Source organism: Jatropha curcas, chromosome 4, assembly GCF_041381405.1.
Source record: "Jatropha curcas cultivar XTBG-Jc1 chromosome 4, XTBG_Jcur_1.0, whole genome shotgun sequence".
Taxonomy (NCBI): Eukaryota; Viridiplantae; Streptophyta; class Magnoliopsida; order Malpighiales; family Euphorbiaceae; genus Jatropha; species Jatropha curcas.
This window is the reverse complement of record NC_143154.1, coordinates 5162680-5234768: the sequence shown is the minus strand read 5'-3', so window position 1 is coordinate 5234768 and position 72089 is coordinate 5162680. Positions and strand designations below refer to the sequence as shown.

Here is a 72089-nt window from a genome sequence, read left to right as displayed (position 1 = left end):
GACTTGAGTCAGGTAGCTCTCTGACTCTCAATTGCACAACTCGCGCTCGCGAGGATCACATGCGCGGTCGCGACTTTGGCCAGAAGCTCTCTGACTCTCAGTGTGCGCATCTCGCGCTCGCGAATTACACAAGCGCGCTCGCGACTTCATCTCGCGCTCGCGACTTGTGCTGCACGGTCGCGACTTCAGCCAGAAACAAACTGACTCTCAGGATGCACAAGTCGCGCTCGCGACTTTCACATACGCGGTCGCGACTTGAGCCAGTAACCTCTCTGACTCTCATTTGACATTCTCGCGCTCCCGACTTGGCATGTCGCGCTCGCGACTGATGCTTTGACATTCTTTTTGTCTTCATTTCCTATGCAATTAACTTCCTTTGCTCATCATGCATGCATCCAATCATTTTACAACAAAAATACAACATAAGAACATGGATTAAAACAACATACAAGCATTCATATGATGTGAAATCAAATCAATATGATGAACTATGAAGTTGTAAAACCATTTATGTGCTATTGTGTTACATTGTTGATATGCTAATATGAAGCTCCATTGAGGTTGGGTAGAAACCATGTAGATAAGGCTATGTCGCGACATAGAATAGCAGATCTGCGCCCCATACAGTTTGGAACTCCGGCTACAGGCCGTTGAGTGGATATGATTATACAGGCCATAGCAGCCAAGCATACAGTATTCATACAGTTTCATACAGTTTATCTTATCACTTCGGTTTCACTATAACCTTATGGAGCCATACAGATATTTTAACTTGCTACTGCATGAATCATACAGTAAAATAAACAGTAAGAAAGATCATTAAGGTAAAATGAAAGCCGCATGTTATGTGTGATTATATGTGCTTACATAATGCTTTTTGCTTATATGTGTGCTTATTGTTGTTTTATGTTGAGATATCCACTTAGCTTTATTTGCTCAGCGAGTTACCTGTTTAACTCGTAGGTTTTGAGATTGGTCCGTAGAGGGTCCGTTTACAACTGCTGCCGTTCATCTATAGAAGACTCGGTCTTCAGGGTAGAAACTCATTTTGTTATTCTTTTTATGGCATGTACAGGGCACACAGTTGGGCCCAATCCATTTTGTAATTGGTATCATGTCTTGTAAATATTCAGTACATTATTACTATAAGCAATCTCAGCATGATATTAGATTCATTATACATTATGATTTCAGCATGTCAGTTCATTCAGTCAACCAGTTTGTAGCGTCTCGGCTCGGTTTATTCGGGTTTACGGGTGGACCGAGAAGGGGTGTTACACATGAAAAGTAGAACATTCAATCACACTTTGTTTTTCTGTAGATCCCTTTTTAGTAAGTTTTCTTATAAACTCATCCTTTATGTACTCATCAACCCTAGAGGCTTCCTTAATTTTAGTTACCCTAGACCCTTTATGTGGAATTTTGTAAATGTTGCTCAGATATGTGTAGGATCACACTCTAGTTTCTCCATCAATTCTCACAGAAAATTCTTCTGGAGTAGTGACTCTAAGAGAGGCATAGAATTCCTTAACCACATTCTCATAATAAGGTTTATTCACATATAAGAACTCCATCCACCCTTGAGCCTATAAAAACTCTCTAAAAATAAACTCTGGTTTCCCAAAGAAGTTCCAATCAATCACATAAGAGCGCATAAGAGAGTTTGGGGATAGGACAGACTTACCTTTGCCATGAGAAACATAAACCTTTTCTTCTGCCTTTTCTTTTCCTTTAGATTTCTCTAATTTTCTTCTTATTTCTCTTTTCCTAAATTCGATTTCATTACTGATTTCTTCAGTTCCAACTCATGCTTTTTGTACTTCTTAATTAACTTATTGAGAAGTTTTAATTCTTCATTAGTCATAGAATTGGAGGAGGAGGAGGAACTCGATTTGTTCATATCTCAGGTTTCGGAACAGAGAAGGACTAGGGTTTCATTGAGAGAGAGAGATAGAGAAGAGCAAATGGTGTTTTGGTAGAAGAAAGAGAAAGTAATTAAGAGAAGTTATGGTTTTATGAGAGAGAGAAACAACTTAAAAGAGATGTCATGGTTTTAGGAGAGAGAGAAACAACTTAAAAGAGAAGTTATATCGTGGGAGAAAGAGAAAAAAAATATAACAGTTTAAAATAAACTGAATCAAGTTATAAAAAAACCCTAACAAAATTCAAATAAATGAAATTACACACATAATTGAAAAATTTGTCGTGAAAAATAAAATAAAGAAACAAAATAAAATAAAAATAAAAAACTGATTGTTTTGTTTTGTCTAAAAAATAGAATCTGATGTAGATGGTAACATTAGAATTCCACATCAGAACCTTATATAGGTCCTTTAGACACAAAAATGTTTTTCAAAAAAAAAAAAATCACAGAATAATATTTTAAAACATAACACAGAAAAAGTCTTTCAATCTCAAATATAAAATAATTTAGAATATACACACAGAGTTCTAAAGTTAAGAGTTTAGAACTAACAAACCAGTGGTCTTTCAATCTCAAATATAGAAAGCATTTAGAACATATATACAGAGTTCTAAAGTTAAGAGTTTAGAACTAACATGCCCAGTTTTCTTCTAATTAAGCAGAATTTGCTTTCATGTAAAGATTTAGTGAAAATATCTGCCAATTATTTTTCTATAGGGATGAACTCAACCTTTATATCACATTTTTGAACATGACCATGTATGAAGTGATGTCTGAGTTTTATATGCTTGGTTCTAGAGTGCTGGATTGGATTTTTATACAAGTCTGCTTCTTGCTAAACCATAGTCTATCAATTATTGTTTGATCTATAAAACTTGTGCAACACAACTTCCAATAGTAATTTCCACTTCTGCAGTAGAGACAGCAACAAAAGTCTGCTTCTTGCTAAACTATGATACAAGGGCGCTACCTAGAAACTGGCAAGTTCCAGACGTGTTCTTTCTATCTATTCTGCTTCCAACAAAATCAGAATCACTATACCCCAACAAGATCAAATGTATCATCTTTAGAATACCATAGACCCAAATTAGAAGTTCCACAAAGATATCTTAAAATTCTTTTTACAATAATTAAATGAGATTCTTTGGAACATGATTGAAATCTAGCTCATAAACAAACACTAAAGTGAAATCAGGTCTGCTTGTAGTTAGATATACCAAAGCACCAATCATACTTCGAAACAATTTAATATCCACATCCTTTCCATTTTCACATTTTTCTAATTTTGAAGATAGGCTCATTAGTGTGCTACATACCTTGGCATTCTCCATTTTGAACCTTTTTAACAATTCTCGAGTGTGCTTGCCTTTGTTTATGAAGATTCTATTATCACATTGTTTGATTTGACGTCCAAGGAAGAAGTTTAATTCTCCCATCATTCTCATTTCAAACTCACCCTACATAATCTTAGAAAATTCCTTTAAAAGAAGGTCATTAGTAGAATGAAAGATTATGTCATCAACATAGATTTGCACATCTAGAATATTAGGTGCTTTTTTTTTCAATAATAGTGTAGTATCAACATTTTCTCTAGAAAAACCATTTTCTAATAGAAACTTACTTAGTCTTTCATACCAAGCTCGAGGTGCTTATTTTAAATCATAAGATGCTGTAGTAAGTTTGTAAACATGGTTTGGTTTATCATACACTTTAAATCTGGGTGGTTGTTCTACATACACTTCTTCATTTAGAAAACCATTTAGAAAAGCACTTTTCACATCCATTTGATATAACATGAAGTTTTTAAAACATGCAAATGCACAAAGCATTCTAATGGCCTCAAGTCTAGCAACCGAAGCAAAGATCTCATCAAAATCGATGCCATCTTCTTGGTTATAACCTTGAGCCACTAACCTTGCTTTGTTTCTCATAACATTACCATGTTTATCAAGCTTATCTCTAAACACTCATTTTGTTCCAATAACAGAATGGTTTTTAGTTCTAGAAACAAGTTTCCAAACTTGGATTATCTCAAACTGATACAGTTCTTCTTGTATAGCAAGAATCCAACTTTCATCATTTTGAGCATCTTCTAAATTCTTAGGTTCTAATTGAGAAATGAAAGGAAAATTACTAAATATCTCTTAAGTTGAGCTCTAGTCATCACCCCTTCTGAAGGGTTGTCAATAATATCCTATTGAGGATGATAATTGTGGAATCGTTACTCTTTTGGTAATTTAGAATTCTCATTTTCTGTTTCTGGCATTTGACTTTCAGTTGCGTTCTCATCTTCATGTTCATCTTCTGGTTCAGCCTGATTATCAGCATTCTGCTCATTTTCTAGTTGTTCTAGTTTTTCTGACTATTCATTCCGCTTTTCTTGATTGAAATCTATAACATCATCATTTTCTAAAATGTAGAAGTAGAATCAGATTCATAAAAAATAATATGAATAGATTCTTCTACAAATAGAGTTTTCTTATTAAGCACCCTATATGCTTTACTATTACTAGAATATCCTATAGAAATTTCTTCATAAGATTTAGCATCAAATTTAGCAAGGTGATTTTTCTTGTTATCTAGAATAAAACATTTACACCCAAAAATATGAAAATAAACAACATTTGGCTTTCTAGCTTTGTATAGCTCATATGGGGTCTTTTTGAGTTTAGATCTTACTAAAACCCTGTTTAGAATATAACAGGTTGTCTTTATAGCTTCTGCCCAGAAGTACTTTGGTAAATTAGAATCACTCAGCATGGTTTTAGCCATTCCTGAAGTGTTCTATTCTTGCGTTCCACTACTCCATTATGCTCAGGTTTTCTAGGTGTCGAGAAGTTATGGAAGATTTCTGATTCTTTGCAAAAAGCATCAAATTTCTGATTTTCAAATTATCTTCCATGGTCACTTCTAATCGCAGAGATGTTATATCCTTTCTCATTTTGTATTCTCTTGCAAAGATGAGCAAACATGTCATATGACTCATCCTTATTTCTATGGAAGAGTGTCCACGTGAATCTAGAGTAATCATCAATAATAACAAGTGCATAAGATTTACCTCCAAGACTAGAAGGAGTAATAGTCCAAATAAATCAAGGTGCAGTAATTCTAAAGGTCTAGAAATAGAAACCATGCCCTTAGATTTGAAAGACGCTCTGGTTTGGTTGCCCAATTGACAAGTATCACAAATGTGATCTTTTTCAAACTTTGGCTTTGGCAAACCATGAACCAAGTCTTTCTTAGACAGTTTAGAAATAAGGGGCATGCTTGCATGTCCAAGTCTTCTATACCATAACCAACTAGAATTGTCAACAGAAACTAAACATATGTCTAGGTTATGCATATTAGAAAGGTCTACTAGGTATACATTTCCAAACCTTTTTCCTACAAATAGAGTTTTGTTATATGCATGTTCTGTACTTCACAATAAGAGGGTTCAAAGATCACTCTTCTATTTTTATTACAAATCTGACTTACACGTAACAAGTTATATGTAATCCTTCTACTAAGCATACATCTTCTATTAAAGGATTAAAACCTATCACACCAATACCAACAATTTTACCTTTTGGTTTGTCTCTAAAGCTCATTATACCTCCCTTCTTCTTTTCTAATCTAGTGAATTTCTTTCTATCACCAGTCATATGTGTGGGTCCCGTTTATATATGGCACAACCCAAGAGGGGGGTGAATTGGGTTTTCTAAAAATTTAACTTTCAAAAACAAAAATCAGAATTCTATTGCAGCGGAATTAGAAAGCATTTGTGAGAGTTAGTTATCAAGTTTAGAACTTCCTCACAAAGCTTATTGCACGATTAGAAAGACTCTGTGAAGAACAATTATTGCATTTAGAACTGCTTCACAAAGCTTAAGCAATTTTAGAATAACTCTGTGAAGGACAGCTATTGCGATTATAACAGCTTCACAAAGCTTAAGCAATTTTAGAAAGACTCTGTGAAGAACAACTATTGCGATTAGAACAGCTTCACAAAGTTTATTGCTATTTTAGAAAGACTCTGTGAAGAACAGCTATTGCGATTAGAACAGCTTCACAGACCTTAAGCAATTTTAGAAAGACTCTGTAAACAACAGTTATTGCATTTTAGAACTGGTTCACAAAGCTTTAAGCAAGATTAGAAAATTGATTATAATTCATATTGTGAATTACACTGAATATAGAAGGACAGATTAGAACTTGGTAAAATCACAATACAGAAATCCAGAGTTTTAATGTTCCACAGAGATAAAGCTTATACACGATTAGAATCAGAAACTCATTAACAACATCGCATTTCTAAACAGATTAACAGTTGCGTAAATAGAATATAATCAAGCAGAACTTTAGAAAGTAAAAGAAGATAAACACAGAGATTTATAGTGGTTCGGCACTAACTCGCCTACATCCACTCCCCAAGACGCATCTTGAGATCCTCCACTATGTTATCTCTTTTCAAGGGTAAGAGACAAACCAACAATACAAGGAAATAGATCAACACCTAGATCTAACCTTTATCCCACTAGATTTTCCAAAGGTTCTAGTTAACCTCAACCCCTTTCTATTTTTGTAGAGATCAGAAACTCAAATCAAGACATTAGAATCTCACACAAGGAGAAGGTCGCTTGATAGCCTATAACACCATAGCTTTTCACCTAAGCTATTACACAAAAGTTTTTCAAATAAAGAGCCTGTCTACAACAGATTACAGAATCTATATAGACAGAGAGAAATGCAAATATAAGCACAAGAAGAACAGAAAACGAATTTAGAAAACAGATTTAAAGATTAGAACTGTTCTTCAGAAAATGTTGTTAATAAATTTTCTTTTCTCTTAAAAATTTTTCTTGAAGCAAAGTGACGAAAAGAAATAGGGGGATTAAAGAGAGAGCTTTGAAAGATTTAAGCTTTAAACAATAGACTCATACTCTTTTGCAAAATCCCATCTTTTTAAAAGAGGAAATGGTTTTTATATGAAAAGATGATATTCTCTTTTGAAGTTAACGTTGGGATTATTTTTGCTTTAATGAGCAATAAATTTTCTGATGCTTTTAAACTAACGAGGCAATGCATGGGTTGCAATTAAAAGGGCTGTTTGACCACATTTAATATTCACACATGCAAGGTTTGAAGATGAAAGGTTCAGTTTAGAAAACAGTGTAACATTTATATCAGAAACAGCCAGCTGTATTAGAAACAGACAGCTGTATTAAATCAGAAACTGCTTTTTAGATCAGAAAATGCTTTTTGCAGAATTTCATTTAATAGCAACCAAGAATATTTACTCCAAAGATATTTTAGATAGGAAAACGTGAAGAGTAAAGATTTTGGCTATATCCTCTTAATAAATTTATTCAAAAACATTTCAAAACAATTTTGAGAGATATAAAATAAATTTGTGCTTATAATATCATTTACTCTCTATCCTACAATAATTTCCTAAGACTTATTATAATACTAACCAATATAAAATATCTTCATTAATCTTCATGGTCTTCAAATAAAAATCTTGGGATGTAGGAACTTCATTTCTTCAATAATAATTTCTGTATAAAATAATATTAGCACATACAAGAATATTAAATTTATTTGTTTTGTATAATCATCAAAATCTCAAGATAAAATTAACCCTTGAGCCAACAATATGCGTAGAGTAAGCGCTGTCCATGTACCACTTTTCTGCTTTCTGTTCACTCCTTAGGCACAACTGAAAAGATCACGCAGATTTAGGTACCCAACATGTATTGGGTCCTGGAGGGTTAGTGGTAACAAGTGTAGATCCTTTTATACTCATCTCACTATGATTTTTCTTTTTGTTGAGACTATTAGATTTTTCAAAGTGCTTTTGATGTTCTAAAGTCACAACATTAGAACTATCATTTTTCTTAATGGAAACATGATTTTTTCTTGAAGTGCTATAATAGCTAGAACTTGTCTTTTCTTTAGAAAATGATTCTAAAATTGACTTTAGAATTCTAATCTCAGTTTTCAAAGATTCATTCTCAGAATTTAGACTTTTGCATTTTTCTTCAAAGTGTTTCAGATTTTCAGAAATTTTTTCATTACATTCTTTCAGATCTTTGATCTCTATAATAAGATCTTTGCATGTAACTTCTTGATAAAAAGCATCTTTCAAATGATTACATTCAATTTTCAACTTTTTGAAATTTTTCTTTAGAACTTTATATGCTTTTTAGCAAGCTTTTCAAATTCTGTGCAAAGGTTATTATAAGTATCTAGAAGATCATTTTCATATTCTAGTTCAGAGATACTTACATCGCTTTCTTCATGCTTTTAGCCTGTTGCATCTTTCGCCACTTTCAACTTTTTGTAATGAAGTTAGAGTGCTGATTTCTTTGGAGTCAGAATCGATAGTGGCCATCAGACAAATATTTACAATTTCCTCTAGTCACTTTGACTTTCAGAATGAGAATCGTCTGAGTCACTCCATGTAGCTATAAATTTCTGCTTCAGCTTTTCTTTCTTTCACTTCTTTTTCAGCTTAGGACATTTGACCTGATATGGCCGGGCTTGTTGCACTCATAACAAACCAATTCAGAAGATTCTTTGCTAGCCAAGTTACTATTTTTAGGTGAAAAGTTCTTTTTGATAAACTTTTTCTATGGTCTTCCACCCTTCTTTTAGAACTTCTTGAATTTCTTAGCAACAAGTGGTAAATCATCACTATCGAGATCAAAAGAACTTTTTTCACTAGAAACTACTTTCAAAGCCAGTCCTTTCTTTTCCTTATCTTCTATAGTCAAAGAAGATTTTATCTCTTTTGAAATAATAGCTTCCAGTAAATAGTCATACGTTACTAGAGTCTCCTTGTACTTCATGACAGTTCCAAAAGAATTCCACTTTTTAGGTAGAATTTTAAGGATTTTCTTAACAAGCTTATCTTCTAAAATTTCCTTTCCGAGAGTTCTTAAGGGATTAACTATATTTATGAATCTGGAATTTAGTTCAGCTATAGTTTCTCCTTCTCTCATACTAAACATTTCATATTGATATTAATTCTGGATTCCTTTACTTGGTCAATACCTTTATAGGTAACTCTGAGTTTTTTTCCAGACTTCCATTGTAGACTTACATCCAGAGACTTTGTTTTATTCTATTGGATCTAATGCAGTATACTTTTCTTTTGTCTTTCAAACTCTCACATTTTCTACAATTTTCATAGAAATACGAGGACTAATAATGATGTTCCTCCAACAGTTTATGTCAACTAATTTTATAAAGTTTTCCATTTTGGTTTCCAGTAAGAGTAATTAGAACCATTGAATAAAGGAGGTCTAAAAATAGACCTTCTAAAGATGTAAGAGGAAGTGGCGCAGTCATGGGATCTTTTCTCTTCAGCTATTAAGCTTTGTTAAGTCAAGAGATAAGCTCTGATACCAGATTGGGGGTCCGGTTTAGTTATGGCTCAACCCAAGAGGGGGGTGAATTGGGTTTTCTAAAAATTTGACTTTCAAAACACAACATCAGAATTCTATTACAGTGGAAATAGAAAGCATTTGTGAGAGTCAGTTATCAAGTTTAGAACTTTCTCACAAAGCTGTTGCAAGATTAGAAAGCCTCTGTGAAGAATAGTTATTGCATTTAGAACTACTTCACAAAACTTATGCAACATGAGAAAACTGATTAAAACTCAGATTGTGGTTTATACTGAATATAAAAGGACATATTAGAACTTAGTATAATCACAATACAAAAATCTAGAGTTCTAATGTTCCACATAGATAAAGCTTATTCATGTTTAGAATTAGAAACTTAAACAACATTGCATTTTTGAAAAGATTAACAATTGTGTAAACAGAATATAATCAAGCAATACTTCAAAAAATAAAAGAAGATAAACAATGAGATTTATAGTTGTTCGGCACTAACTCACTTGCATCCACTCCCCAAGACTCATCTTGAGATCCTCCACTATGTTATCTCTTTTCAAGAGTAAGAAACAAACCTCTACCCTTTAGAAACCAATTTGACAAGGAAAAAGATAACCACTTAGATATAACATTTATTCCATTAGATTTCTAAAGGTTCTTGTCAACCTCTACCCTTTCTATTTTGCAGAGAATAGAAAACTCATATCAAGACATTAGAATCTCACACAAGGAGAAGGTTGCTTGATAACATTTTACTACACAGCTTTTCACCTAAGCTGTTACACAAAAATTTTTCGTTTAAAAGCCTTTAGCCTACAACACATTAAAAGAATCTATATAGATAAAGAGAAACGCAATTATAAGCATAGGAAGAACAGAAAACAAATTTTGAAAACAGAAAGAATGTTCAGAACTGTTCTACAAAAATAACTGTTACCAGTTTTCTTTTCTCTTAAAAAAAGTATCTCTTAAAGCAAATAGATGAAAGAAGTAAAGGGGGGGGTGAAGAGAGAGCTTTGAGAAATTTAAAACTTTTAATCAATGGACTCTTACTCTTACAAAAACCTCACTTCTTCGAAAAAGGAAAAAATGTTTTTATAAGAGGAATAAAAATCCCGTTATAAAAGACATTGATCCTTTGCTTTAAAGAATATCTTTGACTTTCTAGAAATAAAAAGATAGTATATGTAAATATTTATTTGTTGCCAAAAATAATTTTTGCCAAAATCTTTTTGATTTAGGTAAGTGGAATTAAAAGAGCAAAGCTTTGACTTTTCTTTTTAAGGGAATTTTCGAGAATATCTTTAAAATGATTTTGAGAGAGAGAAAAGAGATTTTGTGCTTATAAGGAAATTTTCTTTCTATCCTACAATATTTCCTAAGATATTAACCCCTAAAAGATCTTTAAAAATGTTCAAGGTATTCAAAGAATCTTGGATTGTAGGAGCTTGATTTCATTAGCAACCTCCATATTAAAAATTTGCATAAAATAACTTTAACACATACAAAAATATTAAATTTATTTATTTTGCATAATCATCAAAATCTCAAGATAAAATTGACCCTTAGCCAACACAAATTAACAACAAATTTACATGGATCTTATTCTTTAGGAGATAATTGTTGTTGCAATCTCCGATATTGAAATTCTTTCATTAGAACTAATATTTTCTTTCTAGAAATCAAATCAATAAGAAAAATTAATATAATTCAGTGAGTTTCTCATTTCATCAAGAAAATCAATATTAATTTTAGGGATAATTATACCATTACTGTCTAAATGTTTACATTTTTCTATTTTTGTGTCTCAACAGAAAACGGGAATCATTGAGTGTCTAAACTTATAAAAAATTGCAATTAAGTGTCTTCGGTTAACGTGGATGACAAAAAAAAATGATTATACATGAGTGAACCCAATTTTAATTGCGTGGCAACTTACTTGGCATGAAATTGCTGAAGTATTAATGGGTTTATTAATTTTATTAAATAACAGGTGCGAATGTTGATTATTTTGTCATATAATTTGGTGTTTTTGATGAGTTTATTTACCTATGTGATTAATTAGATATCAGGTATTGTTTTGACAAATTTATAGGAGTATTGGCTAAAGTTGACTAAGTTAAGGTTGAAAGGGCTGCTGCATTCTTTTTGGAAGACATATTCAAAGGTCTTAGTTGATTTGAAGAGTAGAATATCATGGGATTTTATTTTGTTAGTTTGATTTGATTGTAAATATATTTTTTCTTGATTTTCTTTGAAATAATCCTCTCTTTTCTAGAAGAATAGAAAAGAGAGGAGCTATTAGTATAGGGGCAGCTAAGTTTTCTACAATATTCTTTTTTTTTAGTGTTGTAAATTCAAAAATGGCCATATGTGGCTAAGTTCATTTTATTCCAGCTTAAGGTTTAATCAAGTGCTTAGTTCTATCAAAGTGTTGTGAGAATTGTTCTTCTTTTTACTCATTTAATTCTTCAATATTTGTTTATCTCTTGCAATTAATGGTTATGATGGATATTGTTGTTCTATTTAACTGGGTAAATTGGCCAGTTATTTAGTTAATTTAGAGTGATAGGTGCTAGTTAATAAAATCAAATCCTTAATTGTTTGATTGAATTAACAATTGTAACAATTAATATGACTTCATTAAAACCAGTTTTCAAGTTATATTAAGGGGATAAATAATCTCTTTGAATAGGCTATGCATGTGGTTTATTAGATAGAATTGGGTCTTTCTCATTTTCTTTCAGCTGCCAATTAATTTTAATTCTAAGCGCGTGTCGGATTTAATTATTAGTAAGGGATTATTCATAGCTCGTTGTCTTATTTAATCCCTTATTACGGAAATATTAAGTTGTTAGAAGCATTTTTGGCAACTATAACTAATTTATTAATTGTGTTAATGAGTTAATTTTTATTTCAATGATCAACACTGTAGAACTACTACAAGGATGACCTTCGGCTGGAAATATTCCTCCAATTGATTTTTCAACTTTAATTTACTACATTTGCTAAATTCAATATTTTCAAATCTAAACCCCAATTTATTTTTATTAAATTTTTTGATTTTTAAAAATAATATTTTTAATCTCTGGTCTCTGTGGATTTCGACCTTACTCGCCATTTTCTTCAATTCTTTAACTTGATAGTAAGATAATTGATTTTGGTGGATTCGACACCTACCAAATTTTGGCGCCGTTGCTTGGGATTAGTGCTAACTAATTATATTGTTTTTTTTTATGACCAGATCAAATAGTACAAGTGATCTCCAGTACGACTCTGAGATTTAGAAAACTGCTAGACGATTGAGAAAAGAAGCAAAACAGAAAAAGCAGTCTTGTTTAGCAGAAGAAGCGATTAATCCTGAACTTCCTATAATTAATTCACCTCTTGAAGAAATTGCTGTTCTTAAAATTTCCAAAAGTTCAGGTGAATTTGAACCGGAAGAGGAGATGGCTGGTCAAAGAACATTATGGGAGTTAGCAACACCTCCTATTAATCAACCACCTCTTTGCATCACACACCCAGCCTTAGAGACGGCATTTGAGCTCAAATAAGGTTTGATTCAATTACTGCCCACTTTTAGAGGTTTGCAGGATGAAGATCCTCACACACACTTAAAAGAATTTCATGTTGTATGTTCTACCATGAAACCCCATGGAATTTCTAAGGATCAAATAAAATTAAGAGCTTTTCCATTCTCTTTAGCCGATTCAGCCAAAGAATGGATATTTTATTTGCCATCCGGATCTATTACATCATGGACAGAAATGGTAAAGACCTTCTTAGATAAATTTTTTCCTGCTTCAAGGGCTGCTAGCATTAGGAGAGACATCTGTGGGAGTAAATAAAAGAACCATGAAGCTTTACATGAGTATTGGCAGAGATTCAAGAAAATGTGCAAGCTGTCCGCAACATGGATTTTCTGATCAAGCTTTAATTCAGTATTTTTATGAAGGTTTGTTACCTATGGGAGGCAAATGATAGATGCAGCAAGTGGTGGAACAATTGAGAATAAAACTCCTCAAGCCGCAAGGGAATTAATTTCCACAATGGCTGCTAATTCTCAACAATTTGGGTCTCGTCATGAACCTTCGAGAAATATTAATGAGGCAAGTGTTTCTTCTCTTGAAATAAAATTAATGATGTAACATCTTTGGTTCAAAATTTGGTTATAGGATATGGACATCAAGTTAAGGCTTGTGGAATTTGTGCCTACATTGGACATCCTACATACATGTGTCCAACTTTGCAAGATGATAGTCAAGAACAAGCCAATGCCATGGGAAATTTTTCAGGTCCTCAACGAAAATATGATCCATATTTAAGTACCTACAATCCAAGATGGCAAGACCATCCAAATTTGAGCTATGGAACTAAAGCGCCAAATTTCCAAAATTTCAAACTCAGCAACCACCACCAGATTAAGGTTCTTCAAACTTAGGTATGTCTCTTGAGGACATTGTTAAATCACTTGCTACTAACACTAAGCAATTTTAGCAAGAGAAGCGAACTAGCATCCAAAATTTAGGGATCCATGTTAGCCAAGTAGCCACTTCATTGGGTAAGTTAGAGTCTCAAGGTAAATAACCATCTCAAACCATTTTGAATCTAAAACAAAATGTAAGTGCAATTACTTTGAGAAGTGGCAGAGAGCTGGAAATTCCAGCAGCAAATAAATGTGGGCGTGACTTGGCACCGAAGGACAAAGTAGAGAAGGTGAAGCTGTCTGATGGTGCAGTATTGGAGAAGCCGAAAATTCTAGAAATTTAGCCTCCTTTTCCTCAGAGATTTGCCAAGGCTAAGAAGGAAAAAGAAGAGAAAGAGTTTCTTGACATATTCTGGAAAGTGGAAATCAATATTCCACTACTTGATGCAATCAAAAAGATGCCCAGGTACACAAAGTTTCTTAAAGAGTTGTGCACTTATGAAAAAAAATTATCTGGGTGTGAGAAAATTGATGTGGGAGAAAATGTTTCTACTGTGCTTCAAAGAAAATTACCCCAAAAATGCAAAGACAAAGGTACGTTTGTCGTATCCCGTAAAATTGGTAATTTCGGGATAGATAGGGCTATGTGTGATGTAGGAGCATCAATAAATGCAATGCCTTATTCTATTTATTTGCAATTAAATGCTGGCCCTTTAAAAGAAACTTATTATTCTTGCCGATAGATCTATAGTTTACCCTAAGAGAGTGTTGGAGGATGTGTTAGTTCAGGTGAATAATTTAATAGTCCAGCAGATTTTTATGTCATTGATATGGAGGATGATAAATCTTCCAATTCTTGTAATTTATTACTTGGAAGACCTTTTCTTAGTACTGCTAGAACTAAAATAGATGTGTATGAGGGGACATTAACCATGGAATTTGATGGTGAGGTGATTAAATTTAGTGTTTATGAGGCCATGGAATTTCCTAATGATGTTTCTTCTATTTGTGGCATAGATGTTATTGAACCATTGACTGAAAAAGTGTTTCATTTGAGTGAAGAAGATAAGCTTAAGGTTGTACTTTTCAATGACTTAAATTCAGATAGCCTTGGAAAGATTAAAGAAAAGTTCATGATTAAAGAGGAGTTGCAAGAAGTAGTGCTTGCATTAAAAGCACAAGATCCCAAGGTAAGTAATGGACTTGTAATTAATTTACCTAAATGTCACTATACTCTTCTGCCTTCTATTTTGCAGGCACCAAAATTGGAGCTAAAGTTGCTGCCCTAACATTTAAAGTATGTGTTTTAGGGTGAAGAAGAAACCCTTCGGGTGATAATTTCCAATAAACTCAAAAAGAAGGAGGAGGAGAAGAAGTTAATTCAGGTTCTTAAGAAGTATAAGAGTGCAATTGGATGAACCATTGCTGATATTAAAGGCATAAGTCCGTCCACATGCATGCACAAGATTTTGCTTCAAGAGGATAGCACGCCAAGAAGAGAAGCACAAAGGCGTCTTAATCCGCCAATTATGAAGGTGGTCAAGAAAGAAATTGTAAAGCTTTTAGATTCTGGTGTGATTTATCCGATTTTGGATAGCAAGTGGGTCAGCCCAGTTTAGGTTGTGCCTAAGAAAATGGGCATTACTGTGGTAGAGAATCCCTACAGTGAGTTGGTTCCTAATCAAGTTTAAAATGGATGGCATGTTTGTATTAATTACAGGAAACTAAATGCAGCAACGAGAAAGGACCACTTCCCGCTTCCATTTATTGACTAGATGCTTGAAAGGTTAGCTAGTAGGACTCATTACAGTTGTTTAGATGGACATTCAAGTTTCTATCAAATTCCAGTTGCACCTGAAGATCAAGAAAAGACAACATTCACATGTCCATTTGGAACTTTTACTTATTGACGAATGTCGTTTGGGCTTTGCAATGCCCCATCAACATTTCAACGGTTTATGGTAAGTAACTTTTCTAATTATGTACAAAGCATTATAGAAGTTTTTATGGACTATTCTACTGTTTATGGAAATTGTTTTGATGAATGTTTAACAAATTTTGAAAAAGTTTTAGAAAGATGCTTCTAATCTAACCTTGTTCTTAATTATGAAAAATGTCATTTTGTGGTTGATCAAGGGCTTATATTAGAACATGTTATGTCTTCTAAGGGTATAGAGGTAGATAAGACAAAGATAGATGTTATTAAGTCTTTACCTTACCCCGTAAGTGTATAGGAAGTTCCTTCTTTTCTTGGGCATGCAGGTTTTATTGGCGATTTATCAAGGAATTCTCGAAAATTGCTCAACCCTTATGTAGACTCTTGCAAAAAGATGTTGATTTTGAGTTTGATGATGCGTGCAAGCAAGCATTTGACATATTGAAGGAGAAGTTGATATCAGTCCCAATTGTTCAAGCTCCAAACTGGGATTTCCCATTTGAGATAATGTGTGACGCTAGCAACCATGCTGTAGGGGCTATTCTTGGGCAAAAATTGGACGGGAAGTTCGTTCTTTTCCTGGGCATGCAGGTTTTTGTAGGCGATTTATCAAGGACTTCTCGAAAATTGCTCAACCCTTATGTAGACTCTTGCAAAAAGATGTTGATTTTGAGTTTGATGATGCGTGCAAGCAAGCATGTGACATATTGAAGGAGAAGTTGATATCATTCGCAATTGTTCAGGCTCCAAACTGGGATTTCCCATTTGAGATAACGTGTGACGCTAGCAACCATGCCGTAGGGGCTGTTCTTGGGCAAAAAATTTGACGAGAAGTTCGTTCTTTTCTTGGGCATGCAGGTTTTTATCGGCGATTTATCAAGGACTTCTCGAAAACTGCTCAACCATTATGTAGACTCTTGTAAAAATATGTTGATTTTGAGTTTGATGATGCATGCAAGCAAGCATTTGACATATTGAAGGAGAAGTTTATATCAGCCCCAATTGTTCAGGCTCTAAACTGGGATTTCTCATTTGAGATAATGTGTGACGCTAGCAACCATGCTGTAGGGGCCGTTCTTAGGCAAAAAATTGGCAAGGAACCTCATGTTATTTATTATGCCTCAAGGACACTTGATAGTGCTTAAAGCAACTACTCTACAGTGGAAAAAGAACTTTTAACTATTGTATTTACTTTAGAAAAATTTCACTCTTATTTGCTTTGTAGTAAGGTTATTGTGTTTTCTGATCATGTAGCCTTGCGGTATTTATTGAAGAAGAAAGAACTAAACCTAGGCTAATAAGATGGATTTTGTTACTATAAGAATTTGATGTAGAAATTAGAGACAAGAAAGGGTCTGAAAATTTGGTGGCAGACCATCTTAGCCGGGTACCTTTGACAGAGGAAACACTACCTTTGAATGATGCATTTCCCGATGAGTATCTCTTTTCATTAAGTGATAATATCCCTTGGTTTGCTGATATAGTCAATTACTTAATAACTAGATCATTACCTTATGATTTAACTAAGTATGAAAAAGATAAAATTAAAAATGATGCAAAATACTATGCTTGGGATGATCCTTATTTGTGGAAATATTGTTTAGATCAAATAATTAGAAGGTGTGTCTCTAATGATGAAGTTGAGTCTAGGCATGGCCGGTTCAGTGAACCGCCGGTTCCGGTTCACTGAACCGCCGGTTCGAGATGTTTAAAATTTTGAACCGGAACCGACCCTTGAACCTCCGGTTCCAGTCCGGTTCCGGTTCTGGCACGGTTCAGCACGGTTCCGGCGAACCGACGGTTCAAATTACGGTTCCGATTCGGTTCCGGCATTATGCAAATTTTTAAAAAAATAATAAAATTTTTGATTCAGAATTCATGAATAAATAATAATTTTAAAATGTTTAAATTTTATTAACTAAATGAATTATTATAAATTTTAAAAGAAAAACATCTATTAACTAACTTAGAACTATTATTACATTAAATTTTCAAATTTTGCTAATTTACTAATATAAAAAACTATAAATGGAATATAAAATTAATGAAATGAGTTGAAAATTATTATTTTCAAATACTAAGAAAATTATTTAAAAAATCAAATGAAGTAAATTTATGAATGGAAAAATTTGAGATTAGAGAAAGAATTTGGAATTGGATGTAAGAAAATAAAAAATAAACAATAGATAATTCCAACATTAAGGAAAATAAAGCAATAGAAAAAATAATGAACTATGGAAATTTGAGAGAATTTTGATTGAGAATAAGAGAAGAGTTAGGATATAATTGATTGTGAAATAAAAAAATATCAACTCATCATATTTATACATGTGTCTCATTTATTAGTTTTCCAAATTGTCACTTATATAATTTAGTAAATTACAGTAAATAAATAAATAAATGATTAAAATGAATAAAATTTATTTACCAAAAAATAAATAGAAAACACCTATCATATCAAAAACTATCTGTTACACTCTTTTTTTGTACACTTGAAAGTTTTTTTTTTTATATAAATCAACTATTCATGTACCATTTTTTATATAAATTAAGTCAAAAAATGTGTATTTTTTTCACAATTTTTTATAACTCATATACCATTTTACTTCTCTTCACCATAAATCAAATCAACTACAATCAAATCATTTGATATAAATTTTTTTATAAAAATTTTAAGCTACAATTTTTTGTGTATCCGGTTCGAACCGGACCGGAACCGCCGGTTCACCGCCGGTTCAGGTTCATATTTTAACATCCACATGAACCTTAACCGACCCTTGAACCGCCGGTTCCGGTTCAAAGTTATGAACCGCCGGTTTCGATCCGGTTCCGGTTCGTCTACAGTACTGTTCGGTTCTGGTTAGAACCGAACCGGTGGCCATGCCTAGTTGAGTCTATTCTTAAATTTTTTTCATTCTTATGCTTGTGGTGGTCATTTTGGACCTAAGCGAACAGCTCGTAAGGTTCTTGAATGTGGATTTTATTGGCCATCATTATTTCGTGATTCATACATTTTTTGTAAAGCTTATGCTAATTGTCAAAGAATTTGAAATTTAGGACATAGATTAAATGCCCTTTAGTCCTATTTTGATTTGTGAAATCTTTGATGTGTGAGGTATAGACTTCTTGGGTCCTTTTCTTTCTTCTTTTGGCTATACTTACATATTGCTTACTGTTGATTATGTTTCTAAGTGGGTGGAAGCTAAGGCTAGTCAAAATGATAATGCTAAAAATGTTATAGATTTTGTGAAGTCTAACATTTTTGCCAGCTTCGAAACTCCTAGAGTTATCATCAGTGATTGAGCAACACATTTTTGTAATAAGACGATGGCAGCTCTCTTTAAGAAATATGGAGTTACTCATCGAACTTCTACAGCCTACCATCCTCAGACAAGTGGGCAAGCGGAAGTGTCGAATAGGGAGATTAAGTCAATTCTGGAAAAAACAATGAGTCCTAATCAGAAGGATTAGGCTTTACATTTAGATGATGCTCGGTGGGCCTATTGCACAACCTATAAGACACCTACATGAATGTCTCCATATCGAATGGGTTTTTAGAAAACCATGTCGTTTACCTATGAAATTAGAGCATTGAGCTTATTGGGCTGTAAAGAAGTGCAATATGTGGATGGATGCTGTTCGTGAGCGTAGGAAGTTGCAATTGCAGGAGCTATAAGAGATTAGAAATGATGCTTATGAGAGTTCTCGTATTTACAAAGAGAAAACTAAGGCCTTCCATGACAATTCAATTTCAAGGAAGCAATTTTTAATTGGCCAGAAAATTTTACTTTATCATTTAAGACTGAAATTGTTTCCTGGAAAATTAAGGTTAACATAGATCGCACCTTTTGTGGTTATCAATATTTTTGCTTATGGTGCAGTAGAAATTTAGAGTTTAGAGACTAATAAAATTTTTAAGGTTAATGGGCACCGATTGAAACAGTTTTATGAGGGGGACTCGAGCTGTTAGAATCGAGGAAGTTTCATTGGAAATTCCTACAGTTCAGGTTTGAGAGTGGGAAGTCTGTAAAAAAAATTATTTTTGTTTATTTGCTTTTGTTTTTTTTATTTTTAACTCACCTTGTTACAACAACTTTACAGGGTAGGTTAAAAGGATAAAAAGAATTTTGAGATAAAAAAAAGAAGGAAAAGCGAGATTCATTTGTGTCGTTGTCGTCATTCATCTTCAAACCTCTCGTCTTCCAAACCAAGTTGTTTCAATGTGACCTCTAGATTGTTCATGAGGTTCGAAGAGAGTACCAAACGCACCTGTTTCAAGCTGTCTAGTCCTCCATGGTCAAGTAATGGTGTTCAACAAGTTCGTACCAAATAGCACCCGTAACCTGTTCTGATTCAGAACGTAAATCCAGCAGTTTAGGTAAGTTTTCTTGAACATATTTTTCAATTTCTATTTTTGTTTGCTTGGGTTTGTGTTGGGTTTACATTTAGACAATGTAAATTGAGTGTGGGGGAAGAGAATTGGTGCTGATTTTGCTGCAATTTGGGTTGGATTTCTGAATTCTTGGTTAAATTTTGTTGGGTATTTTCAGAATTAACAGCAATATGTGTTGGGTATTATTATAAACTGAGTAGTTTGTTCTAATTTTTGCTGAAATTTGATTTGATCTGATTTTGGGTGGCTGAGATTTTGATGGGTAAACTTTAGGAATTTTTGTCTTAACTAGGAACAATCCTTTGAATTAAATTGAAAAACTCTCTTAATTAGTTTAGCAAATTTAACTTGATTGTTTTTATCTCTTGTCGGTTTAGAATAAATTGTTGAATTTAGTCATTCTCTTTGACATAATGTTTGAGGCTTGAATTAATAATGGGGACAATTCTAAAATTGCTTGATTGTAACTCATAACCATTACCTTTAGAATTCTTGTATAAACTGCTTGGGCACAAAAATGAGCATTGCGTGTGTTTACTTTTGAATTTAAGATTACTAAAAATCAAAAAAAAAATAATAAAATGAGCAATTGGGCTACTCCGATGTCTGGTAATGGATAAAGAGTAGTGCTAGTAGGCACTTGAGTTTGTGACTCTAAGTAGCCGGGTACGCGAATCACCAGTATTCGTCGTCGCGTCGAAAGGATGATTACATCTCAGGCAAGACAATAATGCTCAAACGTAATTAAACAATAATAAAAATTCAGCACTCCTATTTAACATTTCAGTCATTTGCAAGATTTTCGGTGACCTCGCAGGTTATCAAATAATTCTTCAAGTAATGGTTTAATTGTATGGAACTTAAAATTGCATATTTTAAATAACAATGTTCAAGCCTATCTTTTGTGTTAGAAAGAATTTAAATTCAACTCTTTATTCTCTATGGACTTCAGATATGCTTATTCAACTTAACTTTGCTTTTATAATTAAGATTGTTTTTTCTAAAGATGTTCTTGTAAGGGTTGTGAACAGTTGGGTGAATTTTCCTTTGAGTAGGTTGAGTTTTCCTTAAGGATAAGTAAATATTAAGTGTGGGGGAATTTGATTGTTTTATTAATTTTATTAAATAACAGGTGGGAATGTTGATTATTTTATCATATGATTTGGTGTTTTTGGTGAGTTTGTTTGCTTATGTGATTAATTAGATATCAGGTATTGTTTTGACAAATTTATTGGAGTATTGGCTAAAGTTGACTAAGTCAAAGTTGAAGGGGCTGCTGTCTTCTTTTTGGAAGACATATTCAAAGGTCTTGGTTGATTTGAAGAGTAGAATATCATGAGATTTTATTTTGTTAGTTTGATTTGATTGTAAATATATTTTTTCTTGATTTCCTTTGAAATAATCCTCTCTTTTCTTCTATAAAAGGGAGGAGCGGCTAGTATAGGGGCAGCTAAGTTTTCTACAATATTCTTTTCTTTAGTTTTATAAATTCGAAAATGGACGTACGTAACTAAGTTCATTTTATTCCAGCTTAAGGTTTAATCAAGTGCTTAGGTCTGTCAAAGTGTTGTGAGAATTGTTCTTCTTCTTACTCATTTAATTCTTCAATATTTGTTTATCTCTTGCAATTAACGGTTATGATGGATATTGTCGTTCTATTTAACGAGGTAAATTGGCCAGTTATTTAGTTAATTTAGAGTGATAGGTGCTAGTTAATAAAATCAAATCCTTAATTGTTTGATTGAATTAACAATTGTAGCAATTAATATGGCTTGAAATCCCCATTTGGAGGTAAAGTTATCAATATTAGTAAATTTACATCTTATACTTTGTCTCTTTGAAAATCTTGATTGATTCTAATTAATATGGCTTGAATTCCCCATTTGGAGCTTTGTTTATTGGGAAGACTGCATGAACTGATTTTTCATGTTTTACAGCTCATACTTCAATAGAAATTCTATTCCATCCTATTGCAAGCAAAGGGAGAAGAAGGCAGATTAATGAACCAGAACCCAGGTTCATGACTGACAAAGCGGAAGGCTTCACTAAAAGGTACAAGCTGAAATGAAATTTTAACCTCAACTTGAAGGCTATATCACTAGATCACAACTACAGGTACAAGCTGAAGGCTATGAGCTTCTACGTTTTTTATTCATACCACACTTTTCTGACATTTGTCAAATCTTGTTATTCCAAAGGCATAAAAGAATAAGAGGCAAAAAGAGAAAGGATCTAAACATAAGAAAACAAAGAAGCAAAAAACTGTAAGGGGGCAAGTACCAGTCAACCGATCTCTGATGTGCTGCCAACACAATAGTCTAAGACAAATTAGTGTGCAATTAGTGTTGGATGCTTTTGTTCTGTATATGAAACTATTATACAAATCCTTGGATTTTTAATGATTTTTGAATCATACATTATTTTGGGTGAATTGTTGCCATAATTTGAATTGTTGCCGTAATTGGCGCACTTAAGTTCCATTTACAGTTAGAAACTTAACTTGCTTCTTTAATTCAACAATTTGAGATGCAATCTATTAATTTGCACTTACCTCACATATTGATTTTGGCTTCCTTACTCCTTACACTCTTTCATTGGAGATTTGCTCTTAATATCTCAAACAAATTATTAATTGCTTGAATTTTCCCATTGCACACCTGCTGCATAATCAACAATCAATTAAGATTGTTGGATTAGTCCATTATAAAAGAATTGATTAAGCAACTCTAATGGATATCGATATGTGGATATTGGATGAGTAAAACTTAAATCTATCCTAAGCTTCATGAAAAGGTTCTTCTTCCGCCAATGAAAATATATGCAACTCGGAAGTCTTTTGGTTGAAATAAAATTTTCTCATAAAGTTATTATAAACTTCTTCCCAATTGTTTGATGAATTTGCAAGTAAACTCATTAATTAAGCCTTAGCTTTATCCTTGAGTGTGTAACAAAAGCATCTCATTTTCAATTGATCTTTCATTAAACCCTGCAAACAAAAAGTTTGAATAATAGCATAAAATTCATGAATGAAATTTAATGGATCCTTAATAGTAAGACCATAAAAAGATGGCGTTCTTCGCCTCATAATCCGGGCTGCTCATCCAAATGCATACAAGAAGTTACATTGCCAATGATTGGCCTTGCAAACTCTTTCATATGCTAGTAGTCGGCCATGTCTTCTTCTGGTTCAACTTGTACTTGCTCCAAAATTTCCTATTCAAGTACACATTCTTCTTTATTCTGAATTTCTTATTCCACAACCACTTGACGTAACAACTACTAAAATAATGAATTTTGCTGAACATACTCTAAGATTGCTGCCAATGAATAAGAAATTTCTAGTTTCAAAACTTAAGGGTCATTTTTTTATTACAACTTCTTCTTGTAAGAATAAAGGAACTAACAACATACATGTACTAGCACCGACAAAATGAAGCAATGGATAAACCTGATCCAATCCATATAAAGGCTATGGCAAGCAACGCAACATGAAACTAAAGCAAGTAGAAGAAATACAACATAGTCAATCAGAATTAGGCTGCATGAGATTGATTCTTAAATTCACCTTTGTATTTTATTTGAAAATTCTTGTAGTATCTTTAACTTTTACTTTAGCATATTGAACACTTTAATTCATAAAATTGCTCTTATTAAATGATTTCTCGCAAAATTATTATATTTACTCCAACTTATAAAATTAAATGTTACAAATACTTATTTAATTTAATAGTTAAAAATATGAAAATTATTGTCAAGTTGTACTAAGTACACATCAAATCTAGATTTTGCACATAAAAACCAAAAATCTTAAAAATTGTTATTGCTAGAGAGGATTTAGATCACAGTCTGCTTTGATGTAATAAGGTGAGGGTTATTTGGGAACTTGGAGATTATTTACCAACTAATGACAATTGCTCTTTTAAAGACTTCTTTTTTTGCAGGAACTTAATTCTAATAACTCAAATAAGGCCGAAGAAATCGTTGTAATTGCTTGGGCTCTTGTTTGGGCCGATACTAATTTTGTTTTCTCCAGATTGCTTTTGTACAGATTCTTATATTTGTTGTTCATGCTCTTAATTCAAGTTTAGTCCACAACTTTTCCGAGTTTGGTTATATTATCCAGAATTATAAAAATTATCTTTGCACGTGGGATAAATATTTCTGTTGCTTGGACAAACTAATTTAGGTGCTATCGTCTTGCTAAAATCTCTTATAGAGATGTTTGTTTTAATGTTTAAGAGGGTATCCCTTAATGCTTATATGACCTATATTCTGATGGGAAAAATGTTTTTAAATTTATACCGTTCGCTGGTAAATGCACAAGCATTTTTCCTTCCAGAAAAAAAAAAAAAAAAAAAAAAAGATTACTGTAGATGTAGATGGAAAAACTAAAGCCTCCATTCTAAAATTTGGAGTCATTCACATTTACAGAAATCTGAGTCTTATAGCATTCTCTAAGGTCTCTTCTGTATGTCTATTTATATGTGTCTTGAGATATTGCATTTTAAGTGTCATGTTTCTAACTGAATATTTAACCCCTAGTTAAATGATTAAATGTATTTTTAACTTTTACTTTCATGAACTTTTTAATTTATAAAATTCCCCTATTGAAATTATTGCAAAATAATTATTTTTCAAAAAAAATTATTGTAAAATCATTATTTTCAAAAAAAAAAAATTACAAAATCATTATATTTACTCCAACATGGAAAATAAAATCTATTAAATACTTATTTAATAGTTGAAAATATGAAAATTATTGTTACAAGTTGTAGTAATCACACATTAAATTAATATTTTATCACATGAAAGCCAAAGATCCTAAAAATAATTGTTATTAGAGTGAAAAATGTATAATCTTAAGTAAAATTTATAACTTTAAAAACGGTGCATTTCAAAAATTTACAACTTCACAATTTTTCACAAAAAAAAAATATAAGAGTAAATTTATGTATTTCCCATAATTAAATAGAGTTTCCTTGTTATCAACAACGAGTGTTGCGATGAGTGGTTCAATATTCTTTTCCTTTAAGTGAGGTCGAGACTTTAATCTTCATAGATGAAACAAATACTCGTTGGCAGCATTTTACTTCTTAGTAGGCTGATCCGGGTAAGCAAGATTTAGTTCTAGCCGAGTGGGTTGGAGATGGATTTAATTTAACGTATAATTTAGCTTAAAAATATTTTTAGTTAAAATGAATTGAAAGAAAAATCAGAATACAAGTTGTAATTGTTTATTTTTCAAAGATAAATCTATAATATCGTAGGAAAAATACTACATACTTAATTCTTTAAATAAAGGATTATACTTCTCAATTATTATATTTTCAATAAGGGATATTCTTTTTGCCCATACTTGAAATATTTATCTTTTTTTTCTTAATAATTCAAAAAAAAAAAAAAAGTAACATGATTTTGATGATTTTATTCTCTTAGGAAAGGGAACAATTAGAAACCGATATTATGATAATAAAACGAATTTATCTGCCGCGTGAAAGCCGTGGACACAACCGAGAGGAATATTTGCCATTGTCTCAAATTATGGAGAAACAAGATTTTTGAAGTGATACGAGGGAATCAAATCCGTCCAAACCAAAAATCGATTTTTTTTAAAGAAAGATTAGATAACGTCAAACTAAAATATTGATTAAATCAAATTAAAATCTCATTAACCATTCGAGTATCAACCCAAGAAGAATCAATTCCAGACTTATTAATAATCTATTATCAACTTTCTTTCGTTGTACCTTACTTCCAAAGAAAGTCGAATTCTCGCTGCCTCTTTGAAAGAGAGATGCTCTGAAATTAAACCGGTTTAATTTGATTTTATTTTTAATTTCAATTTATTTTTTTGAATTAAATCAGTTTGATTCTTATAATTTTTAAAAATTTGAACATAATCTAAAACAATTCCAATTGAAAATTTTCGATTCGGTTTGATTTATATTGTTTACCAATTATTGGCCATCCCTATATATATAGCTCGAATATGCCATAAACTCATAGCACGACTTGAAAAGAAAAAGAGGGAAAAGGACCATCCTCTTCAATGGCAAACACAGTAAGGGGTCAATCTCATCTTTTATAATATGTCCCTATAACACAAGATCCTAAGTTGAACTATATCTCTTCACAACCTTTACACATACTCTTTATTGCCTTTACAGGCAAAAAAGTCCCTCATGTTCAAAATTATCTGCTTTGAATCCAAAAATCACTTTCAGAATCATAATTCATGCTTCATGGCATCTCGTAAATAACTGAATATCTTTAATTAAAGTTGATCACCATATACCTAATAGAATTAACAACTTTCTTTCTTGTTAATTATTTATTATTAATAACGATTTAATAATGTTAAAAATTACTATGAAAATAAGGCATTATGAAAGATTATACCCTTAAAATCGCAAAAGGGATTTACAGATTATTTGTCTTGACTGAGTCCAGAACTAACGGCCTATTGAATTGAATGATTAAAAATTAAAAACGTTAATTTTTAAATAACGAAGAAGTGGTGTACAGTGTTATTTTATTATTGTACATGACAATTTTGCAGCTTAAAAAAAATTCATTCAGACACAACCATTAACTTATGATAATTTTGTTGATTTATTTAGTTACAAAACTCTATTATTTTTTAACTCTAACAGCCAAAAAAAAAAAAAAAATCCAAACCCTTTTAGAGAATTACAACTGTTGAAGATAACCTATTTTATCTCAAATACCTGTTATTTTAGATAAATTAATGTTAGGATGTGGAATTTCAGTTATAAGGTTGTATTAACACGTCAACAAAGAAACTTTAATTGACTGCAGATTCCGATTGAAGCAATTTTCTACCACTATTAAATATTTAATTATTTTAAATCTTTCAATCATATAGATTATTATATAGCCAAATACCTTTGATAATAAAATATTATAATATGATGCCAAATAAGGGTAGAATATGTGGAATAATATGCAAATGATATCCTGGCCTAGTGGTAACTTTGAGATTTAAAAGTTCGAGATTCAATTTCTATATATATAAAACATTTAATTGTAATTTATTGGAAAAATTATACCATTAGTGTCTGAATATTCACATGTTTTTTTTATTTTAATGTCTCAACGAAAATGATAACGAGTGGCGTCAATTTTAGTTACGTGGCAGTTTAATTAGTGTTCTGAAATATCTGCTAAAAAAATCATTGCTTAGCTGGAAAAGACTGAAAATTTCTATTTTAACCTCAATTTATTGCTTCCCCAGCTAGCTCCTTCTCTTTCCTTCCAACGCCAGTGTTAAACCAGGAGAGAAAGTGTCCTTTTAACTTTTTGAAAAGGGAAAGCAAAGCCAAGCCAAGCCTAGGTGAGTAATGGGACATGAAAAGTATAGGAAGCAAAAGTGTAGGGAAAATAACAAATATACATCAAGAATGTAGGTGCAAAATTACTAGTAAACTATCTAAATCATCATATCATATCGTATCCCTTACTATAAAAAAATAATAAAAGAAATATAAAGTCCTTAAACAAATTAATCGACAATGAGTAACTTAATATTGCCAAATAGAATCCCTTCACTCATTCCGAACAAATAATTTTAGCTTTAACAATTAAGAAATATCATCTCATCAATGGTGCAAATGAATTTCAAAAATTAGAGTAAAAATACACTAACATAATATAATCACATCCATAATAATCCAGAATTATTTTCAATTTGCTTTTGATGGAATTCTATTGAAAAATACTATCTTTCTCGAGGAAAAAAAAATTATTGCTTTGCAAAAAGGATAAATTCCTCAAAAAAATTAAAAAAAAAAAAAAAAATGGTTAACTGCTTTCGCAGAAGTGCAAGAGGATCACTTCACAGTTTGGTCGACAAGGAAAATGATAATAATTAGTTGTCAATTATTTTCCTACCATTTTTTTTCTTGGAAAACACATAGAGAAACGACTGAAGTAGAATCTCAATACAAGAAGAACATCATCAGAGATCGGGGAATTGAACGAAGGAGAAGCGAGGTGAGCCACTGCCGTAGAGGAGACAGACGGTTGAGATCAGATGCAGCAAGAAATGGAAAAGAACCGACAGCTACTATCCTAATTTATTCGCGTTATCTTTCTCTGTATTAGAAAACTTGTAATTTTTTGGCTTTACTTTCCCTTTCCTTTATTTTATTTTAATATTGATGTTTCAGAAAGTTAAAAACCAGTTTTTCTCTTTTGGTTTTACCCTAGCGTTAGAAGAGAAGAAGAGGAGGTCGATGGGCAAATAATAAATTGAGGTTAAAATGGAAATTTTCAGTCCTGTCCAGCTAAGCAATGGCTTATTTGGCAGATATTTCGGCTATTTAACGCCAACTAAGCTGCCATGCAATTAAAATTGGGCCCATTCATAAATAATCAGTTTTACGGTTATCCACGTCAGTCAATCGGAGACACCCAATTGCTACATTTTATAAGTTTAGACACTTAATCATTGCCGTTTTCAGTTGAAACACCAAAATAGAAAAAATGTGAAAGTTCAAACACTAATAATATAATTATCCCTAATTTATATTCTACCTCTTGCAAGTTGTATCATCTTTAATGGACTCTATAATGAATTTTACCGCCCTTGATGACTTTCAACTACAGCTGATAGAAAAAAAAATGTGGAATAACACGGAGCCCATATATTTTTTATGTTTGAAATTATGGCACTAATTACTATAGTGGAGACAATTAAGTGATGTGATGTAAACTTTGTAAGTTTTGATTTTTTTTTTTTAAAATTCATTTTGACTAGATTATTTTACTCAAGACTGCTCAGTTAATATTTTTTTTTCTACATATATACATATTTTTATTCTACGTATTTTTATATATGAACCAAGAGTAACGTTCAAATAAAAGTGAAGTTTTCTCATGTGTGATCGAGAAAATGTTAAAGAGATTAGGAGGATGGAAGAGCAAGATGTTCTCTCGAGCGGGGAAAGAAATTTTGTTGAAGTCAATTATGCAGGCAGTCCCTAATTACCTTATGAATGTGTTCTTACTGCCTTTAAATATTTGTGCTTCTATTAAAAAAAAGCCATGAACTGCTTTTGGTGGCGAAATGATGGAGGAACTAGGCAAGGACTTCATTGGTTTTCCTGGAAGAAATTATGCCAACAAAAGGATGTAGGGGGTATTTGATTCAAAGTTTTAAGAGACTTCAATATCGCTTTAATTAGCTAAGCAGGCTGTGCGCTTATTGACGTACCAAGATTCCATAGTCTCTTAATTATTTAAGACAAGATACTATCATGATTCCTCTGTTTTAGGTGTTGAGCTTGGTCAAAACCCAAGCTATATTTGGTAGAGCATACATGCAAGCATTTTTTTTCTCTTCATCAAGGATGTGTCCAACGAATCGAAAATGGAAGATCAGCACCGGTTTATAATATGTCATGGTTGCCGAACGTAAACTCTCCTTATATTCAATATGTGAACAATACAAGGATGGAGGATATGGTGGTAAGCGATTTAATGATGGTAAACCAATGTGCATGGGATGAGGAGTGCTTAACGATGCTATTTTCCCTAAAGAGGTGAGTTCGATAAAGTAGATACCCTTAGCAATATCGAGTCAGAGGATGTGTGGAATAAGTGGTGGAAATCTTTTGGAATCTACACTGTTAAAAGTGGGTATATAAGGCTATAGGATGGAGATAATGTTTAATCATTAGCTAGAGTAGATACATGATGAGCTATATGGCGATCTTATATTCCAGAAAAGATTAAAAATTTTATTTGGCGTCTACTATTGGGGTGCTTTCTGGTTCTATCAAACTTGAAGTGAAGGAGGGTGGAGGTTTCTATGGATTGCCCGCTCTATGGAGTTGACGAGGAGATTGAGATGCATACAGTCTGGAACTGTCCTATAGCCTGTCAGGATTGGAGCTTAACAGATACTGGTTGGTGGAGTGGAACTTTCATGGTGCAAGATTGGATGGCATCGATTTGCAATAGATGCTCTAAGGACCAGTTAAACAAAATCTTCCTCATTACATGGGAGATTTGGTTTAACAAAAATAAGCATGCGTGGAATAATGGAGTGGTACCAGCTATAACTATCCAACATCGAGCAAACAATGTTGCACATGAATGAAGGACGACGAATACTACAAGGAGGACATTTAGAAAGTATATTGTTATAGGGGTTGTGAATAAGATCCCTTCAGTACTAGGTAGGGTAAAACTTAATTTTGATGCATCTTGAGATATGCACAATAAGACAATAAGGGTTGGTTTCATTCTTAGGGATAGTTAGGCTAGGTATTTAGGGGGGAGGTGTCTGCTGGTGAATAGTTCGATAAGTGCTCATATGTTAGAGGTTATTAGGATGAGGGAAGCACTAAGCTGGATACAGCAAGTTGATAGTACTTTAAGTGTTGACGTTGAAAGTGACTGCTTATTAGCAATACAAGCATTACAGCAACCTTCTAAGGACAACTCTTATTTTGATGTTTTACCTAAGGATTGTAAAGCCTTACTTGATGAGCTCAGATCCATTTCTATTAGTTTTATTAGAAAATCAACGAATCAGTGATCATTACTTAGCAACGGTAGCTGCTTCTATGTCTGATTCCTTGGAGTGGGATCCTATCCCTCCAAGCATTATTCATGATGTTTTGGCTTTTGATGCTAATAACATATAGCAACATTTTGCTTTTTCAAAAAACAAAATTCTTCCAATAAATTTTTAAATGATAATAAACATTTATCAATCAAACGATTTTAATACCATGAAAACAAAAGTTAATGATTGACTAAAAAAAAGGAAAAATAACAATTTTACCTCGAGTTTTGCCAATATTAACCAGCGTACCCTTGTATTTCTAGAAATATACTGAATATTTTCTATATTTTAAATTCGTTAAACCAAGTTGCCCTTCTGCCCAAAAAGACTCATTTTTCCCGTTAATTGAACCTAAAATGACCTAGTAGTTAAAATGATAGAGAATAAATTTTTGTACATAAAATAACCTTAAAGCATTGTCTATATTAAAATGAGAAGGCAAAATGCAAAGGACTTTGATTTGCCTTGAAAGAAATAGAGAAAAAGCTAGAGTTTTTGGCATTGCATGCCCATAGAGAGGGAATGGTTTCATCCCGCGCAAACGAGAGCTTAAGCATGAAAGCTAGAGTTGCAAATACGATGTGCAAGTGCGGAAAACGAGCTAGAATATGTATTTTTGAGACCTTGAAGAACAAGAACCGACTACATTATTAATGTCAAAACAACTAATGTGGATCCTTTCTTGGATGGTACAAGCCTGTAGAAAGAAGCGAATGTACAAACTATTCAAGAGAGTACGCAGAGGAATTGAAGGACTTCAACGATGGTGAAGTTAGCCAATGCATAGGTCATGTGAGGGATGTGCGCGATCTGATCGATGTCCCTATTCATTTGAAGGAGGAAAATAGAAGAATCTTGGAGAAGCTGAATGGAATCAATTTTGTTGTTGGCAGCAGAAGATTTTAATTATTGTATGTTTGATGTCTGTAGTGATTAATTTCATTATGGTGATGTTTGTGCATGGGAAGATGGTGTAGTTGTTTTAGTGCATATTGGTTCATTTTTGTAGTAGTTTATTTAGATTTTTGGTGATCTTAGGTGATTGGGGTAATCCTTTTGGGAATTTTAGCTCACCTATATTTGTGATGTTTGGGTTTGTACCTAAAATCAATTATATATGAAATGCATTTAGGATGCAATAAATATGCATCTGTTGCACATGAATGAGAACAGAGGAAAAGGTGGACATATAGCTAATGGTACTTGGACAAAAAAAGGAAAAAATATTCTGTTTTTTTTTTTTTTTAGCTTAAAGAAAAGGAATAATAATGCGTTGTTAACATAAAAAAATGACATATCCAAAGCTCATTTGGAGAATAGAAATAGCATATCCATTTTCTGTTTAAAAATTCATAATTCACAGTACATAAAGATGACAGAATCTCATTTCATGTCTATTCATTCACAAAAAATATCAATACATTAAGATATTTCATTATCATTTACAAAAGTCATTCACAAAAATGACCACACAAGCATATCTGGATATTACATATGTGAAAATTATATAAAAAAAAAAGAACAAAAATCTCGTTACGCTAACAACCAATATATTGTCCAAAATGGTTGTTTATCACAAAAATAGTGCAATCACAAAAAAAGCTCTTATCTGTTCCCTCTAAGTCCCTTGATCTTGATTGTTTCTAGTAGGTTGGCTAGATCCCTGACCTTGGTTTGAGTTTTATGCAACCTTTGTCCTTCTTTTCTTTCTCTGCAAAAAAATGAAATACTTAAAAAATTCACATTTGCAAGGGAAAAGTAAAATTATTGAGAGAGACAATACCTATAATGGGGGAGGCTGTGACTGGCATGATCTCTTATTGTGACCCAATTTGTTGCATTGTTTACATCTCATTGTCCCACTTCTTGTGCTTTTTGTACTAGGTGGACCTATGTCATCTTGTCTAATCCTTCAATTCTTAGGTCTCACCAGTTTCCTCTTTACTTCAAGTGGTAGTATCTTGTTATTTTCATCTCTAGGTTCAAATGATGTTTTAAGTATAGGATGGATTACCCTGAATATACTTCAAGACACTTTTGCAAGTAAAATATTCATGGCAAAAGCCTTCCACATTTGCCCTTTGATATCCAATTGCTAGCATTACATGCTTCTATGAAAGACAAAAAATCTCCCACCATTTACAACTACCATTTTTTTACCTAAATCAACCACAAATGAAAATGGACCTTCTTTGACTTTAAACCTCATCAGTAATACTTGGCAGGATCCTATACTGCCTGCTATCACTCATCAGTTTTTTCAGTTGTTTTTTATAGGTAGGTGTAATTTTCCCTTCCATTGAGCTTGCCCTTGCATATCTTTTATGTAGCCTAACCATGTATCTTTTTTTTCCTCAAAGTGTCTAATAGAGTGACAACTAGGATTGCCTTAAGCTCCAACCCAACTATTAATAACTCCGTCATATTATTTGACACATCATCTTACAGTCAGGGTTAAAGGCATGTCTAGCCCATTGATTGACAGATATTTTTTGCAACCATTCATATGATTTCCAATCCAATAAATTTTGTATATTTTTCATATGAATTTTGAATTATTCATTATAAGTGGACTTTGCAGCATACCAAAACTCCTTCCTCAATATCAATCCTTGTTATTCTTTCCTAAAGTTTGCCTCTATATGCCTACAACAATACCTATGTGATGCAAGTGGAAAATAAGTTCTAACAACATCTATTAAGCATCATTCACATTACCTTCATTCAAATTAGCATCATTCAAATTATCTTTATCCAAATTATCATCACCCAAATTAGCATCATTCAAATTACCCTCATTGAAAGTAGCATTATCATTCATAGTTTAATCCTAGCATCTCTATTAATATTTGTATTAACAGTTTTATTCTTATGGCCTACATTATCATTAAACCCCACATCATGCCTTACATTCATCCTCTGAACTTCACTCAGAAAATCTCAACCTCGTCCAAATGACTTCTACCTGCATATGGGTTATGGATAGCCAAAGGAACAACATCTATAGGTACCACCAACACTTCAATCTCAACAGTCTTTGTATCTCTCAAACATACTCATCATATCATAATCACAAGTAATCTTTAAATTTTCTCCATAAAGTATCTTTATAAAATTAGCTTCAATTTAAAAATGTTTAAACATCTTTCACTAAGTCCAAATAAGAGTACTTGTCAATCTCAATGTATACGAAAGTAGCAGCTCCTCTCCTTTCATAAGTCATGAAGAAACAATAATAGTTAGATAGATTCAATCTGAAATGCATTTTAGAAACTAATTAATCCACATGCTAAAAACAATTCACACTAAACACTTTAAATACGAAACCCTAGAATCGCAAACTTCAATAGTGATTAAAAGTGACACAAAAGGAGTTTACAAAGATGAAAATCATATCTTCATCCAAAATAAAAATTAAAATTGTCACAGGTACACATTGTGATAGAAAATAAACTTGTATGGGTTCTTCAGATGCAAATCGAGTACGAACCCAGAGTTCCAAAGCCTCCTTCACTCTAAAATGACATTATGATTCCAAAATCACTTCAAAGACATTATCAAGGATAGATAAGCAACTTCAAATCAATTCTTCTCAATGTCAAGATGGGTTCTTCGAGTGGGAAACTGTAAAGACACTAACTACCACTATCTTTTCCTCCCCTCTCTCGTTTTGTGTTTTTTCAACTATACAAAGATTATTTAGGTCATTTTAGGTTCAATTAATGGAAAAAATGGGTCTTTCTAGACAGAAGGACAACTTGGTTTAATGGATTTGAAATACAGGGAACATTTAGTGTATTTCTGGAAATACGAGGATACACTGGTTAATATCGACAAATCTCAACGATAAAATCATAATTTGTCAAAAAAATGTGAAAATAAGAGGTTTGAAATTTGGAATAAAGGCTAATCTGGTCCTTGAACTTGTTTAGTAGGATAAAAAGGTAAGATTTGACATTTTGGGCTAATTTAGCCTTGAACTCATATAAAATGATTAAAAATATATGATTTCACTTTTTAGACCAATTTAACCTCTTAACTTATTTAAAATAATTAAAAAATCATATTTGAATTTGAGTCAATTTAACATATAATTCTTTATTATATTTATAATGCGAAAAATCATTATGATTAAAAAAATCATATTTGATATTTTGAGTTAAATTAACCTTTAATTCTTCATAGTACTTACAGTATAAAAAACTCATTATATAGACATTTATTAAAACTATAGTTGGGATCGAGTTAACTCATTTATTAAAAAATTAATTAATTATAAAATATAGAAAATTAATGTATGGAGTATATTGTATCTCTCTTTACTTTGATTAATAGTTTTGAGCTTATAAATATGTATTAATTTGAATATTTTAAAATTAACCTCTATTATTCGGTTTTACCGCTATGAAATCTATGTATTTTTCATGTTGAATAAATTAAAGTTATAATTCATGTTTATAAATTTATTATATTACAAGAAATGATGTTTCTATAAATTTTAAATTTATATTTATAAGTGTTGAAAAAGTTTGATATGAATGTTCTTAATGTAGGGTAAAAAGAATAAAAGTCAATTATGTTAAATTAAATCAATTATTAATTATAAAAATAAAATAAATTCAAGGATTAAATTAAACTAAAAAGTGAAATCGAATCTTTTTAATTATTTTATATAAATTTAAGAGCTAAATTAACTCAAAAACTGTTAAACAAATTCAAAGACCAAATTTACCTTTATTTCTTGAAATTTCCAATACCTCCTATTTTTACTACTGGTAAGTTAACTAAAATAAAAAAGCTAAATAAAAAAAATAAAATAAATAAAATAAAATAAAATAAAATAAAATAAAGATGACAGGGGTGGTAATGGCCAGGGTCCATACGTGGCAGAAAAAGGAGTGACACGTGTAAGTATTAGGGAATAGATAGAGAGAAAAACAGTTGAAGGGTATTTGGGGAAAAGAGAAAAAGAGACATTAAAAAAGAAAAGGGATGTCCATCAAAAACACTGTCAAAGAGGTGCAGAGCTAGACAGAGTCTTACAGTTACAGTCACCTACTCCCTCTTTTAGAAACTTCATTCAATTCCACCATTAATCTGACCCCCAGTCAACATCTACCCAACTGCTGCTAATCTTTTTATTTATTTTTTATTTTTTAAATTTTGCAATATTTATTGTTTTATATAAATATATTAAATGGAAAAAGTTTTTAAATTTATTAAACTTATTCTGATATAACAAAGAATATATATACAATTTGAATTATTTTTTGTTCAATTAATATTTTTTTAATTGTTTATTATTGGTAGTCTAAAAATTTCTAGGCAAATAGTATATAATTGTTAGAATTTCAAACGTATGATTTTTCATAAAATTGAATATATATATATATATTTAAATTTTAAATAATTATATATATATATATATATATATATATATATACATGCCATTAATTAATGTACAGTGGATAGTCTAACAAATTACTATTTATATAAATGTAGATATTTAAATAAATTATTGTTAATATCAATTATCTCTATGTCATTATACATTTATTTTATCAAAAATTATATTACATTATATTCACTTAAAATTATATTACATTATATAAATATAATTTTATTTGGATAAATTAGAAATTGAGCTATTTTAAAAAAATCAGTCTAGAATAATAATAATAATTTATAATAAAAAAACTATTATTTTATAAATATTTAAGTACCGAGTCATCGTTCTCTCTTTTTGTCTGTGCGCAGAGATTAAAAGTGCAACTCATAGTTTTCTGCGATAGCTTAAACCGGAAAACTGGGAAAGACAGCAGATTGCTATGTTTTACCCCTAAAAAACACTTGCCGTACAGTGAGATTCAGAGCCACGTGATTACACATTACACAAGCTAGCTGCTCTGCGTTCATTCATATAATTATGCCATCAAATGCTGTAGTTTTCAACAGCCAAGTTCTTCAGACTCTTTCAAATTATAATAGTTTACTTAAAATATGAAATTTTTTTATTTTAAATTTAAAAATATAAAACTTTAATAATTTTAATTTAGCTCCTACTTTTTATTTTTTAATAATAATTTAAAAATATAAAATTCAAATTTTTTTTATTTTTCCAAAAATATACTATGCTGAAAATGTTGATTAGGTGACTAATATGTTTGGGAAAGAGAGGAAAGAAAATAAAAAGGAAGAAAAATAGGGGAGGAAAATATGAAAGGATTTTACTATTTATTTTCCTTCTATTTTTCATCCTATGTTTGGATTGGAAGGAAAATCTAAGGGAAAAAAGAAAATAATTTTATTTTTCTTTGTTTGGGAAGTCTCAAATAATGAAAGGAAAGAAAAGGGTATTATTATGAATTTTCATTTTTACCCTTCATAAACATTATTGGGCATCTTGAATTAAGTTATAATTTATTAATTACGTGGTTAATTATAATGAATTAATAATTTTTCAGTATGTAAATAAAAAAATAGAAAATAAGAGTTTAATATTTGTTAACAATACTTAGTTTACTTTTAAAAGTGGTTTGTTCTAAAAATAAAAATTAATTTTTAATTGAATAAAATATAATTTTCAACAATCATTTGCATGTTGAAATAGTTTTGTGCCTGGGGAATAGGGGTACATCACATTCAAGAATGTGGCGGCAATATGAAAGCAAAGGAAAGAAGGGTATTTCAGTCATTTAAAAAAAAGTAGCATTTTCCACCGCAAATGTCTCACTTTTTCTCCAATTTGGACAGATTGAACATGTCTGGGCCGGGGTAGATTTTATAGGATATTTTACTTCCTCTCCTATTTTACCCTCTCTTCACAAGCAAGGTAAAATGACTTTCTCTTTATATCCATCCATATTTTCATGCCTCCTATAAAATTCTTCCACTCCAAGCATGCTGTAAAGGTCTTTTCAATTTTGAATTTTTACGTATTTGAATCATAAAATTCGAAAATGTTTGATGTGGTGAGTCAGATTTTTTCGATTTCAGTTATTTTTATTATAAAATTAAAATTATCACCAATTTAGTAAAGATTGTTTATAGAAAATAAATACCTCTCAATATAATTAACAATTTTCTTTCCGCGTGTCTGACTTTCTATCCAAATTAAAAAGAGTTATCTTTTTAAACATCTAATAAATTAGTGGTTATACAAAATTTTAAAAGTCGAATTTATGTCTAAAAGTGCGAAAAGTTAGAGAATCAGACTTGTTCGACAAAATTAATATCGCATAGCTGTTTGAGTAACTTTTTTTTAAAATGCTAAAAGCTAAATCTTAATGGGTTAACTTTTTACAAAACGCTATATGATGCGGAATACAATATTAATAATATAATAATATTGCTATCAGATGGTGATTGATTTTTTATCATATTAGAAATAATTAGATTTTACCATTAGTTTCTTTTTTATTTTTTTATTTGATTAGATATATTTTTAAAGATCTTTGCCATGAGAGCCCAAGTACACGACAAGGTGAAGTAGCCTCCTCATGTTTGGAAAAGAAACCAATTGCCTAGATTTCGTGATCATCCAATTAGAAGCTTCCTCTTTTTGACATTTCATTAATCGGGTTGCAAATGGAAAAAAAAAAAAAAAAAAAAAACCCCGAAAATCAAAATTACCTTTTTTTTTTAAATCGAACCGTGTCAATGTAAGTTTGAAGATCACACCAAGTTGGTCAACTTAATTCGGTCAAATAGTTGAATTTCAATTGAAAAAAAATTATTTTTCAATAATCGATCAAAAGACCGAAATTAAAAAATACCGAAAATCAAATAATTAACCAAAAATTGAAAATAATCCAATTTAATTTAATTTTTTCAATTTTTTTCAAAATTTATTCACACCTATTCATTAATTAATGTCTTGTAGTACCGCTAGCTCATTCTTTTGGAGCCAACATCTTGTTATTACATATCCAAAACGACCTCAAGTAGTCCTTTTATACATTACTTCATGAAAATTCATCATTATAAGGATTTTTGGGTGGTTAAATTTAGCGTGATTACATTTTTTTTTTCTTGATGATATTAGATATAATGTTTTGTAGATTGAAATCTAAAATGCTAATTCTGATAATTAATACTCGCTTCACCAAAATATAAGTTGTTTTGAGTAATCAAAGAGTAATAAATGATTTTTTTTTTTCAAAATTTATCTTATTTATATAAAATACTTCTTCCGTTTCATTTTGTTTATATGGTTTGATAAAACACGTATATTAAGAATTTAATCGATAAAATTTATTTTACCCTTTTTATCTTTACCTCCTTACGATATTAACAAAAGCCTTTCAAGTTGTTATGAAAAAAAAATTATTTATACATATGAATTTAGAAACCTTATAAACATTTTGAGACATCCAAAAAAGAAATAACAAGCAAACGAAATGGGATCAAGGGAGTACAATAAAATGATGTGATATAGGAGCAACGATGTGAAATAAAGATTAATTTATTCAAACTATTATTGGTTTTATTTTTTTTCTTTAATTCATTAGAGGCTTTTATGAGCCGAAATAACACTACGAGCTACACAACAAGAGGTGGCCTTCCTCTTGACTCACCAAATTGGTGAAAACACTTCACATAAGTGATAAGACCAACCAAACTATCACTTGATTGGCAACTATTATTAGTTTTATTATAATTTAGAGAAATTATTTACTTCATTTCTAAAATGTAAATGAAACTATTATTTCAGGACATCCAAAAAGAAAAAATGAGACTGTAATTTTGGGAAGGGAGTGTAAAATTAGTAAGTATTTATATCATTTGTATTGAATTTTGATGACATTTTGGAACAAAAGTTAGCTTTTGGATCCAAAAATTACAAATCCTAACTTTCCTCGAAAACTTAGTTTTAATTAGTTATATAGTAAGAAGCCAGCGGTTCAAATATAAAAGTTGACTTTTCATTTTGTTATCAAATATCCCATACTAATATTAGCAGTTAAAATATATATATATATTCTCTCCATCTAAAAAAAACAGTCAATTTTTCTTGTTGGTTTGTCTTAAAATATAGTCCACTTTTCTTTTTTTACATTATAGTTAATTCTTAAATTATCTATTATACCTTTATTAAATTTTATATCTTATTTTCAATAACTTTCATTAATTCTTACTTATTATTCCAATATAATAGTTGCTCATGTGTTATTTAAGATAAATATAATAAAAAAAATTATACTCCCTCCTTTTCAAATAGATAGTCTATCTTTTCTTTTTGTTTGCCTCAAAATATAGTCCACTTTTCTTTTTTGCATTATAGTTAATTCTTAAATTGTCGATTATGCTTTTATTAAAATTTATTTTATTTTCAATAACCTTCATTAATTTTTACTTATTATTCCAATATAATAATTGCAAATGTGTTATTTAAGATGAATATAATAGGAAAGTTATATGAATAAAATTGTCCTTTAACCATAATAATTGGTACTTTCTTAATCTGTATGGAAATAGAAAATGGACAATCTTTTTAGGATGGAGGGAGTATGAATAAAGTTGTCTTTTAACCATAATAATTGCTACTTTTTTAATTTGTGTGAAAATTAAAAAATGAACTATCTTTTTAAAAAAGAGAGAGTAACAGTTAAGACTGTTAATCACTAATTTCTAGAAAAAATAACCAAACAGATAATTGGTCAATAAAATAATTTAATATACATAATATTAACTTACTAGATACTTTATGCATTTTAGGAGTGATAATTTATAATCATATACATTAGATAGTAATAGATATAAAAAGTTTAGAACATTACTGAGACACCCCGAATTTTTATTTTTGAAAACTTTCGAATTTTTAATAAATCAAAAATCTCGATTTTCAACTAATGGGCTATATATATACCAAACAATCTCAATTCGAGCCCAAAATTTTACGAGTCAGGCCCAAGCCCAAATAAAATATCGAAAAGAAATTTTGAATCGTAAACGGTTAAAATTTTTGAGAATAATACGAAACCCCGTAATTTAATCTATTATGAATATATATAAAATCATTATCCTAAAATCAAATATTGTTACTATAAATAATTTTATAATTATTGAGTAAATGGAGAAAATATTATGAAACCGAATTAAACGGTTAAAATAAATTGAATCAGGCCCGAAAATCAGTTTAATTTGTCGAGAACCACCCAAATAATCCGAGAACCGAGGGAAAAACTTGAAAATCAAGCGAAATGAGACCAAACCACTAAATCGGACCAAACCGGTTTGAATCGAACCGGAATGGCCTAGAGTTTGCTAGAAACCGCCTTACTTTTTTTTTTTCCTTTCTTTTCTTTCTCCTCTCCTTCTTCAGGCGCGCGACAGCCTCCCTCCACCCTCTCCCTCCGTTTCCGGCCACCGCTCGACGAGAGCGAGATGGCGATCGTCTCCGCTAGAGCTCCTGGTCCGTTTTCCGACCTCCTTCCACACTGGCAGAGTCTCCAGTGACGCGAAGCGGGACTGTCTCCATCGACAATTCTCCTTCTTCGATCTCCGACGAGATCGAGCAATTCCGGCAACGTCAACACGAAAGGCAGGCGTCGATCGAGTCACCTCCACCTTGTGAGTGTTTCTCCTCCATTAATTCCGGCTACAAAGCTTGAAATGGCGAAATCACCATTAATGGCGGCACCAAGCTACTGTCGGACTAATTCAGCCAAATGGAGGGCCAACCTCGCACAACCGACATCAAAAACGGACTCCTCGATGAAATTTGAGTGGGGTGGCGTGAAGAAGGGTCAATTCTGGGTGGCCCCAACTTTTCCGGCCACCGTGGACGGCGGCGGCGGCGGCGGTCCGGCGAGTCTCCGGCGAGGCACCAGGGACAGAATGTTCCTCTCTTCGCAAGGATCGTGGAATCGTCGCTTGAATTTCAATTGGTATGCTCTAAGACCAATTTCCTATTTTGGTATAAATTCTAAACTTAGTGATCATTAGTCAATTAAATTGAAAATTTGAATGAATTGATTCATATATCATATACGAGCTAGGTTGAGAATGACCTATTTTGATGAACAACAACTAATTTGAATAATTGAGAACATTTAGATAAACTAGTTATAAGAATTGATATATATATATATATTAGTATATATATAAGGGCGAGTCGAGCTACTTATAATTAATTATAATTATATATATAATTAATTGGATAAAAAAAAAACTAATTGAATTATAATTAATTGAAGCATTTGTTCTTATTGGCTAGTATAAAATTTAACCAAGGTATAAAAAAAAAAATGTGACGTATTAGCTTTAAGCAAGAACGAAGAAATGAAAGTAATTGAAATTAACTTACTGATATAAGTTTTATTTGATTATGTATGTATTAAAGCTTTCATTTGTTTGGTAATTAGCTATACTAGCTAGTTATAATTATATGATGTAAATAATGATTGTCATTATCATTGAAACATAATTGTTGTGAACTAATGGTTGAGCGTTGATATCGTGGTTTTGGGAGGAGGATGGGGTCTTAAATTGATTGATTGCCCGATGGATGGGCTGTGTGTACTGATTGATAAATATATAATAATACTGTGTTATCTAAACAGGTGGATAGTCCAAATTATAGGGGAGGTGCTGCCGAAATTTCGTTAGAACTTGAACTAGTTTTAATTAATAACATAATTAAAAAGTTTATTTAGATTAATTCTATAACCTAATGCATAATAAACAGAGTGCTCTAATTATTTATTTATTTTCCTTATTATTCATTTAATTATTTAAGTATTTAATTATTTTCATTGTTACTGTTTATTCTTATCATTGATTTTATTGTTGTTGTTTGTTGTTAATGGTAATTATTTAGCTATTTAATTGCATTTGAGAATGAATGTCCAACTGATCAATATGTCTGCATTTGATTGCAATGTTTGATTAATTGTGTTGTGAAAATGCTGTGCTTTGTTTGTGTGGAATTGGGATGAAGTGGACCACCATGGGTTTGTGAGGACGGTCTGTGATATGGATCCTGAATACGATATGATACTTGACCGTCGGCCGGGAAAATGGGAGATCGGCGCCCCCTTGTGCACCTGATGATATAGATTATATGGGGATTTACAGGATGGCTACTTGTTGTTGCGCACCTGATAATCTAGATTTGATTGTAGCCCGCAGGGTGGCCTCCTGTTGTGAGCACTTGATGATCTAGATTGGATGGAGACCACCGGGTTGCCTCCTGTTGATATGGAAAAGAAACGAGAGAGTAGAAAAACAATGAGAGGACTGGTCAGTGAGGATTAGACCAGTTGGCCGTATGGGGGATCGGCTCCCTGGTGCACATGTACGAGAGGGCGAGCCATGTGTGAGGACGGCTCGTTGGGGTTTCAGGTGGTGCCACTGACTAATTACCACTTGCTTGATTACTTGAAGGTGACATTACGTGTGAGTGCTGGTATGTGCCATTTGTGTGACTGGCTGCGTGAGCATATAACTAGTCGAATGACTAGATTGAAATGTTTACATATTTGTGTGACTGCGTGTGTTGTGCAATAATTATTACTTCTTAGAAAACTCACATGTCTTATTTGAATTTTCAGGAAGTAAGTTTTTCTTTAATCCGATTTAGGCTATGTGTCTTCGGCGCAGGGCAATAGAGAAATTTTTATAGTGCCATAATTATTTTACTATGTAATTATGTGTATAAAAAAGCCATGTATACCAAACAGTTAGTGACTCCGCAGTTGTAAAAATTTACATATATTTAGTTGTGTATTAACATAGACAAATTAATCCTGTAAGTCCATATTAGAATGTGATGTATTGTAAATTGGGCCCGAACTTTAGAATGCTATAGGAGATAAACTTGGGCCGAGAAATAATAAAATATTGAGGTTTATTGTTCATAATCATATGGGCTGAATGTTGAAATTTATACCGAGATATTGGATTCTAGTGTTTCAGGCTGACTACGGGCCTCGGGGGCCTTAAGCTTACCTGGGCCCTAGTGCCGGTCCGGCCCATGGAATCGGGTCGTGACAAAGTTGGTATCAGAGCTTAGGTTAGGGTTTTAGGACACAACTGCGGAGTATAGGAAATTTCTTTATGTTGGGATCGGCCGTAACCAACATAGGGAAAGAAACCTTGTGATTTTCCTCCCTAGGGATGGTGGACGCACTAGACCCTATGAGGTGGGAAAATCCACACTTATTGCGTAGATCTATGATTACGGAGGAAGTAATTAGAGGTTCGAAGTGAAAGTAGACAATAAGATAATCCATCGCAATACCTATAAGGGCTAGAGTTGGTATCGACCCTTAGGCTAGGGAATAGAGTAATACCTGATGGTAGTGGATTGGCCTGATCACCCAGTACACTACTTTTCATGTGAGCTCTATTCCTGTCAGTGAATAGGATAGTGTAGAGAGTAAATAGGTTTTTCATTTGTACGGCGCATTGATGAACTTTGGGTGATTAGGAATCGGTATTTTAGTATTCAGCACGGCTACTGAATTTCTTTAGAATTTATTCAAAGGATAATCTTTTTATAATTTTATTTACTTGATATTCGATATTTAAATTTAAAACCCATTTTAATTTTGAATTCAAAATTGTGTTATGATAAATAACTTAAAATTGATTATTTATATATAGAAAAAAATAATAATAAAATAATAATAAAAAAAAAAAAAAATTATTTGTGAAAGTTGTCTATTTATATCACGGGGCCAATTGGATCGGCTCATAAAATGAAATGATTGTGAGGATAAAAAAAAAAAAAAATAAATAAAAAAAAAAAAAATAAAAAAATTCTAAAGAAGATTTGGAAAAGAAGAATAAGACAAGTGGTGATGATGATATTAAGTAAGTAGACAGTTAGTAGCTAAGTAAGAACATAACATTGGAAAGGTTTGAGGAGACAATTCTAGTTTAGAAGCTAGATTGCAACCAAAGTTAGAGTGTAGGACTGTTTAATGTAATAAATGGGAGAAGTAACATTAGAAAAGGACTGGAATGATTAGAAAAGGACTGGAATGATTTAAGGGTATAGAAATGATTCATATAACAAGTTGTAAGTGAGGAATAGATATAAGTGAGTAATAGATAGATGCTAATTTTAAGTTAATAGTTCCACATATGGTACCTAATACTTAATTAAATGAGACTAATTAAAATGTTAGCATTATGGTTTGAAATTGTAGTCTAGGAGGATATGGACAAAAGAGTAAAAGTAGTTCATAGTATATGTAAATCAGACTCTAAGGAGTTGATGAGATCGATTTGATGTGATATTGGGATGGTAAGGTAGTATTTGGTCGGAATATAAGAAAAATTTATTGAAGACCAATTTCCTTATATTCGGTATAAATTATAAACTTAATAATTACTAGTTAATTAAATTGAATTTGAATGAATAATCAATCAAATATAATTTTAGTAAGAATTAGTCGGTATAATATTGATGTAAGCTAATTTAGGAATTTAGGATAAATAATAATGATAGGTTGAAATGCTGATGGTAAATGACTTATGATTTACAATGATAAGTAGTATAAAGGGGAACAAGTAGACAAAATAAGTAATAAGAGTACTCTAACATCTTCATAGTGGACTGATAAGCAACATAGTTGGAATGTAAATTAGTAAAAGGTGTTATTACGAAAATCAATCTTATTGATAAGTTTTTAGAGTAACTTGAGAGATTGAGTTAAAGCGAAATTGATAGTTAAATTAAAAGCATTAAAATTATAAAAATAAAAATAAAAATAAAAATCTTTGTAGAGGCATGATAACTAGTAGTACAGTGAGGTCATTAGATCAGGAGCTATCTAATAATTGCACCTATCTATAATAAGAATATTATAGGGAAAACAAGACATATATAGGTAGAACCAAGAGAGTGAGCCCAAGTCGCCTTGTGATATTAATAGACAATGAAAGTTACAAGACGATTTTTTTAAAATTATGGATTAAAGTAATGGTTTCTGAACTTTTGATTAAAGAAAGGTTTTAGTAATAATATATGTAAATTAAACGAATTAAATCTTATTATTATAAGTAAATTAAATTTCAGCCGTTTTGTAATTGTAAACTATATGTTCGGTTTTCATAAAGGAATGCTTAGTGAAAATTTAAATTTTCAAAAGAAATTATATAATTTTAAGAAACATAGATGACATATATTATGCATCTTCTTGATAAATCCGGTTTTATTGTAAAAGTTTTATTTAAAGAAAGATTTTCTAAAGATTTCAGTAGCTGTCTGAAAACAGTAATTGGAGATTTAGGTAATGAACTCAAGTTCTTGTAAGCTTTAGCTAGGAGATACTAAATAGGATGATTGGCGATAGAATTACAATTAGAATACCTGACTCTTTTTCTTTCATCGGTTCATATTATCCACTCTTGAGCTATCTCCTTAGTGATGGAAGTAATTTCTTATGACTTTGAATTCCCTATGTATTCACTCTTACTCTCTCCTGCTAAATTTCAATTCGAGGACGAATTGTCTTAAAGGGGGGGAGATTGAGACACCCCGAATTTTTATTTTTGAAAACTTTCGAATTTTTAATAAATCAAAAATCTCGATTTTCAACTAATGGGCTATATATATACCAAACAATCTCAATTCGAGCCCAAAATTTTACGAGTCAGGCCCAAGCCCAAATAAAATATCGAAAAGAAATTTTGAATCGTAAACGGTTAAAATTTTTGAGAATAATACGAAACCCCGTAATTTAATCTATTATGAATATATATAAAATCATTATCCTAAAATCAAATATTGTTACTATAAATAATTTTATAATTATTGAGTAAATGGAGAAAATATTATGAAACCGAATTAAACGGTTAAAATAAATTGAATCAGGCCCGAAAATCAGTTTAATTTGTCGAGAACCACCCAAATAATCCGAGAACCGAGGGAAAAACTTGAAAATCAAGCGAAATGAGACCAAACCACTAAATCGGACCAAACCGGTTTGAATCGAACCGGAATGGCCTAGAGTTTGCTAGAAACCGCCTTACTTTTTTTTTTTCCTTTCTTTTCTTTCTCCTCTCCTTCTTCAGGCGCGCGACAGCCTCCCTCCACCCTCTCCCTCCGTTTCCGGCCACCGCTCGACGAGAGCGAGATGGCGATCGTCTCCGCTAGAGCTCCTGGTCCGTTTTCCGACCTCCTTCCACACTGGCAGAGTCTCCAGTGACGCGAAGCGGGACTGTCTCCATCGACAATTCTCCTTCTTCGATCTCCGACGAGATCGAGCAATTCCGGCAACGTCAACACGAAAGGCAGGCGTCGATCGAGTCACCTCCACCTTGTGAGTGTTTCTCCTCCATTAATTCCGGCTACAAAGCTTGAAATGGCGAAATCACCATTAATGGCGGCACCAAGCTACTGTCGGACTAATTCAGCCAAATGGAGGGCCAACCTCGCACAACCGACATCAAAAACGGACTCCTCGATGAAATTTGAGTGGGGTGGCGTGAAGAAGGGTCAATTCTGGGTGGCCCCAACTTTTCCGGCCACCGTGGACGGCGGCGGCGGCGGCGGTCCGGCGAGTCTCCGGCGAGGCACCAGGGACAGAATGTTCCTCTCTTCGCAAGGATCGTGGAATCGTCGCTTGAATTTCAATTGGTATGCTCTAAGACCAATTTCCTATTTTGGTATAAATTCTAAACTTAGTGATCATTAGTCAATTAAATTGAAAATTTGAATGAATTGATTCATATATCATATACGAGCTAGGTTGAGAATGACCTATTTTGATGAACAACAACTAATTTGAATAATTGAGAACATTTAGATAAACTAGTTATAAGAATTGATATATATATATATTAGTATATATATAAGGGCGAGTCGAGCTACTTATAATTAATTATAATTATATATAATTAATTGGATAAAAAAAAAACTAATTGAATTATAATTAATTGAAGCATTTGTTCTTATTGGCTAGTATAAAATTTAACCAAGGTATAAAAAAAAAAATGTGACGTATTAGCTTTAAGCAAGAACGAAGAAATGAAAGTAATTGAAATTAACTTACTGATATAAGTTTTATTTGATTATGTATGTATTAAAGCTTTCATTTGTTTGGTAATTAGCTATACTAGCTAGTTATAATTATATGATGTAAATAATGATTGTCATTATCATTGAAACATAATTGTTGTGAACTAATGGTTGAGCGTTGATATCGTGGTTTTGGGAGGAGGATGGGGTCTTAAATTGATTGATTGCCCGATGGATGGGCTGTGTGTACTGATTGATAAATATATAATAATACTGTGTTATCTAAACAGGTGGATAGTCCAAATTATAGGGGAGGTGCTGCCGAAATTTCGTTAGAACTTGAACTAGTTTTAATTAATAACATAATTAAAAAGTTTATTTAGATTAATTCTATAACCTAATGCATAATAAACAGAGTGCTCTAATTATTTATTTATTTTCCTTATTATTCATTTAATTATTTAAGTATTTAATTATTTTCATTGTTACTGTTTATTCTTATCATTGATTTTATTGTTGTTGTTTGTTGTTAATGGTAATTATTTAGCTATTTAATTGCATTTGAGAATGAATGTCCAACTGATCAATATGTCTGCATTTGATTGCAATGTTTGATTAATTGTGTTGTGAAAATGCTGTGCTTTGTTTGTGTGGAATTGGGATGAAGTGGACCACCATGGGTTTGTGAGGACGGTCTGTGATATGGATCCTGAATACGATATGATACTTGACCGTCGGCCGGGAAAATGGGAGATCGGCGCCCCCTTGTGCACCTGATGATATAGATTATATGGGGATTTACAGGATGGCTACTTGTTGTTGCGCACCTGATAATCTAGATTTGATTGTAGCCCGCAGGGTGGCCTCCTGTTGTGAGCACTTGATGATCTAGATTGGATGGAGACCACCGGGTTGCCTCCTGTTGATATGGAAAAGAAACGAGAGAGTAGAAAAACAATGAGAGGACTGGTCAGTGAGGATTAGACCAGTTGGCCGTATGGGGGATCGGCTCCCTGGTGCACATGTACGAGAGGGCGAGCCATGTGTGAGGACGGCTCGTTGGGGTTTCAGGTGGTGCCACTGACTAATTACCACTTGCTTGATTACTTGAAGGTGACATTACGTGTGAGTGCTGGTATGTGCCATTTGTGTGACTGGCTGCGTGAGCATATAACTAGTCGAATGACTAGATTGAAATGTTTACATATTTGTGTGACTGCGTGTGTTGTGCAATAATTATTACTCCTTAGAAAACTCACATGTCTTATTTGAATTTTCAGGAAGTAAGTTTTTCTTTAATCCGATTTAGGCTATGTGTCTTCGGCGCAGGGCAATAGAGAAATTTTTATAGTGCCATAATTATTTTACTATGTAATTATGTGTATAAAAAAGCCATGTATACCAAACAGTTAGTGACTCCGCAGTTGTAAAAATTTACATATATTTAGTTGTGTATTAACATAGACAAATTAATCCTGTAAGTCCATATTAGAATGTGATGTATTGTAAATTGGGCCCGAACTTTAGAATGCTATAGGAGATAAACTTGGGCCGAGAAATAATAAAATATTGAGGTTTATTGTTCATAATCATATGGGCTGAATGTTGAAATTTATACCGAGATATTGGATTCTAGTGTTTCAGGCTGACTACGGGCCTCGGGGGCCTTAAGCTTACCTGGGCCCTAGTGCCGGTCCGGCCCATGGAATCGGGTCGTGACAATTACTCTTTATCATTTTAATGGGTCATTAACAAAAGTGTTCACTGATGTATTGATTTAGTAATTTATTTTGTTTGTTGGAAAAGGATTTAGCAATTTAATTATATAGTAAATTCAATTAAAATATATGTATTGCCTCTTCTACCCTTTTTTTTTTTTTTTTGAAAAAATGAATTATTATGTAATCTCTTCATTATTCTCAAATATACTAATGACTAGTCAAAGCTTTTATTTTCAGAATTTAATTACATATTCCATTGGTTTTAAAATTCTGTTATATTGCACATTGAGATATAATCTAATAGTAAGTGCACATACGATTTGACAGTAGATCCAGATTCGAACCTTCTTTTCTAATATTCAAAAAAAAAAAAAATTGTTATATTACTTAGTTCTTTATTTTTTCGTTAATTGCTAATAATATATCATTATTTCTCTATGGCTACGTATTTATAAACGGAAAGAAATAAGGAATAAGGATTAAAATAGAAAATATGGAGGAATGGGAATTTAAATCTCTATTACTAATGTTTCGTATTGTCATAGAATAGGAATTTTAGTTTTATTCTTTTGTTTGGTTATAGGAATTTAAAGAGAAATGGAATAAGGAATGGCTAAAAAAATCCACCATTTTGATTTTTTTTTTTAAAAAAAAAAATAGAACTATTCATCTATTCCAACCCCCACCGAAAAATTCCTATTCCTGTTACTACTCTATTCTCTTTATATTGTTATTCCCAATTCACTTGTTGTAAAGAAAAATGGAATGAAGAATAGCATTCCATTCAATATATATAACAACATAGAGTGAATTATTAACTATATTGCCTTGATATTATTCAAATATACCAATTAGAATTTTACTTTTAGATTTAATTATATTGTCTTTTGATTTTGTTTCTATTATACTATTTAAAGGACATTTAGTTCAATTGATTTCTGCAGCTAACAGATGATTCGTAACAAACATCTGAGTTGTACGTTTTTAGTAAGGATTATAATCAATAGCTTAATAATATATATTATGCACCATAATAGATAAAAACAATTATATTCTTAATGGTCATTTTAATAGCAATTGCTGTCAAAGTTTTATCGAACATTAGTATTTATTAGCTAACGGCTATCAGTCATCAGTCATCAGCTACTGATACCAATTATCAGCTGATATGAATAAATGGACTAGATGACACTTAATCCTTTGGACTAACGGCAAATTTTTAACAGAATAATATAATGATTAAATAGTGTAATGGAGATAAATCTATATTATTAAATTTCAAAAATAAAAATCGTAAGATGAACTAAATTGTAATTTAATCCTTTTTTTATCTAAATCTTCTATTATTTTATTTCTCAGGAAGAACAGTTCAAATTAAAAATTTTTTATTTTTTAAATTTTTCTTTAAATTTGAATTGGCACAAAACACACAAAGTGTGTGAGAAAATAATTTGGAACTAATAAAAGGGACGGACGAGAATGCGCTAAGCAGCAGCAGAGAATACACGGACGGCACACAGCTCACGTGAAAAACTCTCAAACGCATCTCAGCGAATCACGCACACGCTACTTATTATTTACTGGCCTGTCCAAGCAAACATTACATAAAAGCCAAATAAAAAAATATAATATAATAAATAAAATATGGAATAATCCACGTGGCAGGTCAAATTATTGGACCCACTAAATCGGCAATAATCCACGCCTGTCTGAACAATGGTCCCGCCTGATTATTACTAGTCTTAATTCTTAAACACTTCAATTATTCTGGATTAGGTGTTAAAAGGTGCTATTATGTTCATTTACTAGAAACTCATGCTCGTTCTTTGTTTGACCTAAAATTAGAATGCGTTTCTGTCCCTCCTTTACTTATTTCAAATATTTTCTATTTATTCTAATTAATAAATTCATACTTTGACTCGGAAAAAAATTAATAGTATAATTTAAATAAATAATTTTTACAATGAATAGGAAGAACTTTTTAATATTTTAAATTGCATAATGAGAGTAATTTTTTCTTTTATAATTCAATTAAATCGATGAAAATTCTAAATTTAATTATAAATTAAAAGACTTGAATCCAAATTAAATTTTAATCTTTTGCAATTTTAGGAGTATCTATTTGGCCATAAAATTTATGTAGGGACTAAAGAAAGAAAATATAATTATTTCCTTCTCTCTTCTGTGCTGTACGACAGACAAGACATAGTATCTTAATTAAAGGCTTTGGATTAATAAAAGACAAACTCGATTTGATTAAAGTAATCTCTAAAGGCTGATGATCTATGTTTTCAAGGAGTCTATAAAAGGCAAAGATTTGTCTGCAGAGAGGGTTCAGTTCTCTCTCAGGTTGAACTAATTGTTCTTGCTACTCTCTACGTTAAATCTTCGTTCTGCTCTCTGTTTTCTGATGGATTTCTTCAATTTCGACAACGTCAAAGCAGAGAAAGCAGGCGCTATGTTATGGTATAATCACCTTCGATGCTTAACTAAGCTTTTTCGTTTACTTGAGTTCTGCCTTGCTTTGGTGTTTGTTTCTTGGCTTTCCAATCGCCTTCCGTTTGCCTTTAAAATATCCGGTGAGTTTTTCCGGAAAATAGCTGGAGTAATTGCCAGTCCAATTTTTGTTTTCATGCTCTGTAACTCCATCATCGCTGCTCTCATCTTCAAATCTCGCAGATTCTCCGGCGAGAATCCTGCTGCAGATAATGCTGAAACTGAGCTTTACGAGGAATTGCTTAAAAAGAACGAAAATCGCTGTTCTGAGCCATTGTCAGAGAATCCATCTCCTTCTCCTTATCTTCCATTTCACGCAACTGAACAGATAGAGTTCCAAGACAAAGAGGTTATCATATCTGAAGTTAATGCTTTCTCTCAAACCGGAGAAGGAGATAATGATACTGTCGAATTCCATTTGTCGTCATTTTCCGGTTCAGATTTAGAATCAGATTCCGATACTCCGAGAGTTTATCGGAGGTCAAAATCGGAAAAGCTAGACAGAAAGTTATCGGAAAAGGACAGTATGAATAAACTACAGCGATCGGAGACGGAGAAGTACATTAATGCGGTAAAGTCTTCAACTACCGACGCCGGCGAAGGTTTGACTCTAGAAAATGAATTGAGTGACGAGGAGTTTCAGCGAGCAGTAGATGAGTTTATTGCCAAGCATTTGAGGTTTCGTCGTCAAGAGTCTTTGTCTACTGTTCTTCAAAATCAGAATTCAGTCCCTGAAGTTGAGAAAATTTGAAAATTAAAAATTAAAAAAATTAAAAATTAAAACCGCTATTTTCTGGTTTTAATTTCATTTTCCACTTTTAGTGAATTTCCTTTGAGATTTTGTACAGTTAATTTCTCAAGGAAATAGAAAAATTAAAGCCAGTGTTTAAACTGTGCATTTCTCTGCATTTTATTTATTTATTTATTCATTCATTATCTATTTTATTATCATTTTTTTAGCTACCACTAAAAGATTCTTAAATGAAATTCCTGTCTACTTTATAAAAAATAAATATGGATCAAATATCCAGAGGGTAATGCTTGTAATTAATCATTTTCTTCTCAAAAATAACATATTTTAAGTCTTATTTAAAATGAATATTTAGTAATTTTAGTCCAATAATTTTTTATAAATCAAATCGGTTCACTTTAAAATTTTGATATTCTAATAATTTAGTCAAAATAAAATTTATTCTTTACGTAAATTTATCAAGAACGCAATTCCACTTGATGATTGACAAATTCATCTCCCGTCTATCAATTCTACTCATCTTCTTGCTTTTCTTGAAAATGATATAAAATACTTAGTTATACTTTACATATGGACAGATTATATACCAAGTTAATAATTTATCGCCTTTTGAAAAAAAATTGTCATAATATTTTTCCTGTTGTCTTTTTTTTTTTTCAGAAAATAACTTTATAAGATTGTCGGCGAGCCTATACTCCATCGGGGATTGACCTGTCCTGTACCGAATCAACCATGAATCGAATCAATGGCAATAAAAATTTTTACTGAAACAGAATATTTCTGATGATATTACTAAAAAACAAAAAGATGAAGTAGAAACAAGTTTTAGAAAATATCTAATTTTATTGATTTAATTCATAGAGCAAATAGAAGTAATTCACTCTCGTAAATTATTTTTTTGCTTTAAAATATCTTTATTTTGCCTGTTGTTTCCCTATATATATATATATTTCATTATATTTAAATTATAATTTTCATTTTTTGTTTTCCTTTATATAAACTCTTGTTCTGTCTTTCAATATATATATATATATTGTTCTTGTTTATGAAATACTTTTTGTGAGGACTGAGGATATAAGAAGAGATGCTTAAATTCTGGATGCAATCCTTGTGTGGTGGTTTTTCTTAAGAAAGTGGGAATGACAATGTTGGATTGGAATTTCTGAAAGCTGACACTATCTTATGGCATTGGCAATTGCATTTCCCAATTGGCTGGGTAATATGCTTGCCATTATTTTAAGGATTATGTATCCCTCCTAATCCTACACAAAATATAAAGAACATATTCTAGGGAGACAGAAGAAATTTAAATAATTTACCATTATTATTTATGAAGAAATAACTTTGATTTGAATATAGATTTCTCCTATTCGAGCCCATTTGGCTAGAATTAAATCTTTTTTATATTGGATCGATCCACTAAAGCGATTATTTGCTTCATCCATGAGTATCAAACTCTCGACCTTATTTTAAGAAAACAACACCGAGTCACTTATCTCAACGATCGTTAGTATGTAATTTATTTTTTTAGTGTACTGTTAATGTGTAAAATTAGTAATTAAGATATATATTTTAAATAAATTCAAATTTACATAATTTATTTATTTTTTTTGTTTGGTTTGTATTATGATTATCTCTATCCAAAAGGCAAAAGGCAGTTTCTTTGAGATATTGTTAGGCATCGAAGCAGATACCTCCTCATAAGTGAACTTTATCCATATACAATGCCTAGATAAAATTCAAGAATCACTTGATAGGATCTGACCATTACCATTTTAGTCTAACTTCAATTAAGAATATATTGATTGAGGTGGTAAGTGACCTTAACTTTCATATAATAATGAGAAAATAAATTCAATTTTGAGGAGCGTATTTATTGAAAAGATTAAAAACTTTTACGCTTATCCCGACTAAAATAAAGTATTCCGATTCTTTATGCTCTTTTTGAATAATATTAATATTTTTTGTTATGACTTCCATTTCTTTTTAATTTATTATTTCCATAAATTTTAAAAATTGGATACTTATAATTTTCTTGATTTCTAGTAACTTTTCCATTTAGTTATTAACAAGAAACAAAAATTCAATTTAAAATGTAAAGTAAAATTAATTTTATGGAATTAAAGATATATATTGTTAATATTTTGTTTGCATTTCCATAAACAAATTGAGTGTTTAATTGCAAATGAATTCACAAGCAATAATATTTGAAACTAACCACTTAAACTCTTTCCTTAGAGCACACGCAATAATATGTTATGACATTTATTTTGAAGACTTCAATTTTATATTGGAAGTATTGAGCCTCACATATATTGTGAGGCTTGTATAATTTGGGTTTTGTAGCTAAAAGTGTTGTAATAATAGAAACCAAAGAAAATGATGATAGTAATAATTATTTTATGATCATGAAGCTTCCTCCAAAGAAGCATATATATAAGTTGTTAAACAATCAATTCAGACATTCCAATCATTAAGAAATGACAAGGTTCATTCTTGGAAGAAAGAAAGTATGCACTAAAAGTTCAACATTTGCGTCTTGTTGGAGGCAAATTCATAATCTTGTTGCCTTCCAAATAAGATTTTCTCATTTGGTGTTGTCAAAAGGCATTGTCCCCACTTACTCTAAGTAATTCTACCCTTGCCTTTTGTTAACTAGCAAAAGAGATTTCTAATAGATATAGCATATTAGAATTTATGATAAAGGTAACAATTATTGAGGGAGCGGTTATTTTTTTAATTAGTTTTTAGAGGTTAAAGTAATATTTTATAAAAAGTTAATTTATGTAACGTTTAGTTTTTAGTGTTTTATGAAAAACTACCAGAATACTAACAACTAAATTCTATTAAAAGAATTGACAGTTACCAAAACAACTAACTTGCCGATCAGATCCAAAATATTATTTTTATTATTTACTGTGTTTGACGACATAACATTTATAAGAGTGTTTAGAGTTTGGTTGCTACTTCCTTTAACGATCGATGAAACACTAGTTTAAGAAATGACAGCTACTAGGACAATTAATAATTAATAAAATAAATAATTTTATTGAACAGACTCTATACAATTTATATTTGGCATTTAATAGTAAAGTGACTTTTTGGATAAAAAGTCACGACTTGTTTTCTTTTTTCTTTTTTTAATTTATTAGGAATTCAATGAACCGAAATAAATACAAAAAAGAATTACCTAAAATTGCTGTTAATTTTCATGTTAAAAATTGTTATCAAATACAAAAGAGAATTACTTCAATGCATAATGTTTTTGTTTTTGTATAAACCACTGGTATTGAAATTCTATTACCAGGGATCATATGATACGACTCGGAGATTAGTCACAGTAAGGCTCTTCGCCCCTCCCTATAAGTGTGTTTAATGGAGACGAATATGAATACGAAAGTTCTTCCCACATGCCCAGCCTGCATTGTTAAATAAGCCACAATCTGTAGGTTTAATCCACAATATTTTATTAATTAGTGCATAAAGATTTACCCATAATAAAATAAATAATAAAAAACACCAATCATAACACAATTATATGATAATAATTCCTAAACAATCCTTATAATCCCTAAAATCTCTCATCAAAAAGTTACTTTTGAATGCTTTTTGTGTTGAGAGATTAGATGCCTAATTGCCTAGTGAAAGTAATTATCTTCACCTTTTGCCTACCTTATTACTTTAATTAATTCATTAATCTCTCTTTTTGTTAGGGCAGTCATCATTACTTCCACCTTCTGTGACTATTGGGGTTGTTGAATTTAGTTCTCTCTTTAGCTTTTAAAAGGGTATTACCCAACTTATTTTCTCATGCGTGTTAAGTGGCGGTGCAAAAATTTGTATTTTATAAGGTCTTTTTTTTATTAAGAAATGTATTAGTGGTTTATTTCTGATTTAGTTGCTTGCTGTTGTCCATTACTTTGGTCTTAAAAAAAAAAAAAAAAAAAAAATCAAAGTTCTTCCTTTGTTTCAATTATTTTTGGTCCGAATAAACTTCTATAAGACAAATTTATCAATTCCATTTAAGTTTGTTGAGGGTGATTTTGATGTAACGGAAATTTTTGGTAATTGCTCGTGAAACTTATAAAAGGAGAGTAACAAATAATGCAGAAGGTCCAGCCAAATTCTTCGACGAATTTAATTAAACAAATCGAATTCTCTAACTAGTCAATTAGTTTAATTTTTAAGCTTTGGTCTTTATTTTTTCTAAGCATGGTTAATTTACATCCTACTATTTAGTTTCATTTCAATACAATCCATCACATCCGGTTTACATTTTAAACAATTACATATCTTTTACATTTCAAGGAACCAAAGCACTCTTATAAATTTTCTTTGCTTAATTTTATTTTAATTACACAGCTAGGGAACTGTATATCCATGGATTTAACCCACATTTTAAAAGTAAAATTAAGCGCATTTTATTTTATAATTAGTGTATTACACACACCTGGCACACACGCGCAATTTCCAATTCAAATTGTCAGCCAACCGCGACGATCCGTTGCTCGTTTCCTTTTGTGACCAACAATTATTTGAGTATTTTTTATGGGTATGCTTCATATATTAATCCATGTATAGATTATACCTTCTTATTTTTTGTTAAAAGAAAAACATCTACCGATTCCTATTAAAGAATTACAAAATCAAATAAAAATAATCAATTGATATTTTTGTTTTTTCTTAGCAAAAAGACACATTACATTATTTATACACCGGATGGTGATGGTTGACCCGCTTCATTGGATTACAAAATTTCAAAGTAGGGCTAATTCGAATGGGATATCTCTTGCTTTGTGGCATGCATAGTACCAACCAAGTTATTATATATTAAATAATTGCATTTTTTTGTTTAAAAAAATGAGAAAAAAGGAGAACTATTCTTCTTTTCTTAGTATAAAATAAAATAATGGTTGTTATAAATGCTGACTCGAGGGAATATATGCCCTTCGTATAACTGTGACTCTTAATTTCAAGAAAACACACCAAACATATTATGTTTTTTTAGGAGGATAAAAGATATTCTAAACATAAATTTGCAAGCAATTTTTTTTTCCAAAAATTTGTTGAAATTATAACATAAATGAGTATTTATAAAGTAAATTGAATTTTTATATACAAGTTTTACTTATTCATATTTTGAAGCTGGACTAAATTAAATCAAATTACATAATTTAGTGAGTTTGATTATTAAATAAAGAACGGATTAGTTTGCAAATTTTTTTAAAAATAAAAAATAAAAATTTTGGTTTCAGTTTTCTTCCTAATATAAAAAGCTAAACTATAAGCTTATATTATATAAGATATTTTAATACATGAAAACTTAAATTCTTAGTATTTCAATTAGTATTCTATTTTAAAAATATTTGAATGTGGTTGAGAAATATACAATAACTTCGTTTATTTGTGATTTTAACAAAATTTATAAATATAAATTAATCTAAACATTAAAACTAAAATTATATAAAATTTGAAACTGCAAAAACATGCATGCATTTAGAAATTGGTAAGCGATTTCAATTACCTAAGAGTAAAAACACAAGTTTGATATCGGAAAGTGCATTTTGCTAGGAGGGTTAAAAGCCTTTATGACTACATCCGAGTGAGATTATATACTGAGTAAAAAAAAAAAAAAAATGCTTTAGCCATGCATTTTGATGTATGCTTTTCTATTTTCTATATTCAGTATGGTCCGATTTCTTCAGGTGCAAAAAATCTGATCCTTGTAAGAATGGGAAGAGCAACTTGTATAATTATGCTATATATATATATATTTATTTATGGCCTGCAAAGGTCATTTCTTTGGGTTCTTGTATAAGGAATATGTTCATAACTTTGTTCTTCAATTTTATTTTTGACACGGAAATTAATACTTTCCAACATGAAATTTAATTATAAGTAAGATATCTAAACAAAAAATAATTTTTTCATTTAGCCCTTTAAATTTTGAAAATTCCTTTTTTAATTAGTCTCCCTAAACTTGGAATATGAATCCCCTTTCCCTAACTTAAAACAATCAGCTCTTTAATCTCGGTTTCTAATAGGAAATTTTAGTAAGGTTTTCCATGTTCATGAAAGATGTTCTGGAAGTTTCTCATAAGTTAGTTGTAACTCTTTTTGAACGATTTGTAAATTCTTGTGGTCTCATAAATTATGTCAAACAAGTTCTTAAGTAAATCAAATACTTTTAAGGATTCCCTTATGTCACGGTCCCGTATCACGCACTAAAGACCGGGCCGTGTGGCGCTTGCTTGGTACACCCTCAAACAAGCCAGCCAAGGATATCAGTTCGTTATCTGCAAGCCAATAATAGGCGTTAGAACAACATAATACTAGGATATAATCATATGGGTTCGAATATAATAGCAATTCAAGCATCACCGGGAAATACATAGCAAAGCATAGCACAACATCGCACATAGGGGCAAAATGGTAATTCTTATTTATATATCAAATATTACATCGAGACAACCAAGATTACAATAATGCACCCAATGGCACCTTCCATAGGCGTAGGGGCACCTATGAAGGGCCGGGACATGGACTCTAACGTCCAAGTGACTTATGAGCACTAGTCACTCCCCTACATTCTCCCCCACCCAAACGGTCGACGCCCTCGTCGACTCGTCACTAAGAATCTAGCTCCTGGAGTGCTCTTCTATAGGAAAGGGTGCCTTGATTGTACTCATATACTTTGTCTCGAAATTGGTGCAGGTCTTCTTCTTTGTCCCAGGTGTTCTCTGATGGTGGTAGGTTCTTCCATTGCACTAGGTACTCTTGATGTCGACTTCCTTTGAGCTTGCGAGTCTCTAAGATCTTCTCGACTTCTTTGTCAAAGGATGGCTTCTTACGAATGGCCTGTCGTTGAATGGCATGTTGGTGCGGTTTACTCCTGCTGACATCGTTCCCATCTGAATGATAAGGCTTGAGCTGGCTGATGTGGAACACATGGTGGACTCCCATCCAAGCTGGCGTGTCTACTTTGTAAGCTACCTTCCCTACTTTGGCGATGATGGGAACTGGGCCTTCGTACTTGCACATCAATCTCTTGTCATGGTTGGGAAACCAGAATTGGTCAGATGTGATCTTGATTAGTACCAAATCTCCGACTTTGAATGTGATTAGTCGCCGATCTTGATCCGCCCATTTCTTCATGCATTGCGCTGCTTTCTCTAACTGTGCCCGAGCCATCTCTACATTTTGTTCCCATTCTGTGGTGAATTGGTATGCCTTCGGGTTTCGCCCAGTGTACGGTTTATCTAGTGTATGAGGTAGCAATGGCTGTTGACTTGTAACAATCTCAAATGGACTTCGACTAGTAGTAGAGCTCTTTTGAGCATTGAAACAGGATTAGGCAACATTTAGTAAAGTGGGCCAAATTTTCTAACTAGCAGAAACAAAATGGCAAAGATACTCCTCTAGCAGGCTATTGAACCGTTCTGTTTGGCCATCAGTTTGGGGATGAAAGCTGGTGGACAAGTTCAACTGTGAGCCAAGCATCTTGAATAACTCCCCCCAAAATGATCCCGTGAACCTGCTATCTCTGTCACTGACAATACTCTTCGGAACACCCCAATACTTGACCACACATCTAAAGAACGCCCGTGCTGTATCCTCTGCTGAACATGTTTTTGCCATGGGAATGAAAGTGCCATACTTGGAAAATCGATCAATGATGACCAATATAGTGTCAAATTCTCCGAGTCTGGGCAAGCCACTGATGAAGTCTAGAGAGACGCTTTCCCATGGTCTACTTGGTACTTGTAGTGGTTCCAAGAGCCCAGCAGGTTTCTGTCTTTCTGCTTTGTCTTGTTGGCAAGTCAAGCAAGTCTTCGTATATTCCTGTACATCTTCCTCCATTTGTGGCCAATAATATCCCTGTTGGATAAGTGCCAAGGTCCTGTGCCAGCCTGGGTGCCCTGCCCATAAAGTATCATGACAGCACTGAAGGAGCAGTCTCCGAAGATTGCCTGCTTTTGGAACATAAATTCTATTCTTCTTCGTCATCAACAGATCATCTTCTATCCAGAACTGTCTCGTCTTCCCCGCCTTTGCCAAATTCCAGATTGTGACTGCTTGAGGATCTTTGTTCAGCTGTGCTCGGATTCTGTCTTTAAGAGAGGTGGTGAGTTGGCACTTGGATAAATGAGCAATTCTTTTCAAGGATACGAGTTCAGCTTTTCTGCTCAATGCATCTGCTACACTATTGGTTGAGCCTGGTTTGTACTCTAAGGAGAAATCAAATTCAGCTAGTTTTTCTTGCCACCTAGCCTGTTTACAAGTTAGCTTAGGCTGGGTAAGAAAATGGCTAGTAGCTGAATTGTCTGTTCTCACCACAAACTTCGATCCCAAAAGGTAGTGCCTCCATTCCTTTAAGCAATCAACTATTGCCAATAGTTCTTTCTCGTGAGCTGCATATCGCCTCTCGATGCCAGTTAACTTTCGACTTCAAAATGCTACTGGATGGCCTTCTTGCATCAACACTCCTCCCAAGGCAAAGTCGGAGGCATCCGTTCGCACTTCAAAAGGTTGTAGCATATTTGGAAGAGCCAATACCAGTTCTGCTATAATAGCCCTTTGAGACTCTCAAAAGCTTCTTGACAGTTCTGTGACCATACCCAAGCCTGACCCTTCTTTAATAGTTGGTCAATCCCAAGAAGGATCGTAGTTCTGTCACGCACGACGGGATTCTCCACTCTTTGATGGCTTGGATTTTTGCTTCATCCATTCTGACACGGCCCTGTTCAATGACATGTCCCAAGAATTTGATGCGTTGCTGGCCAAAGGCACACTTTTCCTTTTTTAGGAATAGGTTGTTCTCTCAAAGCTTGTTAAAGACCAGCTGCAAATGGGCTTTGTGTTCTTCTAAACTGTTGTTGTACACCACGATGTCATCTAGGTACACCACCACAAATTTGTCTAAATACTCATGGAATACCTGGTTCATTAGAGTACAGAAGGTAGCAGGTGCATTAGTTAAACTAAAAGGCATGACAAGAAATTCGAATGCTCCATACCGAGTCACACATGTTGTTTTCGGTTCATCCCCTTCTGCTATGCGGACTTGGTGATAGCCTGATTAAAGATCTAGCTTGGTGAAGTACCAAGCTTGTCCCAACTGGTCGAACAGATCTGCTATCAAGGGAATGAGATATTTGTTCCTCACCGTGACCTTATTCAGAGCTTGGTAATCAATACAAAGTCTCAAGCTGCCATCTTGCTTCTTCTGGAATAATACTGGGGCCCCGGAGGGAGCCTTAGAGGGTCTGATAAATCCTGCCTCTAAGAGCTCGTCCAGTTGTCTCCTCAACTCTGCCAATTCTGGTGGAGCCATTCTATAAGGTGCCCGAGCAGGAGGTTTGGCCCCAGGCAGTAGCTTAATCTGGTGATCAACATCTCGACGGGGAGGTAAGGTTTTAAGCAACTGCTCTGGCATAATATCCTTGTATTCTAACATCACCTCATTGATGAACTCGGGGTGGCCAATGGGCTCTGTCTCTTCCTTATGGATTGGAATTACTACATACAAAGGCTCATCCCTCTTTATCCCTTTTTTGAACTGCAGGGCTGATAACAACGTCTTTTCATTAATCGGACTAACTGTTGTTGGCACAACGCACGGTTGTTCCCCCATCAGAAGAAGGCAATTCACGGCAGGGATCGACATGCCTTTTGCCACATTCAAGAAGTCCAATCCCAACACAATATCAAAGTCATCCATTGGAGCCATTGTGAAGTTTATTTTCCCTTCCCAAGACCCCACTCGGCATGGGACACCAGCCGCGACTCCCACTGTCTTCATTGCCTCCGAATTCACTGCCTTCAGCTTCCCCGAGTCCTTCTTCACTTGTAGTTTGAATTTTGATACCATTGGACAATTCAAAAAGTTATCCGTAGCTCCCGTATCGACCATCGCCTTTGCTGACTTTCCATTCAGAGTGAAGTCAATATACATCAATCCCTTTATAGGTGGTTCTGTCTTTTACCCCGCCTGACGTTCTAAGGCCCCCAAGAATCTCAATGCTCCAACCACCGTGGGATCGACACTGCCTAAGTCTGAAGCCTGTCTTCCATGTTCCTTTTCTTCCTGTAGCTGGAGGGCATTCATGGCCTTGTCCCTTACTGTGCATTCTGACATTCTATGTGGCCCTTTACAAAAGAAACATTTGATGGTTCTAGCCACTCCCCCTCCCATGTTATTTCATCCTGGTGCTCTACGTTCCTCTCGAAAAGTGAAGTTCTTTCGTGGCTCAACATTCCCGACTACTACTTGACTTGGGACATTTTTATAGCTAGAGTTCCAAGGCCTCCTTTCCACATTCACTTCTGAATTGGTTAAGCTTGCTCCCCCACCTGTGGGTCTCACCCACTTGTTGGGGCGATTGTCACCCGCACCTGGTTGACCGAATTTGTGTTTGGGAAAATTTCGCCCATAGTCATCTAGTGCCTCTACTGCTTTTACGGCCGATTCATAGTTGTCAACCTTTTGAGCGTCCAGCTTATCCTTAGCCCATAGTTGTAATCCTTCCAGGAAAAAGTATAATCGATCGTCACTCCCCATAGTTTTGATATCCAGCATGCATTGGGTGAATTGTCGCACGTACTCCCGGACAGAATCTGTATGCTGTATTTTTGCCAACCTACGCCGAGCATTATATGCTATTCTCTTAGGGTAGAATGCTGATTTCAATACTTGGCAAAACTCTTCCCAAGTGCTCATGCTGGTGTGAACCCCTACCCCAAAAATTAGGCATATAATGCATATGACTAAAGGGCAGAAATGCATGTGAATGTGTGAGTCGCCACCTTGTTTAATTATTTTAGAGTAAACTAGGAAAAAACCCTAAGTTGACTCCAATTTTAATTAACCTAATTACTAGATTAATTATCCCAATGTTTAAGGCACAATCTTCGAACCCGAGGTGGATCCCGAGACTATGTCATGCTGATGAACTAACCGATGAATGAATGCTTTACAGGGTAAATGATGTAATTGGACCAATGAAATGTTTAAGTGATTTCGACTTGCCGCTCGGGGTTAAATCCCAAACGTGCCTACGTACTTCCGTTTGAATGGAAGATCAAAGTCGACGTAGTTTGATAGGCCTTTTTAAAAGGGCTTTGAATGAGTATGCTTAATGCATGAGTGTGTGTATGCTTTGTGCATTTTGTTTAGGCATTTTGCCAAAGAACTGATTGATTTGATTAGGCGTTTGTTGCCAAAAGTATTGATTTAAGGCTTTTAGCCAAAAAGATTGATTTAGGCAATTTGTTGCCAAAAATTGATGTGATTTAGGCGATTGTCGTCAAAATTGATTATTTGAAGGCTTTTAGCCAAAATGAGTTGATTTAGGCAGTTTGTTTGCCAAAAGGTGTTGATTGGGCGATTGTCGCCAAAATTGATTGATTTTAAGGCTTTTAGCCAAAAGATTGATTAATTCAAGGCATTTTGCCAAAGACTTTGATTTAAGCGATTTGTCGCTAAAAATGGTTAATCTACTTATAGGCAATTTGTTTGCCAAAAGAGATCAATTGAATTGCAATGTAGGCAATTTATTGCCAAGAAAAACGTGTTTTATTAAGGCTATTTAGCCACAATTATTGATTAATTGGACTTAAGCCGGACTGTTCGAAATAAAGGCAATCATACCATAGTCATTGATTAACCAGATATTTTAGCCAATATTGTCGGATTTAGGCTTTAATACCACGATTATTAATTAACCGGGCATTTAAGCTTAATCATATTTAATTGAGGCAGTTTATTTGCCAAATTAATGACGTGAATGCATTGATGCAGCAGTTTAATTCAGAATTGGAGTAGAAGAAGAATATGCATGAAATGCTAAGATTAAATGAGGCAGAGTTTCGTTATTACCTGAGTTAATCGGCGGCCGCTTCTTAGCTTCAGATTGAAAACTCCGGATTAAGCTCCTCGTTTGGGGAATATTAATCAATTTAATTTAATTTAAGTGGCCAAATATCACAACAGCAGAGTAATAAAAGCCTATACTAAATGCACAAAAGCAGCAAAAGAATCGCAAGGAGCGTAGGGGAGAAGCAGCGTCCGTCAACACAGACTGAGTGAGTAAAAACGGAGTGTCGGGGCTGTATTTATAGGAAAAAACCCGGCTGGAAGGCGGCAGCTACGCCGTGCAGGGCGGCCGGCGGCCTCTGCCGCCCTGTTCTGCGGCCGCCACCGCCGTGGCTTGTCCACTTTCTAGTTTTTCGTTCCGAAGGCTTTTTCGGGAGTTCCGTAACTCCAAAAAATATTTCGGGACCAGTTCTGCGATCCTCATAATTTTCCAGACGTTTGAAGTACCATATTGGCATACTTTCGGTGAACTTTTTCGAATGGCCTCTGGTCTGGCCGAACTGTTTGCAGTCCGGGAAAATAGGCTTTTGAGCCTCAAAATTTGAGTATTCACAGCTGGTTTGGCCAGCTTGCACCTCCTCAACCTTGGTGCGCCACCATAGCTTGCCATCTTCTGCTAAAAACATTGGAATAAGGCTCAATTTTTCTTCGTCCAAGGTGGTGTTTGTGGCTTTAAAGTAAGTGTCTAGATCGAAGAGGAAGTTATCCACTGCACTAGCATCTCGCACTCCTTTGAAGGGTGGTGGATCTGGAATTTTCAATTTCCCACTTCTTGGAGGGTGGACTTCTACGTTTCTAGTGGCAATTGAGAGCAAGTCGACCTTTTCTGATAGTTTTGCCAACTCGTCGCCGAACTCCTTCACCTTTGTCTTGGCCTCATCAACCATGGGTTTTATGTAGTTGCACAATTCAGTGTGGGCCTCCTCCACTTCTCTTGGCAGCTCCTCCAAGCTTTGCACCTTAGTCTCAATGTTTTTTATCCTTTCTTCGTCTCCTGCCTCACCACCCTGAGTGGTCGGGGCAGGACCTCACTCCTCGTCTCCTACCTCACCACCCGTAGTGGCCCAGGTGAGACGCAGGGCATCAATTGAGCGATTCAATTCAAAGAGCGTGGTCTGCATCTCCACCGCTTTCTCCTCTAGCGCCTCAATGCGCTCTTTGGCCTCTTGCCATTCAGGAACAACTGTTGGCTCACCAACAATCACATTCTTTTCTATCAAAGCAGCAAGCTCTTCCACCCGCTTCTCTAAAGCTTTAACACGGGAGGATTTCGTCACTTTCATCATTCACTCTATCGGCAATTCAATGCTCTAATACCAAATGTCACGGTCCCGTATCACGCACTAAAGACCGGGCCGTGTGGCGCTTGCTTGGTACACCCTCAAACAAGCCAGCCAAGGATATCAGTTAGTTATCTGCAAGCCAATAATAGGCGTTAGAACAACATAATACCGGGATATAATCATATGGGTTTGAATATAATAGCAATTCAAGCATCACCGAGAAACACATAGCAAAGCATAGCACAACATCGCACATAGGGGCAAAATGGTAATTCTTATTTATATATCAAATATTACATCGAGACAACCAAGATTACAATAATGCACCCAATTGCCCACCAACGCTCTATATTCAATAAAGTCATAAAGTACATTTTTATTAATGCATCAACTTATGATTAACTTCCATTGGTGTTCTACATGGTTTTGCACCTATTTGACCATAATGTTTCAATAGCTGCAAAGTATATTTTCTTTGATTCAATGATATACCCAAACTTGACCTAGCTATCTCCAAACCCAAAAAATACTTCAAACCCCCTAAATCTTTGAGTTTAAAGTGTGTACTTAGATCTTCTTTAAACTTCTTTATCAAATGTTCATTGTCACTTACAATGGCTACATCATCAACATAAACCAATAATGTTAGATAACCCTCTTCTGACTTTCTTATAAACAAAGAATAGTCGCTTTGGACTGTGTAAATCCCATTTTCAACAAATAATCACAAAACTTCAAGTTCCATTGCCTTGAGGCTTGTTTTAAACCATACAAGGACTTTTGTAATTTGCACACAAGCCTACCTTCATCCCTTTTAACTTTTTGAACACTTTGGATACCAGATTCACTTAAACTCTCCTCCTGAATATGGTATCCTTGAGGAATAACCATGTAAACTTCCTCAAATAAACCTCCATCCAAGAAAGCGTTATTGATGTCAAGTTGAGAAAGAAACCACCCTTTTATAATTGCTAAGGCTAAGAAAAGTCTAACAGTTGTATGCTTGGCTATGGGACTAAAGATTTCTTAATAATCAAAACCCTTTCTTTGATTATATCCTTTAGCTACAAACCTAGCTTTATACCGCTCAACAGTCCCATCTACATTAAACTTGACTTTATATGCCCATTTACAACCAATAGGAACCTTGCCCTTAGGTAATGAAACATTAGACCAACTATTATTAGATTGCAAAGTATCAAGCTATGCTTTCATAGCTTGCTGCCAGTGATCAAATTAGACGGCCTAAATAAAAGTAGTTGGTTCAAAAGTAGAAAAAATAGAAAAAATAAAAGCCTCATAAGAAGGAGAAAGTCTATGGTCAGCTAAATGGTTTTGAATGGGATAAGAAGTGCAAAAGTTTGCATTTGAGGAATTAGGATAAGAATGACGATACTCTTAAAGATATGAGGGAAGTTTAGAAGGTCTAGAGGATCTTCTATGAATAGGTTCAAATTCAAAAATAGGTTGAGAAATTGGTTTAGTTGTAGAAATAATGTTAAAATTTGATGTGGGAATAGAGGCAGAAAGTGATGGATCAAGTATAAGTATTGTAGGATCAGATGAGGAATTATATGAAACAAGTAATAAAGAAGTATTAGAAGGAGAATAAGGTTAAAAATGATTAAAAGAAAATAAAGAAGTATTAATGTTTAGAAGAACAGGAACAAAACCAAAAGAAACTAAAGTAGAGTGTAAAGGAAAAATATGTTCAAAAAATTGGACATTCTTGAAATAAAAGTACTTTTAGATTCTAGATTATATAACTTGTAACCTTTGACATTTGGTGGATAACCTAAGAATATACATAGTTTGGTCCTAGAATCAAATTTCTTTCTATGACTACTAAGGTTGACAGCAAAACAAAGGCAACCAAAATATCTAAAATGAGCATAGGAAGGTTCTTGTCCAAAAGAACTTGGTAAGGAATTTCATTTGTAAAGTGGATAAGGGGTTCCTGTTAATGATGTAAGTGGTAGTGGAAATAACATCTCTCCAAAGATAAAGATGCAGTTTTACATGAAACAAAATTGCTCTAGCTACATTCAAAACATGTGGATGCTTAAGCTCAGTGACGGAGCTAGGGGGCGTTCGGCCCCCCTGACTTTGATAAAATTTTGATAATGTGGTTTAGGTGCATAATGAATTTTGCAAGCGTAGTGGTAGTACTCTTGTTGTTTCCATCATAGATCCTAATATCGATTTAAATTAGATGCAAATTTTTTTTTAAAAGTTTAGTTATCTTAATTAGTTCTTATAAATAGGTTTAGTTTAAATATATACACATAAATAAGCACACAAGATCCCACAATTTTCATAAATTACTTTTTGTTGCCCTCAAATGACTTATATTATTAATTTTAAATCTTAATGGACTTATGAAATTGTGGAAGGATAAAATTGAAAAAATGAGAAAGCCATTGTGAAACCTCAGATTTATGTTTCATCAAATAAACTCAAGTACATCTAGATTTGTGATCTACCAAAGTAAGAAAATAATGATTGCTTTGTAAATCACATTGAGAATAGGCTCCCCAAACATCAAAATGTACAAGATCAAATAATTCCAAAACATAATATGTATGAGAAGGAAATGACAATCTTTTCTGTTTAACTTTGAAACATGCCATAGAAGGATCATAATGTTCTCGGGTAACATCAATATGATAATGTATTATTCTATCTCTAGGGATATGACCTAATCTATGATGCCATATATCAAGAGATATACCACAAGAAGCATTAGAACAAGAAACAGACAAAGTAGAAAAAGCATGAACTAAACTGGTATTTACATTTGAAGAGGAAGAATGTGAGTGAACTTGAAGAAAGTACAAGCCTCCTTGCACTTTAGCTAGTCCAATCATCATCCCTGGTGACAAGACTTGAATAAGGCAGACATGGGAAAGAAATATGAGATAGAGATTAGGAATTTGAGTTAGTTTACTAAGTGATATAGATTGAATGTAAACTCAGGTACTAATAGAACATTATGCAATATCAATTTAGAGTTGATATGAACAATACCTATATGGTAACCTCAACCTTCATACCATTTGGCAAGCTAATATAACAGTTGGTTACAGGTTTATAGTCACTCAAAAACTTAGAGGAGCAAATTATATGATCTGTAACCCCAGTATCTACTATCCAAGCAGAAATAAAAAACTCTTGCATTCAGAAATTTTAGCAAGGTGTCAATATGAATGGAAGAAAAAATTGAAAAAGATATACCTACAAAGTTGGAGCAGTGTTGATCACAACAACAGTAAAAGTACCAAGAACTTCATGAGGTGCAATCTAAGATTCTTGGTGAGAAACTGTGTTAATCAACTCTAACAGCTTATGCACTTGATCGTTGATTACATGTAAACTTGCAAAATATTCTTATTAATTTCATAACTATTTTACAGCTCAGAATACAATATACTACCTTTGTTCCAGAATACTTATCACATTTAGAATTCCACTTTCCTTAATAAAACCATTAAATTTGTCTAAGTTACAATAAATTATTTAGTAAATTGACTATATTATCTTTAATTTAATACTAATTCTCTAAGAAAACCATTAAATTGAAGTAATAATTATTGGTCATATACTAAAGTAAAATATTTATAAGAATAAAAGTAAAAGATATTTACAATGAGTAAAAATAAATTACATTTTCGCTTTTATTTATTTACAACTATCTTGCACTACAAATTAATTTCATTAAATAACAATTAAAAGAAAACAATCTACATACCATCATTTCAATTTTTGAATGAACATTTTAAATAAATAAAGATAATAATGATGCATATATATACTTTTTAAAGCTTTTGAGAAAGTTATTTTTAATCATTTAGTCACAATGAATAGAGATAATAATGATGCACATATATGGCTTTTAAATTCTTTCAAATAGTTTTTTTTTTTTACCATTTTGTCAAATTAATTTCATTAAATACTGTAATAAAATAAAGCAATTTATATACCATTAAGTTTTTGAATATTATTTTGAAAGAATATATATAAATAGTCCTATATGTCATCATCTAACTTCTCAATTCTACATGGCCTAAACCGTTTTTGTTAGTTCAAATTTCTAGTTATATATCATTTACTCGATTAATCCAACATGTCATTTTTCCTAATATGTCATTTACTCGATTTACATGGCCTAAACCGTTTTTCTTAATTTACATATCTCGTGATTTGTCATTTACTCAGATTTATATGTATATGATGTCGGATTACTCACATATTTCTATAAATATTTGATAGAAAAGCCTATTCCCAATAAACCTAAAGTTTAGACCACCAATGCCAAAAAGGACCCGTGATTAATTAAACTTAATTAGTTACACTAGGGAATAAAAAACTCTCTAAAAAGACAGAATTTTCTACCACTCTGAAGTTGTTATTGCTACCATTTTTTTATTAGTTAAATAGAGTAATCATGGCCACCGGTTCGGTTCTAACCGGAACTGAATCGAAACCGAACCGTACTGTAAACGAACGGGAACCGGCGGTTCATAATTTTGAATCAGAACCTGCGGTTCAAGGGCTGGTTAAGATTCATATGAATCTTAAAATATGAACCTGAACCGGCCCGGAATCGGCGGTTCTGGTCCGGTTCGAACCGGATGCATAAAACAATTATAGCTTAAAATTTTTATAAAAAAATTTATATCACTTGATTTGATTGTAGTTGATTTGATTTATGGTGAAGAGAAGTACAATGGTACATAAGTTATAAAAAGTGGTGAAAAAAAATACACATTTTTTTACTTAATTTATATAAAAAATGGTACATGAATAGTTGATTTATATAAAAAAAAATACTTTCAAGTATATAAAAAAAGAGTGTAACGAATAGTTTTTGATATGATAGGTTTTTTTTATTTATTTTTTAATCATTTATTTATTTATTTACTGTAATTTACTAAATTATCCAAAAATATAGTTGTTATTTTTCTGTTATAACTTATAAGGGACAATTTGGAAAACTAATAGATGAGAAACATATATAAATATGATGAGTTGATGATTTTTTATTTCACAACCAATTATATCATAACTCTTCTCTTATTCTCAATCAAAATTCTCTCAAATTTCCATATTTCATTATTTTTCTATTGCTTTATCTTCCTTAATATTGAAATTATCTATTGTTTATTTTTTATTTTCTTACATCCAATTTCAAATTCTTTCTCTAATCTCAATTTTTTCCATTCATAAATTTACTTCATTTGATTTTTTTAATAATTTTCTTAGTATTTGAAAATAATAATTTCCAACTCATTTCATTAATTTTATATTCCATTTATAGTTTTCTATATTAGTGAACTCGTAAAATTTGTAAATTTAATGTAATAATAGTTCTAAGTTAGTTAATATAAGTTTTTGTTTTAAAATTTTATGATAATTTATTTATTTAATAAAATTTAAACATTTTAAAATTATTATTTATTTATGAATTCGGAATCAAAATTTTATTATTTTTTAAAAAATTTGCGTAAAACCGGAACCGTAATTCGAACCGTCGGTTCACCGGAACCGTGCCGAACCGTGCCAGAACCAGAACCGGACCGGAATCGAAGGTTCAAGGGTCGGTTCTGGTTCAAAATTTTAAACATCTCAAATTGGCGGTTCAGTGAACCGGAACCGGCCGGTTCACTGAACCGGCCATGCCTAAAATAGAGAATACAGAACTCACACACAGAGTAAAGTGTAGGATACTTTCTTTTACAAAATTATGATTGGATTATGAATTTAAGTTGAGATTTTTATTTTCATTACAGAAGCTGGGCATTAGAAAAACTCATTTGAAGGATAGGGAATTTAAGTTGTGCTTTGGGCTTATGTAGATGTGGCGGGAGAAAAAACTGTAGCCCAAATATTGAAATGGAAAACTCGTTAAGCCCAAAAATTCAATAAATTTGTGAAACTTCTCAATAAGAATTTAGTTATGGGCTTAGCCCAAATGGTTTATGGCAAAGATGAAATAAAATGAATCTAAATGGACCAATATGTCAAAAGCATTAGAAGTGGCTCCAACAATACCAAAATTCCTATAACTCCATTAAGAGGGCATTTGATTTTTAATCAACGGCTCATAACTTATAATATTCTTAAATAGTCATTGATTTCATCAACCACCTTTTAGAGTTTTTTTTTTTTTTTTTCATATTAATCGGTAGTTGTTCGTATTTATGTTATATTTGGACTTCATTACCTTTTAAAAATAATTACTAATAAAATTATATTTTTCCAAATTAATATCTCCTTTTTTGTTGTTTTATTTGTAGTTAATTAAAAATAATAATTTTCTATTTAACAGTATTT

At 32.5% G+C, this 72089-nt stretch overlaps 2 protein-coding genes and 3 long non-coding RNA genes across 5 annotated transcripts; 4 read left to right on the top strand and 1 right to left on the bottom strand.

The window, feature by feature from the left end:
- The first annotated feature begins 19663 nt into the window (after window positions 1–19663).
- LOC105650402 (uncharacterized) lies at window positions 19664–22563 on the top strand. Its single transcript, XR_005177937.2, has 4 exons — window positions 19664–19678; window positions 19773–20049; window positions 22002–22179; window positions 22263–22563. It is a non-coding gene; the product is annotated as an uncharacterized LOC105650402 (long non-coding RNA).
- Window positions 22564–40987: 18424 nt separating this feature from the next.
- LOC149496750 (uncharacterized) lies at window positions 40988–43521 on the top strand. Its single transcript, XR_016320439.1, has 2 exons — window positions 40988–41547; window positions 43242–43521. It is a non-coding gene; the product is annotated as an uncharacterized LOC149496750 (long non-coding RNA).
- A 3168-nt stretch (window positions 43522–46689) lies between these two features.
- On the top strand, window positions 46690–49219 carry LOC149496749 (uncharacterized). Its single transcript, XR_016320389.1, has 2 exons — window positions 46690–47249; window positions 48940–49219. It is a non-coding gene; the product is annotated as an uncharacterized LOC149496749 (long non-coding RNA).
- A 2412-nt stretch (window positions 49220–51631) lies between these two features.
- LOC119370844 (tRNA-methyltransferase non-catalytic subunit trm6MTase subunit) lies at window positions 51632–52787 on the top strand. The gene has a single exon (XM_037639763.2). It carries the CDS (start codon window positions 51762–51764, stop codon window positions 52596–52598), a length of 837 nt encoding a protein of 278 aa, XP_037495691.1. The 5' UTR covers window positions 51632–51761; the 3' UTR covers window positions 52599–52787.
- A 6441-nt stretch (window positions 52788–59228) lies between these two features.
- On the bottom strand, window positions 59229–59789 carry LOC149496748 (uncharacterized). The gene has a single exon (XM_089719913.1). The coding sequence runs from the start codon at window positions 59787–59789 to the stop codon at window positions 59229–59231; it is 561 nt and encodes a 186-aa protein (XP_089576039.1).
- Between the last annotated feature and the right edge of the window lie 12300 nt (window positions 59790–72089).

Excerpts from the sequence above, each read along its gene's own strand:
- LOC119370844 (XM_037639763.2), top strand. The coding sequence starts at position 51,762 with ATGGATTTCTTCAATTTCGACAACGTCAAAGCAGAGAAAGCAGGCGCT.
- LOC149496748 (XM_089719913.1), bottom strand. The coding sequence starts at position 59,789 with ATGGCTCGGGCACAGTTAGAGAAAGCAGCGCAATGCATGAAGAAATGG.